General features: G+C 46.2%; 1 protein-coding gene across 2 annotated transcripts; it reads left to right on the top strand.

The window, feature by feature from the left end:
- Positions 1-17057: 17057 nt before the first annotated feature.
- On the top strand, positions 17058-60850 carry LOC121279100 (dermatan-sulfate epimerase-like protein). Of its 2 annotated transcripts, XR_005943326.1 has the most exons (3): positions 17058-18275; positions 52720-56170; positions 59639-60850. XR_005943326.1 is itself a non-coding variant. In XM_041190030.1 (2 exons), the coding sequence occupies exons 1-2, from the start codon at positions 17299-17301 to the stop codon at positions 55316-55318; spliced, it is 3576 nt and encodes a 1191-aa protein (XP_041045964.1). In that variant the 5' UTR covers positions 17058-17298; the 3' UTR covers positions 55319-58201. The 2 variants fall into 2 exon arrangements, 1 of the variants encoding a protein (XP_041045964.1); XM_041190030.1 differs by lacking the exon at positions 59639-60850 and having other exon boundaries at positions 52720-58201.
- The last annotated feature ends 11239 nt before the right edge of the window (positions 60851-72089 follow it).

Genomic DNA, 72089 nt, shown 5'->3' with positions numbered 1-72089 from the left:
ACCCAGTCTGCGTTTGGTCTCCCCAATGTAGGAGAGACTGCATTGGGAGCAACAAATGCAGTTAGACTAAGTTGAGGTAAGTGCAAGTGAAATGCTGCTTCACTGAAAAGAATGTTGCTCTTTGTGAGTGCTTGCTGTGTGGAAATTGGCTGCTGAATTTCTGATGTTACGCTTCAAAAATACTTGATTAGTGGTAAAAGGCTGTGTAACAGTAAATTCGTTCTCTCAAATGGGAACAAAAGACTTGAAAGGGGCATGGTGGCAGTAATAGATTCATTTAAACCAGGCAGCCATGGGGATTAGACAAGCTCATATGATTCTGATATTGGTAACGAAGTAAAAAAATACAGTCATTAGGATCTCCAAACTCATTGATCTTACTTCCATTTCACCAAAAAATAATGAAATTGACCATCCAAAGTAAACTAGAAAGCAAGGCTTGCATTTATATTGGCTTTTCATGATCACTTGGGCCAGAATGTTCCCGTTGGCATGGAGAGGGCGGGACCCGCACATGGACGCGTAAAATAGCGTGCGGTGACGTTGGGTGAGTGTCCCAATGTCACAGCGCGCCCTCGCAATATTTAGGTGGGCGAGCGCGCAATGTTCTCGAATGCACACACGCCATTAATCACCTGCCATTAATTAAGCAGCTACTTAAGGCCCTTGAAGCAGCAAATGTCGAAAATTTTTCAGGGGGCCCGTGTGATGTTCAGGATGTCACACGGGCGCAATGGGCAGGCGGGTGAGAGACATTCGTATAAACCTCATCCACAAGTGGGTTAAGAGGGGTGAGTGTGGTCGCGAATGTTATCTGTCAGGTATCTAAGTGTGAAAGTTACTGATACTTGCCTGTGCGAGCAGGAATACTTCAAAACTCATATCTGCTGCTTGGACAGGAGTAAAAGCCTTCATGTCAAGACTCGACAGTAATGATCATTTTTGGGGCCTGCAGGTTTCCAGAAGCCTTCCCTTAGAATGGGAGCTGAACTCTCCACTGGAGGCACCTCCCTCTGAGGAGGAAGGGAGGGCTGGAAGGGGCAGGAGGCCAGGAGTCCACATTCAGCCTCCAGGGGCGCCACCTTTGTGAGGAGAGGCGCAGGCACAAGGGGCGCAGGGCCAACAGGAAGTCCAAGGCAGAAGGGGCCACAGAAGACACAACTATCATGCTACCAGGGTATACAGGCTGCGAAGCAGCTACCTCAACATGTCTGAGGTGCAGTGCTAAAGGAGGCTCTGTCTCTCAAGGGAGACAGTGACCTCCATCTGTCAGATGATAGGCCCTGAGATCTCAAACTGAGTGGGTGGACACCCCAGGCCAGTGGCGCTAAAGGTCACAGCTGCCCTCAACTTCTATGCCTCTGGCTCTTTCCAGGGGTCGGTGGGTGAACTTTGCAGAGTCTCGCAATCAGCTGTCCACACTTGTGTCAAACAGGTTATAGATGCCTTGTTCAGGTGTGCATTGACCTTCATCCGCTACCAGCGAGACACAGTGAGCCAGAGGCTTCGCGGCCATTGCTGGCTTCCCCCGCATCTAGGGTACAATAGACTGTACACATGTGGCCATCAAGGCACCAGCAGGTGTGCCCGGTGCCTTCGTCAACAGGAAGGGCTTCCACTCCATGAACATGCAGATAGTGTGTGACCACACGATGCTGATTCTACAAGTCTGTGCAAGGTACCCAGGCAGCTCCCACGACACCTACATCCTCAGACACTCCCAGATGCCGGGGCTCTTCAGTGCTCCAGCCCAGCTTGATGGATGGCTGCTGGGTGACAAGGGCTGTCCCCTCAGAAGGTGGCTCATGACACCTCTCCACCATCCAAGAACAGAAGCTGAGCAGCGCTACAATAGGAGTCAGGGCACCACAAGGGCTGTGGTGGAGAGAGCCATCGGTCTTCTCAAGATGCGCTTCCAGTGTCTGGACCGTTCAGGGGGCGCACTCCAGTACCCCCCAGATCGTGTGTCACTGATAGTGGTTGCATGCTGCACTCTCCACAATCTGGCGCTGGAAAGGGGGAGGAAGACGATGTTGATGCAGTTGCTCCAGATGCACACAATGTGTCCAGCAGTGAGTCCGAGGATGAGCCCACTCAGGAGAATGCTGAGGGGATAGACGCTGACCTGGGCATAGTCCAAGGAGGCAGGGACACCTGGGAGGCTTTAATTCAAAGAGCCTTCAGCTAGCCCACCACAGATGGACCTTCAACACAAGCCATGGCTACAGGCTCCATACTCGATACCTGAGTGCTGAACCCGCCTGGATAGTAACATTAACTCAGGCCCTTGTCAAAAAGCACAATGTCAGACAACTCACTCATAACATCATGGCTTCCCACCCACTTGCAGATGTAAGGAATCACCCTGAGGCAGGGCAACATAGCAAAATTTATTTAGAGAACAAATGTAACTTCATAAACCAAAAAAAAAGGTGTTGGACATCACACCAAGTCTTCAATAAACCACTATGGGCCTACATAAAAGCACCACTGAGAGAGCCGTGGTGTGCCTAACGTGCCTTAAATTTACGCTTATGGGTGATTTGTCTAGGTGCTGTTCCCTTGCTGGCATTGGCATCTGAGACAGCCTGCTCACTGAGCTGTCCTGTTGGCCTCGATGACCTTGACGGACGTCCTCTGGCCTGTGGAGCCTGTGCTGGCCCCGCCTGGGAGGGAAGGTGTGACACTGGTGAGTGGATTTGCTCTGGGCCCTCAGGTGTGAGAGGTGGCCCCTCTGCCTCCCCCTCCCGGCTCTGCTCCGGTGATGCTGACAGGATGAACAAGGACATTTGATTAGTTATAGTGCAGACAATGTCAATTTGCATGCTGGTCCCCCGGATCATTATGTGCTCATCCTTCCATAATCAATAGTCAACCCATGTTGCAAACGTCAATCACTGAGCACTCAGCAGTGCCATAACATTTGGGACACACAAGGTGACCTGAGTGCTTGCCAAACATACTTCCCCATGGCACCCCAGCCTCTCTGCCACCAGTGGACCTGGAGGCATGGCGCCTCTCCAGATCCATGGCCTGCTGCTCGAAAGGTGTCAGGATCGCCAACTGGGCCTGGCCTCTGCCAGTCCATACCCGCTCTGTGGAATTGTGTGCAGTTTTCTCCTGAAAAGGAGAGAAGAGCATTGATTAGTCCACCCTGTACCTGGATTCCCATCTCATCCCTGCCACCCCAGCCAGAGTGGGACATTGCAGGACTCCAGTTCTTCATTGCCCCACAGCTGCTACACACTCATGCCAAGAAGCCAGAGCTGACCCCTCCACACCACCCCCCTCCCCATTGCCCAAATGCTGCCTCCTACACATGTAGCACCACAAGGCTTAATTTTGGTAAGCAAAGGGACACAAGCACGTGGAGCGCAAAGGCCAGCAGATGGATTGGTGCCCCCTCCCAGCATGTTAGCACCCTGACTTTGACATGCTTCCCAGTTCCAGCGCTCTGCTTAGGTGCAGATCCTTGAGTTTCGCCCACATTCTATACTCTGGGTGTCAGTGTCACATATGCTACAGGTGTAGAACCCGTCCTAGCTCAACCCTCTCAGGGTGAACAAAGCATGGGTAATATCTGCTGGCCCACCCAGCGAGGGATACATACTGTGAAGGATTCAATGCCGTTACTGTACTCAGAGTTGTGGGGAGCTAGGGGTAACGGCTGCATCAAGTTACCTCAGCCAACATGGTACTCACCCTTCCCGAGCGCAGGAGGTCACTGAATCCTTTGTGGCACTGGACCCATGTCCACCGCGCCACATCGTGGGAGCCCACACTCTCGGCCATCTCCTCCCACGCACGTTTGGTCAGGTGGGGAGGCCTCTTCCTCCCGTCCCTCCGAATCAGGACCTCCCACCTCCTCCAGGAGGGCAGCTAGGCACCCATCCGAGAAACGAGGGACACACTGCCTCGCTGGCCTACCCTCAGGCCTGGCCTGCTCCGCTGGCCTACCCTCCAGACATGCGCGATGCACAGTAGCCTCCCCCCTGCTGTGCTCTTCTCCTGGCCATTGTGAGCAGCCTTGCCAAGTCACCACTGGATGCCCGCTAACGCCCGCCCATTCCCGCCATCCTCTGGAGCCTTAATTGGCTCGCCCGTGTAAAATGGCGGCGCGGACCAGATCGCGGGTGGTGATCGGTCCCGTGCCCGCCCACGTCCATGCCCGCCCCTACTCCCGCTCGGCATGCCCAACATGGGGAAAATTCTCCCCTCTATGTCTCAAAGTGCTTCACAGGCAAGGATGTACCTTCAAAGTGTAATCACTATTGCACTGTCAGATGTGAGCAAGTGCGGTATTGGGGTTGATTTCTTGAACCATAGGGGAGAATTTTGCCCCCGTTTGGGGTGGGGAGGGGGGGGTTGGTTGTGTGGAAGCGGGAGGGGGCAGGCACAGACCCGATCGGCGCCCCCAGCGGGTCCACGTCGCCATTTTACGTGAGCGGGCCAATGAAGGCCCACCCAGCATGACACACATCCGGAAGCGCTGAGCATTCCCTGTGCGGGCGGGCGGGCGGGGGAGAGGGTTTAATTGAGCCGGGGGGCGAAAGAGCATAGAAATCTCCCTGAGGGCACAGAGCTGCCTCAGGGACATTAGTTTAAGTTCCCAAAATTTTAATAAAGCAAAGAAAAAAGTTTTAAGACATGTCCCCCCTCATGTGACAGTGTCGCATGAGCTGGGACATGTCAATGAATTTTTATTAAAATTTTTATTCAATTTATAAACCCTTTATGAAACCTCATCCCGCCCGTGGATGAGGTTCTATGATAAATGTGAAGGCCGCCTGGGTTCTTCGCCTGCTCCCCCCCTCCCCCGCCAACCCTTAAGGTTGGACGGGCAGCTCAGTTTATTGGTTTAATTGATATTTAAATGGCTTTAATAGGTTAAAAAAACACAGAAGTTATAAAAATTCAAAATCCTGCAGATGCTCGGAATCTGAAATAAAAACAGGAAATACTGGAAATAAAAACAAAAAACTGCCGATGCTGGAAATCCAAAACAAAAACAGAATTACCTGGAAAAATGACAGGCAAGCAGTCAGTCCGCAAGAATGACCCAAACCTCCCTGTCACTTGCCATTTTAACACTCCACCCTGCTCTCTTGCCCACGTCTGTCCTTGGCTTGCTGCATTGTTCCAGTGAAGCCCAATGCAAACTGGAGGAACAGCACCTCATCTTCCGACTGGGCACTTTACAGCCTTCCAGACTGAATATTGAATTCAACAACTTTAGGTCTTGAACTCCCTCCTCCATCCCCACCCCCTTTATGTTTCTTCCCTCTTCCTTTTGTTTTTTCCAATAATTTATATAGATTTTTCTTTTCCCACCTATTTCCATTATTTTTAAATCTTTTATGCCCCCCCACCCCAACTAGAGCTATACCTTGAGTGCCCTACCATCCATTCTTAATTAGCACATTCGTTTAGATAATATCACCAATTTCAACACCTTTGTGTTCTTTTGTCTGTGACATCTTTTGATTATCTGCTTCTATCACTGCTTGCTTGTCCCTACAACCATACCCCCCCTCCACTTCTCTCCCCCTACCCAACCGCCCCCCCTCACCTTAAACCAGCTTATATTTCACCCCTCTCCTTGGATTCACCTAGTTCTGTTGAAGGGTCATGAGAACTCGATACGTCAACTCTTTTCTTCTCCGCCAATACTGGAAATACTTAGCTTATGCGGAGAGGGAAAAAAAGAGTTAACATTTCCAGCCTATGGCCTTTCATCAGAACTAGCAGAGAAGTGACATTAAGCTTGTGTAGAATCTTGGTTAGACCACATTTGGAACACTGTGGACAGTTCGGGTCCCCAGCTTAGAAAGAGGATTTAGAGGCACTGGAGAAGGTGCAACAAATGAAACCAGAACTGAGAAATTACATTTATTAGAAAAGGCTAGAGCCCTTTTCTCTAGAAAAGAGAACTCTGAAGGGTGACCTGACAGAGGACATTAAGCATATGAAAGGATTGACAGAAGGTACGTAGAGGAGATGCTTCTACTTGTTTCAAACCAGGGGCCATAAACGTAAGACAGTCACTGATAAATCCAATGATGGATTCAGGAGAAACTTCTTTACCCAGAATGTGGAGCTCGCTACCACTTAGAGCAGTTGAGGCAAATAGAACAGATGATTTAGATAATTATATGAAGGACAAAGGAATAGGAGGGTATATTGATAAAGTGAGATGAAGGAGGGTGAAAGGAGGCTTGTGTAGAGTCTAATCAGATCAAGGGTCCAACTCAATGAAGACTGGAGTCAAACAAGTGTTAGATTCATAGATCTAAGACTTGTTTGTGACTGATTAAGGACCACACAGGTACAGACTTTGAGAATGAGTGATTTATTAAACAACACAGGTTGAAATGTGTGGTACTTAATGAAGGCAGGAGTATGCAGGTGTGCCTTTTGCAACTTAGGTCCTTTCCTCTTGGATAGCTATGAAATTGTCTCTTCATTCGTTCTGTTGACTGTTGGTCTTCGATTGCTGTTCTGTTGGTGTGCACCGATGTCTTGAAGCGCCCCAACTTTCATCCTCTTTCCTTGTGGTCTACCTTGTTAGGGCGTATCCCAATCTCTCTCACATGATTGGCTTAGTTTGATGCCATAACCTCTTTACAATTCTGTCCAACGACCTCACAAGTTTTCCCTGTTCTTCTTAGTCCCTGCAAAAGGTTCCAAAAGTCATAATTCTGCATCGCATTTCAGAGTATTTCCTATTGCAATAAATTCTAAACATTTTACAAGATATGTAATCACATTTGCTTTTCCAATGCATTGATACTTATAGTTAGACTATTAATTTGCTTCTCAACATAATGGCTTGTTCCTTAAACTTCAACACATGTTATAAACCGCAATACTATGTAATTACTATTTCACCATAAGGCAGACCATGTTTAAGTTTGTCACATGTTTAACTACTTTGGTCCTTATCACATCTTGCTTAGCCACATTATTTAACAATCACATCTTGACATTTTCCAGACAGGATTAGCCATCATACTTTGCATATGACATAAAAAGACAACTAACATGATTTTGAAAAATCATAAAAACATCCTAAAGATCCTAAAATTACTACTAAACCCGACACAAAGCTCACACACCAGCCCTCTTCTCCATCTTCCTCACTCAGCATCTCACCTCCAACAAGCCTACAGGGAATGGACTGAATTTACAGATCAGCTGGGAAACTGTTCAGCCAACGCTGCCTTCAATACAAAGCCAAAATCACTCCATTGGAGCTTCAGTATACAGGGGTGACACTCGTGTGTCACTCACTCAGAAGCTGTGCTCTAGGTCACTGTTGACTCCTTCTCTGAAGCATATGAGAAAATGGGCCCTTCACTAAACACCTGGAAAACTAAGGTCCTCTTTCGACCAGCTCCCACAGCACAACACCTCCCCTCACTGATTATAATCAACGGTGAGATCCTGGAAAATGTGGACCATTTTCCATAGCTTAGGAGTCTCCTCTCGACAAAGGCAGACATAGATGATGAAATTCAATATTGCCTCCAGTGCACCAGATCAGCCTTTGGCTGACTGGGGAAAAGAGTATTTGAGGACTAGGATCTCAAACCCTAGGTTAACGTCATGGTTTTCCAGGCAGCAGTGATTCCCACACTCTTATATGCTTCAGAGACTTGAATGGCCTACGACAGGCACCTCAAAGCACTGGAGAAGTACCACCAGTGGTACCTTAAGATCCTCCAAACCTGGTGACAGGAAAAGCAGTCCAACAGCACCGTACTCTCCCAAGCCAGCATGCCCAGCATCGAGATGCCAATCACTCCAAACCAGCTCTGTTTGGCAGGATATGTTGTTAATATGCCTGACACCAGAATCCCAAAGCAACTGCGCTATGCAGAACTCAGTCATGGCAGGAGGACAGTGGAAATGCTTTAGGGAAGCCCTCAAAGCGTCCTATGAAAGGGTTGATAGGGGGTACGAAGAGGAGATGTTTCCACTTGTTTCAAACCAGGGGCCATAAACATAAGACAGTCACTGATAAATCCAATGATGGATTCAGAAGAAACTTCTTTACCCAGAATGTGGAGCTCGCTACCACTTAGAGCAGTTGAGACAAATAGAACAGATGATTTAGATAATTATATGACGGACAAAGGAATAGGAGGGTATATTGATAAGGTGAAGCGGAGTAGGGTGAAGAGATCAAACATCCCCGCTGTGACTCATGGGTTCCCTGGCTTGCGATTGGTCAAAATGGAGAAGGTTCATTCACAAAGGCACATTGACAGACTTTGCCGGGAGCATGGAGAGGGGAAGAGCACACAAATGCCTCACCTGCCCGACTGTCCAAGCACAACCTGCCCTTCCTGTGGTAGAGCCTGCAGATCGCCTGTTGGGACTAATCAGCCACCTCAGAACCCATTGAACCAGAGTTGAAGCAAGCTATCCTCGATCCCGAGAGACTGATTATGAAGGAGGAGAAGGAACCCCATCATGAACATATTGGGGCCAAATAGCCTCTTCTTACCCTGAAAGTGCTTTGTAATATTTTGTAATTAGTTTACCAATAACCTAGTCAGGAACAGGTAGCATGTGTTTCACACCTTTTTTTGAGGAAGTGACAAGCCTATTGTGTTAGATGAAACCATACAACATGGTGCACCTTGACTGCAAAAAGGTTTTTGACCAACTTCAGTACCAAAAGCCTATGAGTTGAACTGAAAGCTGTGGGAATTCAGGGCAGAAGCCCTGGCAGTGGGGAAGAAACAGATTGAAAGGCAGGAAAACAACCGGAAAGGCTATGTCCGAGTAGCAGAGTGGGTGGTGGGGGGAAGGGAAACTGTGAACAGCAGGGGCTGTATCGTAGTGACAGACTCTCAACACTGAACTGCCACACAGGAAAAGGAACAGAATGAAAACTCTAACTGAAAGTAGTGATGCTTCATCCTGAATCATGTGCTAATGGGCATAATGAATGATCCAGCATATTCAGTGCTGGAGTGGAGCACCTGGAACTAATGCAAACAGTCATCTGAGTTCTCCCTTGTGGATTGTCTCCAGCAAAACTGCTAAATGATTCATTGCTGACTTATTAGCATTGCTCGCCTTCCCACCCAAAGAAAACATACTATTCACATCTACAGATGAAGGCGCTGGATGAATAATTAAATATGCTTCTGCACACACCCCACTGCCTGCCGCCCCTCCACACCCCCACCCTAACCCCTCCCCCCAAGAGGGTCACGTATACTCATGACAACAATGACTAATTTTCTCAGGGTAAAACTGCACAGCATGTGCATCTATGGGATGCAAAGCTGCAGGGCTCTTCTGAAGCAAACCCTACCTAACATTTTCTCCACGTTTAAGTCTATAGGCCCACTGCGGGTACAATCCCAAGGATCTCGTAAGTCCCCCTCATTTCTTATGAAGCTATTTTGCAGAGAAAAAAAGAGAATGCAAATTGTTTCCTGTGCTGGTGAGAGCAAACATGCCGTCCCATACGTTTTTGGTTCCATACATCTTACCGTTGCCTGACTTGACTTTAAAATTCTCACTCTTGCCTTCAAATCCCTCCGTGGCCTCACTTCCTCCTTATCTCTGGCACCTAGAGGTGCTAGGGGATCCTCTAGCACCACCACCGTCCCCCACCCCCCCAACTACAATCCTCACAGATTTTAGCACCAATTCTGATTCTCTTCCACATTGCCAATTTTTAGTGCTTCACCCTTGGCGGCCATGCCACCAGCTGCCTTTTTTTATTCACTCCCGGGACGTGGGTATCGCTGGCTAGGCTGGCATATATTGCCCATCCCAAAATGCCTTTGAGAAGATCATGGAGTCATAGAGCTATACAGCACAGAAACAGGCCCATCGTGTCTGTGCCAGCCATCAAGCACCTATCTATTCTAATCCCATTTTCCAGTACTTGGCCCGTAACCCTGTACGCTATGGCATTTCAAGTGCTCATCTAAGTACTTCTTAAATGTTATGAGGGTCACTGCCTCTACCACCCCCTCGGGCAGTGCGTTCCAGATTCCAACCACCCTCTGGGTGAAGAAAGATTTCCTCAGATCCCCTCTAAACCTCCTGCCCCTTACCTTAAATCTATGCCCCCTGGTTATTGACAACCCTGATAAGGGGAAAAGTTTATTTCTATCTATGCCCCTCATAATTTTGTATACCTCCATCAGGTCCACCCTCAGCCTTCTCTGCTCTAAGGAGAACAACCCTAGCCTATCCAGTCTCTCTTCACAGCTGAAACGCTCCAGCCCAGGCAACATCCTGATGAATCTCCTCTGCACCCTCTCCAGTGCAATCACATTCTTCCTATAATATGGCAACCAGAACTGCACACAGTACTCCAGCTGTAGCGTAACTATGTTTCATACAGCTCCAACATAACCTTCCTGCCCTTAATTTCTGTGCCTTGGCTAATAAAGGCAAGTATCCCATATGCCTTCTTAACTACCTTATTTACCTGTGCCGCTGCCTTCAGGGATCTATGGACATGTACACCAAGGTCCCTCTGATCCTCTGTATTTCCTAGGGTTCTACCATTCATTGTGTATTCCCTGGCTGTGTTAGTCCCCCCAAAGCACATCACCTCACACTGCTCAGGATTAAATCCCATTTGCCACTGCTCTGCTCATCTTAGCAGCCTATCTATATCGTCCTGTAATCTAAGTCTTTCCTACCCACTATTTACAGCACCACTAATTTTCGTGTCAACTGCAAACCTACTGCTCATACTTCCTATATTCACATCTAAATCATTAATGTACACTACAAACAGCAAGGGTCCCAGCACTGATCCCTGTGGTATAACACTCGTCACAGGCTTCCAATCTCAAAAACAACCTTCGACCATCACCATCTGCCTCCTGCCACTAAGCCAATTTTGGATCCAATTTGCCAAATTGCCCTGGATCCCATGGGCTCTTACCTACTTGACAAGTTTCCCATGTGGAACCTTGTCAAAAGCCTTACTGATGTCCATGTAGACTACATCAACTACACTACCCTCATCTACACAACTAGTCACCTCCTCAAAAAATTCAATCAAATTTGTTAGACACGATCTCCCCCTGACAAAGCCATGCTGACTATCCTTGATTAATCCCTGCCTCTCCAAGTGGAGATTGATCCTGTCCCCCAGAATTTTTTCCAATAGTTTCCCTACCTCTGATGTTAGATTCACCAGCCTATAATTACCCAATTTATCCCTAATACCCTTCTTGAATAATGGTACCACATTCACTGTCCTCCAGTCCTCTGGCACCTCTCCTGTGGCCAGAGAGGATTTGAAAGATAGTGTCAGAGCCCCTGTAATCTCCCCCCTTGCCTCACATAGTAGCCTGGAATACACCTCATCTGGACCTGGGGGTTTAACCACTTTTAAACCCGTTAAAACTGCTAATACCTCCTCCCTTGCAATGCTAATTTGTTCAAGTATATCACAGAACCCCTCCCTGATTTCTGCACCTACATTGTCCTTCTCCATAGTGAACACAGATGAAAAGTAATAATTTAAAACCTCACCTATGTCCTCCGGCTCCACACACAAATTGCCACTTTGGTCCCTAATGGGCCCTACCCTTTCCCTGGTTATCCTCTTACCCTTAATATATTTATAAAATGCCTTGGGATTTGCCTTTATCTTGCCCACCTGCATTTTTTCATGCCCCCTCTTCACTCCCCTAATTACATTTTTTTAAGTAACTCCCCTACACTTTCTATACTCCTCTAGGTCTTCCACTGTTTTCAGCCCTCTGTATCTGCCATAACCCTCCTTTTTTTACCTTATCCAATCCTCTATATGCTTTGACATCCAGGGTTCCCTGGACTTATTGGTCCTGCCCTTCACCTTTACAGGAACATGTTGGCCCTGAACTCTCACTGTTTCCTTTTTGAATGATTCCCACTGGTCTGATGTACACCATCCTACAAGTAGCTGCTCCCAGTCCACTTTGGCCAGATCCTCCTTATCATATTGAAATCAGCCTGCTCCCAATTCAGGGCCTTTATTTCCGGTCTATCTTTGTCCTTTTTCATAACTACCTTAAATCTTACAGAGTTATGGTCACTATTCCCGAAATGCTCCTCCACTGAAATTCTACCACTTGCCCAGCTTCATTCCCTAAGATCCGGTTCAGTACCACCCCTTCTCTTGTAGAACTTTCAGTGTGCTGGCTCAAAAAGCTCTCCTGGACGCACTTTAAGAATTCTGCCCCCTCCAAGCCTTTTACACTAATTCTATTCCAGTTAATAGTGGGGAAGTTGAAATCCCTTACTATTATTACCCTATTTTTTTACACTTCTCTGAGATTTGCCTATATATCTGGTCCTCTATCTCCCCCTGACTGCTTGGAGGCCTATAGTACACTCCCAGCAAAGTGATTGCCCCCTTTTGGTTTTTAAGTTCTACTCATGTAGCCTCATTTGAGGAACCTTCTAAGATACCATCCCTCCTTACTGCAGTAATTGACCCCTTGATCAATAGTGCAATGCCACCTCCTCTTTTGGCACTCACCACCCTCCCCCCACCCCCCACTCCATCGTGCTTGAAGATTCTATACCCAGAATATTGAGCTGCCAGTCCTGCCCTTCCCTCAACCATGTCTTTATGATAGCAACAATATCATTCCCATGTGTTAATGAACACCCTCAATTCATCTGTCTTACTTGTAAAATCGATGCAATCCAGCCTTGCATTATTCCCTTGTGCCTTAACAGGTTTATGTTTGCTCTGTCTTCCAGACTGACTTAGTTTCTCTTCTATATTTGGATGTGATTCACCCCCTACTGTACCTCCACTGTGTACCCCATCTCCCTGCCAAATTAGGTTAAACCAACCCCCCCCTTCCCCCCCCCTCCCCCCCCCCACTTCAGTAGCAATAGCAAACCTTCCCGCAAGGATGTTGATCCCGTTCCGGTTCAGGTGCAACCCGTCCAACTTGTATAGGCCCCACCTTCGCCAGAAACAGACCCAGTGATCCAGGAAACTAAAGACCTCCCACCTGCACCATCTCTTCAGCCACACATTCATTCTCTCTATCCTCCTATTCCTATGCTCATTAGTATGTGGCACAGGGAGTAATCCAGAGATTACAACCTGTTTTTTAATCAGCTACCTAGCTCCCTAAATTCTTGTTGCAGGGCCTCATCCCTCTTTCTACCTATGTCATTGGTACCAATCTGAACCCCAACCTGACTGTTCGTCCTCCCCCTTCAGAATGCCTTGCAGCCATTCTGTGACAGCCTTGACCCTGGCACCAGGGAGACAACACACCACCCTGGAGTCACGTCTACGGCTGCAGAAGCACCTGTCTGCACCCCTCACTATTGAGGCTCCTACCTCTATTGCTCTTGCACTCTTACTCCTCCCCCCTTGTGCAGCCACAGTACCATGAACTTGGCTCTGGCTGCAATCTCCCGAAGAACCTTCGCCCTCACCGTTTTCCAACACAAAAAAATGTTTCCTGAGTGAGATGCACACTGGGGCTTTCCTGACTACCTGCCTGCCTCCCTTCTTCTGCCTGGTGGTCACCCATTCCCTCTCTGACTGCACTTCCTTAAGCTGCGGAGTCACCACATCTGAAAAACGTGCTACCCACGTAACCCTCAGCCTCGCGGATGCTCCGCTGCGTCTCCAGCTGCCGCTCAAGCTCGGAAACCCGTTGCTCAAGCCGGTGGCACATGTGGTCATCCAGACTGCGAGGAGTGTCTAAAAATCCCCACATGCCTCAGGCCATACAACACACGGGACCGAGCTCCCTTGCCATACTTTTTGTTTGTTTTTAACTAAAAGACTATTTCCTTAAATTTAAGCCAAGCAGAAAACTATTTAGTTTTTCTCAAAAAAATGCTGTGATTCTTAACTTCTGTAATGTCACTATAAAGTGGAAAAAAAAGCAACTTAACCGCTACCTACCAATCAGCTCTCTCCCTTATCCTGACGTCACTCCTTTCGAATTCCAGCGCCACCCAGTGTCTTGGTGAGAACCAGTTACTTTCACGTGGAAACTCAGCTCCCCTCTTTAAACAGCCACTCCGCTGCCTCACACGTAAACTCCTGCTCTTTATACAGCCGCTCTGCTCCCGCACCTAAGGTGGTGAGCTGCCTCCTCGGATCACTGCAGTCCCTACAGTGTTGGAACACCTGGAGTGCCGTTGAGAAGGGAGTTCCAGGATCTTGACCTAAGCCTCGATTCTAAACTCCCTCAACCTCACCAACTCTCTGTCTCCCCTCCTCCGCTCCTTAAAAACTTACCTCTTTGACCAAGCTTTTTGTCACCCGCTCTGATATCTCCCTCTGTGGCTCAGTACCAGTCTTATCCTTTCATGGGATGTGGCCAGCGTTTGTTGCCCATTCTTAATTCCCCATGAGCTGAGTGGCTTGCTCGGCCATTTCAGAGGGCGGTTAAGAGTCAACCGGGTGACTGTAGATCCAGAGTCACAGGTAGGCCAGACAGGGATGGCCGATTTCCCTCCCTATAGGGGCATTAGTGAACAACAGTCAATGATAGCTTCCTGGTCATCATTCGTGAGACAATCCCAGCTTTTTAATTAACTGAATGCAATGCCGACCCGCTGCCATGGGTGGGATTAGCCTGGGTCTCTGAATTATTTATCCAATGACTACCACCACTATGCCACTGCCTCCCCCACATCACTCCTCCCCAGTGCCCACGGATGGTGTACCCTAACAGCGCTGTGGAAATGCAGAACAAAAACAAAACCACCTGGGGAAAATCTCAGCAGGTCTGACTCAGCATCTGCGGAGAGGGGAACACAGTTAACGTTTCAAGTCCGCATGACCCTTCATCAGAACTAAGGAAATAGAGAAATGGGGTGAAATATAAGCTGGTGAGAGGTTGGTGGGGGGTGGGGAGGGGGGTGTTGGTGGGACAGGTAGAGGCGGAGAGAGGGCCAGTGATAGGTGGAGGCAAAGAAGAGATTGCCAAAGATGGGTGTGGAAATGCAAGTTGCCATTTTTCAGAGGGCGGTGGGGAAGTTCCCACTGTCCGTAGGGAGGAAGCAGTAGCAGTGGGAATGATCAGCAAACATGGGACCGCACTGTTGTGATTGAAGCAGAACGGTTCCCTTCTCTGGGAGGACAACAGGAGTGAGGCAAACGCACTCGAGCAGGCGAGGCACACATGTTTGAGAGTTGGAATGTGATGGGGAACCTGGATTTAATCACGGCACTGAGACAAGGCGCCCTCTTCTGCCTTATCCCGGCTGCTCCTGGCTGGACAAGTTAAAAACTTCTTTGATAAGTTGGAATCATTCGCATTTTCTGAAAGTCACACGGTCGCAGATTCAAGAAGGACAGGATTCCAGGGCAAACAAATCGGGCACTCCAAAAACAAACCAAAAAAATGAACAAGCCCGGGCTGCAAGCAGTTTGTACAAAGCAGCTGAGCTCAGAGACTGTGTGTAACATACACGAGAGTGTGTGTGAGAGAGAGAGAGAGAGGGGACTGCGGTCCTGTCAGAGAGTTTAACAACCCGAGACAGCTCGGTCACAGGGGAGGGTGAATCAGTCAGTGGGTCTGAGGACACCCAAACTACTGGAAGAGGAGCTCAGACTGCTCAGGAATTCCTTCTGCTGATACAAAGGTAGTTTCAAAGTTTGGCAACCCTCACGGGCGTACATTGGAAAAGTTGTGTCTCTGAATCACAGCTTTCTATACCCCCCACCCCCACCCTACCCCACCCTACCCTGGGCTTTTCAGCGACCTGTGTGTTGGGGAAGCGATGGGAGGAGGTGGCTGTCAATTGGAAATAAGAATCCGGTCTCACTGAACCTACACATCAGGGAGAGAGAGAGGAGAGAGAGAGAGACTGATCCCGGCAGAGAGACAGAGAGAGAGAGACAGAGAGAGAGAGACACTAATGCCAACACAGATAGAGAGACACAGAGACTAATCCCAACACACACACACACTAATCTCAGCACAGAGACAGACTAATGCCAGCGCGCGCGCGCACACACACACACACAGAGACTAATGCCAGCACAGATAGAGAGACACAGAGACTAATCCCAACACACACACACACACACACACACACGCACAGAAACACACTAATCTCAGCACAGAGACAGACTAATGCCAACACACACATACACACACACACACACACACACACAGACTGATCCCGGCAGAGAGACAGAGAGAGAGAGAGACAGAGAGAGAGAGAGAGACAGAGAGAGAGACACTAATGCCAGCACAGATAGAGAGACACAGAGACTAATCCCAACACACATACACACACACAGAAACACACTAATCTCAGCACAGAGACAGACTAATGCCAACACACACACACAGATACTAATGCCAGCACAGATAGAGAGACACAGAAACTAATCCCAACACATACACACACACACACACACACAGAAACACACTAATCACAGCACAGACAGAGACAGACTAATGGCAACACACACAGACACACACATACACACAGAGAGAGACTAGTGCCAGCACAGATAGAGAGACACAGAAACTAATCCCAACACACACACACACACATAGAAACACACTAATCTCAGCACAGATAGAGACAGACTAATGCCAACACACACACACATACACATAGAGAGAGAGAGAGAGAGACTAATGCCAGCACACACACCCACATACACGCACAGACACTGATCTCAGCACAGAGAGTGGGGAGGGGGAGTAGGGGTGGTGTTTGAGACAGATAGGGGGAAATAACCAACCCGGTCGTTCTTTATGGGCACGAAACCGAGCTGATCACCCAGAGGGGGGAGGAGCGAGAGAGACAGGAGGGGAGGAGATAGGGAGGGAGGGAGGGAGATAGAAAGGGAGAGAGAGAGCAGAGAAAGACAGGAGGGGGGAGACGGATAAAGCGCGAGAGGAAGGAAGGGGGAGAGAAGGAGGTGGACAGGGAGAGAAGGGGAGACTGAGAAAGGAGAGAGAGGAGAAAAAGACGTGGGGGGTGGTGGGGGGTAGAGAAGAGACAGAGAGACAGAGGGAGGGGAGAGAGGTTGTGTGTGTATGTGTGTGTGTGAGAGAGAGAGAGAGGCAGACAGGGGCACCGGGTAGACCCTGGGCGATGGGAACAAGCTCTGAGGATTTGTCTAGAAAGTTTGTCTGGCGGCTGTGGGCAGATACAGTTTGGCAGCTTGAGCTGAATGTCGATGTTTGTTGCCGTAAGAGGCTGGGGCTGCGTTCTTTAAACTGGGAGCAGGCTCGGGAACTGAACTCAGTTTGAATGTGCCTCCCTCTGCCCATCAGAAAGGAGAGCCGGGCTGCTCCCATTTAAGATGTAACAATGGCGTTGGTGCTCACACGCTGGCTGCTCTTTGCTCTGTTCTGCCATGGGCCGGGAGACAGCAACCTTTACTGGGACCGCAGCGGCTACTCGGAGGAGCTGCACCAATTGCCTCACCCTCTGCTGTATTTCAGCTCCCGGGATGTGAGCACCCTGCGCCAGAAGTCCCACACCAGCCACTCATCCATCAGCCGGGCTATCCGGAACGCTGTGAGGATCATGCTGTCCAAATCCTCCCTCTACCTGCCCCCCAGCGACCACCTCAGCTTCTCCTCCAAGTGGAATGAAGTCTATGGCAACAACCTGGGGGTGCTGAGCCTCTACTGCCTGCTCTTCCCCGACGACCGGTCAGCCTTGGACTTCACCCTGGACTACCTGGACAGGATGGCCGGGTACCCTCGTTGGCAGGTCCGGGTGGCACCCAACGACGAAGTGCCCGTGGCTCACTCTTTGACCGGCTTCGTGACCGCCTTCGACTTCCTCTACCCGTTCCTGGACGCGCCCAGGCGACAGGGCTACCTGGAGAAGATCCACAGTGTCACCAAGGAGCTCTACGAGTTTTCCAAGTACAGGGCTTGGGGCAAACACTACCTGCACAATCACCAGGCCACCAACATCCTGGCTGTGCTGATGGGTGCCCTGGTGCTGACCCCTCACGAACCCCAGACCGCCCTGCTCTGTAAGCAAATCGCCATCGACATCATGGAGAAGACCATCTTCCTGCTCGACCACATTGTCGATGGCTCCTTGGATGAAGGGGTGGCTTATGGCAGCTACACTTCCAAATCCATCACCCAGTATATCTTCCTGGCACTGCGGCATTTCCATCTGAACCACACTGACAGCCCTTGGTTGAAGCAGCACTTCTGGTTTTACTACGCCACACTGTTGCCTGGGTTCCAGAGGAGCGTGGGCATCGCCGACTCCAACTACAACTGGTTCTATGGGCCAGAGAGCCAGCTAGTTTTCCTGGACAGGTTCGTGTTAACTCTTCCCCTTCCTCCCTAACTGTGTCAGTCCCTGTTGTAAAGTGATGCCAGTTCAAAGCATTGGGGCATAAAAAAGCTGGTGAGGCTGATGAGGGGGTGGGTGGGAAGGAGCAGGAAGCAGTGTGCGGGGAGGGGGAGGGGGTTCAACTGAAAATGTTAAAGCTGAGACTGATCGATTGCTTGTTAGGCAAGTGTGTTAAGGATTACAGAACCAAGGCAGGTAGGTGGAGTAAGATGCAGATCAGCCATGATCTAATTGAATGATGGAACAGGCTTGGGCTGAATGGCCTGCACTGTTCCTGTCTTTATTTTCGCCTTCACCCTCATTCAGTTCAGATCCATTTATTTGCACCACACTCACCATGTTTCCATCTGTTCTCAGAGAAGCAATGTTACCATCACCGAAACCCAAAATCAAAAGTGCTCCATACAAAAATTATATCAGTGTGCGAAGGAAGGTCTGAGACCTTGTGATTAATTGGTACCTTTTTAATAACGTTTGTTGGGTATACGTCATTGTGAAAATATAATGATTATTGGCTGGGTGATAGTGTGGAGATCATCCAACATGATTGGATTTAAAAGAAGGCTGAATGTGTTTGTAGCACATTAGGAGGATGCCTTGCAGTTGTAGGATGTGTTGAGGCAGTGGGATGTTATTTGGTGCTTGGTCGCAGGGCTGGAAAGAGGGAATATGCACCGAATTTCTAAGGTTCAATTCAGTGAGGATCACCAGGATTACTAGGGTTCAATATATCAGGAAATTCAAGAGAATTGTCTTAAGTACCTGAATAAAGCAGTGAAGGAGAGGTGTTGTGTGATGTGATTTGTGGGATGAACACAGGCTGGGAGTGTTACTGTGCTCTTTCCAAATTCTGTTTGATCTTGTATTTTTCCATTTCCACCTCCATCTCTCTCTCTCTCTCCATATCTCTCCATATAACTCCCACTTAAGCCCTAAATTTAACCAAATTTGTCCAGCAGGTATGACATGTGTTGGGGTCGGATGGCTGACTGCTGCCCCACTCAAGAGGATGTCAATCGAGTGGGGTTTAAAGGGGGAAATGAGTCCAATTGCCACCTTAGATTGAAAGCAGGGCTTCTCTGTCTTCCTCTAGTCCATCTCACTTCCTCTTACACACTGACCACAAGCACAAGGTACAAGTTTATATTGCAGTTTTAGCATTGTTATGAACAGGTTTTTGAAGTAAGATGCAAAATGGTTTGTGAAAGAGGAAATATCAGATGACACGATGTAGAAAGCAACTCTAGTGCAGTGTCAAAATAAATTTATAAAATGCTTCAGGGGCTTAATTGTACTTCTAGATAGTTTCCACATTTACCGAAATCTGAAGTTAAATCTGAGGTGTGATTGCTCTCTTTTCCAAAACCTTTAAAACTGCCTCAAGTTACGGCCTGATTTTGATTGTTTGCTCAGCACTCTCCTGGATCTGCTTAGCTACTGAATGAAAAGAAAGTTTTGCATTTATACAGCAGCTTTCATGACCTCAAGTGTTTTCCAGCTAACAAAATACTTTTGATGTGTTACTATTGTAATGCAGGGAAACACAATAAGTAATTTGCACGTAGCAAGTTCCCTCAAAACAGCAATGAGAGAGTGATTGGATAATCTGTTTTCAGCGATGTTGGCTAAAGGACCAGTATTGGCGAGGACCCCCTGGCTCTTTTTCTCAGTAGTGTGGTGGGATCTTTCGCTTCCACCTGAGGGAGGAGACTGAGCCTCAATCTTAAAGTCTCATTCAAAAGGCAGCTCCTCTGACTGTACAGCATTCCTTCAGCCTTGTCAATGGAGCCTGCGCCTGAAATTTGTTCTCAAAGTCATTGGAGTGGGATTTGAACCCATGCCCCTCTGGCCTCGGAGATGAAAGTGCCACAGTGAACCATACAGCAGCCTGCCAGTGGCCATTACAGCTACCAATCTGCGATTTGTATTACCTGCAACAGTGCATCTCCCAGAAATCAGTTATTGGGTTTAATAAGCCGTAGACTCTTTCTTTAAAGGGGGAAAAAGGTTGAAAGTGGGATACAAAGATTGTGTCTGTCCAGCAGCGGAAAATTATCGGAAAGTTTTTTTTACACAAAAAATAAGCTATTCCAAAATAGAAAGGAATGGAGTGGGTGGAAGAAATTGGCAGGAAAAGGGAAGATAGTTACTGCTCAAAGATGCCGACGTCAAAGTGAATACCAGGATGCCAGGGAGATGCCAGGACGATTCAGAACAGAGTATGAGGCTGGAGATAAAGGAGGGAGTCGGAGCTGGAGGGGAGGAGTTGTGGTGTTGAGGTCTATGGAAGCTGGGATCACATTTTCAGATGTTTGGAAGTTGCTGGTTGCTGGTTGTATGCAGCGTCCTGTCGGGCTAGAAACCCAAAACACTTCCCTTTAGGCCACTGGCATGAACCTGAGCTTGGGCCATCTGTCATTTTAATTCTCCACCTTGTTTTCATACTGATTTCCCTGTTCTCAGCCTCCTGCAGTGTTCCAGTGACTCGAGGAACAGCACCTCAGCTTTCGATTAGGTATTTTACAGCCTTCCGGACTTACCATTGAGTTCGACAATTTCAGATCACAATCTCTGCATCCATTTTGTTTCCTTTTCCTTTACAGGTTTTGGTATTATTCTTGTTTGTGACTTCTTTTTGCTTTCAGAGGGCAGCTGTTCTCCATTCTGGTATTCATACCTCTTTTGTTTCTTTACTTCCAATACCTCTCACTTTGGCTTTACACCACCAACTCCTTTGTCATCTCAGGTCTCCTGTTTTCCACCCTTTTCTTTTTGTTCTTTGTCCCACCCTCTCCTCTTTCACTTGATTAAAACACAACACTACAGAGGGGAGATGGTGGTGCAGTGACAATGTCACTGTGCAAGTGATCTTAGAAGCCCAGGCTAGTTATCTAGGGACCTGTGTTCACATCCCTCCATGGCAGCTGGTGGAATTTGAATTCAATTAATAAATTTGGTCTCATGAATCAATTGTTGTAAAAACCCATCTGGTTCACTAATGCCCTTTGGGGAAGGAAATCTGCCATCTTTACCCTGTCTGGCCTATATGTGACTTTAGACCCACAGTAATGTGGTTGATTTCTAACTGCCCTCTGAAGCCACTCAAGGGTAATTAGAAATGGGCAACAGCTGATGGCCTGGCTAAGTGATGCCTGCCTCCATTGAAAGAATAGGCTTGGCATAAATAGCCAAGTGGTTATGGTACTGGGCTTGTAACCCCAAGATCAAGAGTTCAAATCTCACAATGGCAAACTATGAAACAATGTAACTTCATCTGAAACAGATGGCAACATGTTGCTTGGCCTAAATAGCCAAGTGGTTATGGTACTGGGTTTGTAACCCCAAGATCAAGAGTCCCTTGAAAGAATAAATACATTTCCCCAGTTCTGATTAAAGACCACCAGCCTGAAACATTAACCCTTGTTTCTCTCTCTGCAGATGCTGAGTATTTCCAGAATTTTCTGTTTTAATTTGCCAGAATGATACCAGGGATAAGGGGAGAGACCAGAGAGGTTGGGTTCCTTTCCTTAGACCAGAGAAGTTAAGGGGAGATTGAGGTAACATGCAAAAGGAACTGAATACATCATTGAAAAAACAAAATTTGCAAGGCCCTAGGGAAAGAGCTGGGAAGTAGGGCTAACTGAATAGCCCTTTCAAAGAACTTTTATAGGCATGATGGGCTAAATTACCACCTTTTATGTTTTACGATTTTAATTTAAATTTTGTAGTTGTGGTAATTTTTACCGTTTGCCAATGATGACATTGTGACCATAATTTCAAACATGGTCTCCAGCAGTCTCGAACATTCATCGTCCCAAACATTTAACTTTATGGCCATCAATGCTTTCATTTTAAAGGATTGTGAACATTAATTGTTTTGGCAGATGCCAACCTCAGGAATTCCCTCCCTAAACCTCTCCACCTCTCTCTTCCCTTAAACGATGCTCCTTAAATCCTATCTCTGCGACAAAGCCTTGGTCACTGGTCCTAAGATCTCATTATGTGGCTTGGCGTCAAATTTTGTCTGATGACATTCCTGTGACCTGCCTTGAGATGTTTTACTACAATAATAGCACTACACAAATGCAGTTGGTGTTGTAAAATGTTGTATAATTGTGTCCTTGGGTTGCTTGAATATCATGAGCACCAAGCAGTACTGTCAAAGAAAAGCCACTATTAAAGATATAAATGGAAATTATGAAACATATGCTATAAAATATCATTGTTAATAAGAGTTTCAATGCCCAAACTATTTACATTTCAGGGGAAGCTATGTACATGATATGGATTTCCAGCTGATTCACAGTGGATGTAATTGAGACACCTTCTCTGGCTTTATTTCATAGTCCAAAAGCTCTGCTGCCCGGATATTATTCAGGTGCAAACCTATGTGATTGTGCTCAAACTGATATATGGAGCTGAATTCAAGTGATCTGTCGCTTTCCACTGCATAGAACATTCATTTGTTATGCTGGTAGTTGTTAAATTGGGGTAGAGGAGGATATGAATGCCAGGTGCAAGTCACATTCTGTTCAAAACATTCTGGCCTTGTTATGTCAGTAACGAGAGACTCTCTGGAGCCAGATTATTCAGAAAGGAATTCACAGGTGTAGCTGGTTTGATTTCACCTCACTGATTTAGATGAACGGTTTCCATCCGACAGTCCGAACACAATTTCTACCGAGTTGTACATATAAAGCTATCTACGATTCAGAAGCTAGTGGGTATATCCAAAATCAACTATTGTAGACGTATCCAAAGCTGAGGATATTTATAGAAATGAAAGAGAAGCTTGCATATATAGCGCCATTTGCTGCAGCGGTTCGAGAAGGCAGCTCACCACCACCTTCTCAAGGGCTCCTAGGGATGGGCAATAAATGCTGGCCCAGCCAGCAACACCCACATCCGCTGAATGAATTTAAAAAAAAATTACCTCAGGACATCCCAATTCCCTTTACAGCCGATGAAGTATGTTTTGACATGTAAGACATTTATGTAATGTGGGAAATAGGCAGTCAATTTGCACGCAGCATGCTCCTGCAAAGAGTAATGAGGTAATGAGGAGGTTGTCTGTTTTAGTGATATTGATTGCAGGATAAACTTTGGTCAGGACTGCCCTGGTCTTCTTTGAGTTGTGCCATGGAATCCTTTGCATCTGGCCTGAGAGGACAGACAGGAACCAAGCGTACCATCGTATCTGAACGATGAACCTCTGACAGTGCAACACTCCCTCAGTAATGCACTGGAGTGTCAGCCCAGATTTTTGCCTTTAACACCCACAGCCCTCTCGCTCAAGAGGTGACAGTTCTACCAACCGCACTGTGGATGACGCCAATGTTGCTCTACAAGAGTTTATTATTCTACCTCCTGGGATAAAACAACAATCAGTTAGGTCAAAAGGCATCGAAACTGCTGTTACGACACAGTTTGTGATAGTCAAAGCAGAGAGAAAGGTCTGAAGGCCATTTTCAATGATAAATTCAGCTGCCCAAGGTCTAAATCCCTTCTTAAACCTCTCTACCTCTCTACCACATTCTCCTCCTTTAAGACATCCCCTAAAACTGCTGATGAATAAGCTTTAGGTCATCATCTGTAATATCTCCTTATGTGGTTCAATGACATATTGTATTTGATAACATCCTGTGAAGAACGCGAGGATATTTTGCTCTTCCATATACAAGTTTTTTTTGCTGTAAGTTGTTCGCTCCAAATCTATGCTAGACTTGAAGGGGTTACATTGATGGCAAAGGCTGTGGCTTTTATGCTAACAATGAACAGGACCCAAATGCTCTGTGGCGCAAGTCGATATTATTTGTACAGCACAGGAACAGGCCATTCAGCCCATGCTGCTATTTGTGTTATGTGCTTCCTCCTCCCAGCCTTCTTCACGTAACCCCAGCAATAAATCCTTCTAATCCTTTCTCTCTTGTGGGTTTAGCTAACTTGCCGCTAAATGCATCTGTGCTATTTGTCTCAACTACTTCTTATTCCAAGTGTGTTCTACATTCCAACAATTCTCCGGCTTAAGAAGTCTCTCCTGAATTCCATATTGGACTTATTAGTCCCTTATCTTACATTGATGGTCCCTAGCTTTGGTGGAAACATCTGCTCTTTGCCCACACACAGGGGGGGCAGGATTTTACCGTCGGCGAGTGGGGGTGGGGCCTGCGTAAAATGATGCGGGATGATGGGCGGAACTCCCGACGTCACCCCGCCCCATTTAAATTTTCAGGAAGGAGGGGGTGCAGCAAAATCAGCCACGCACCCGCCGACCTGTCAGGAGCCTTGGGTGGGGGGGGGGGGGGGGGGGGGTGGGGGGGGGGGGGGGGGGCGGGGAGTGTAAAAAACGTGAAACCTCATCCACAGGCGGGATGAGGTTTCATGTAGGGTTCTAAAAATTTTAATAAAGTTTTGTTGCAAATTATGAACGTGTCCCAACTCATGTGACATTGTCAGATGAGGGGACATGTAAGGGAATTTTCTTTTTCTATTTTTAATATTTCTTCACATAGAGCCGATCTTCCTGAGGCTGCACTTAGCCTCAGGGAGATGTGCGCTCTTTTGTGTGCATGTGTGAAAGAGCACACTCTCGTGTTTAGGAATACCACCCCCCCCACCCGTCCGTCCGTCCGCACAGGGAGCGCATAGCGCTTCCCGCTGGACATCACACTGGACGGGCCTTAATTGGCCCGCCCACCTAAAATAGCACCGCGCCTCCGATCGGGGGTGCCAATTGGAAGCGCACCCGCATGCGCCCGCCCATCAACTTCCCCCTGAAATGAGGGGAAAAATCAGCCCAGGATGTTACAAAGCTCCATAAGTTCCCCATTACGATCCCCTGATTTCAGTGGATTGCAAGAAGGAGATGCTGAAAGAAGCAACGTTATTATCTGTTCTTGGGGAAGATAATGAGGATTCCTCTTGTGTACTTGTGAGAATTGTTCCAGGAATGAGGAATGTCAGTTACGTAAATAGATTGGAGAATGTCAAGACTGTTTTCATTGGAGAAGAGCAGGCCAAAAGGAGGTTTGATGGAAGTTCAAAACCACGAGGGGCCTGGACAGAGTAGATAGGGAGAAGCTGTTCTCACTCGTGAAAGGATTGAGAATGAGAGAGCACGGACTTAAAGTAATCAGCAGAAGAAGCAATGCCGACATGAGGAAATTTTTTTTTTCCTGCAGCAAGTGGTTAGGATCTGGAATGCACTGCCTGAGAGCGTGGTGGAAGCAGGTTCAAACAAGACATTCCCGAAGAAATTGGATCATTATCTGAAAAGGTAGAATGTGCAGGGCTACAGGGAGAAGGCGGGGGAAGTGGCACTAGGTGAATAGTTTATCCGGAGAGCCAGCACAGACACGACAGGCTGTACGGCTTCCTCCTGTGCTGTAACCAATCTGTGATCCTGTGCCCGCTTACAGATATAAGCATTGTCAGGAAATCTGGGCAATCCTTTATATGGTGAGACTGGGGAAGCTGGGGTTGTTCCCACAGAGCAGAGAAAATTAAGGGGAGATTTGACTGAGGCGTTCAAAATCATGAAGCCTTTTGATAGAATAAATAAGAAGAAACTGTTTCCACTGGCAGGAGGCTCAGTAACTAGGGGACACAGATATAAAGTAATTGGCAGAAAAGAACTGGAAACGAGTCGAGAATTCTTTTTCTTACGCAGCAAGTTGTTATGATCTGGAATGCAGTGCCTGGAAGGGTGGTGGAACATAAGAAACAGAGCTGTCGTAAGCCGTTTAAACCTACTTTGTCACTCAAAAAGATCCATCAAGAACAAGGGCTAGGGATAAAATGCACTAATATCACTTCTACTGCTTTACATTTGCTTATTTCACATTCTCCGCTTCAGGACATTACTGGTCATTCTAATTCTTTGACTTTGTTTATTTTAACCCTCCCCCTCTCACTGCCCCTACTTCTGCTGCCTGTGTGCTAGCTTGTGCCAAGTCTCGTTCATCCATCACCCTGTGCTCTCTGACCTATATTAGCTCTGGCTCCGGCAATTTTTAATTTTAAAATTTTCATCCCTGTCTTCAAATCTCTCTCCTGACCTCACCTCCTCCCTCTCTCTGTAACCTCCTCCCACCCTACAACCCTCTGTGATCTCTGCACTCCTCCAATTCTGGCCTCGTGTCCATCTCCTATTTTCATCGCTTCACCATTTGTGGCTGTGCCAACAATTGCTTTGGTCCTGAGCTCTGCAATTTCCTCCCTAAAACACTCTATCGCTCTCTTCTCTTTTAAGATGCTCTTTAAGAACTATCTCTTTGACCAAGTTTTTGATCACCTATCCTAACATTTCCTCATGTGACTCAAGCTCCCTCTTTCTTTAATAATGCTCCTGTGAAGTACGATGAGATCTTTTATTTGTTAAAGGCACTATATAAATGCAAGTTGTTGTTTTAAAAGCTGTTTGCCATTAATATCTTCCATTCTGATGAAAGGCTGTCACCTGACACACTCAAATTTTCCATTCCCTTATAAGAGTGCTGCCTGACTGGCTAAGTTCTTGAAAATTCTTTCATGGGATGTGGGTGTCACAGGAAAGGCCAACATTTGAAGCCCAACCCTATTTGCCCTTGAAACTGGGTGACTTGCTAGGTCATTTCAAAGGGCAGTTAAGAGTCAATCATGTTACCATGGACCTGGAGTCACATGTAGGCCAGATCAGGTAAGGATGGCAGATTTCCTTCCCTAAACGACATTAGTGACCCCACTAAGTCTTGCAACAATCCAATCACTTCATGGTCACTATTATTCAACCTGCTTTTTATCCCAGATTTATTTAACTAATTAAATTTCCCAGTTCCTGTGGTGGGATTTGAATTCATGTCACTGGATCTTTACTCCAGGCATCTGGATTGCTAGCCCAGTAGCATAACCCCTAGAATCAAAGTAGATTAAATTAAGTAAAATTATCAAGATGGTTGGTGAACTTTTACAGGAGCAGAATGGACAGCTGCCTATGACAACGAGAGAAGGAAAGATTTTTATTTGCCTTTTTTAACTAATTTATCAAAATGGCCAAGCGAATTGCTTTCAGTTCTGATAAGGGCTTAGTACATATCTTGAATGCAGTTGGTTAGAAACTGAAAAAAGATTTATTTCTGGAGCTTATAACTTAGTGGTAAAATTGTATTTGCTCGATGAGCTATGGTGCAGGCATTAGATTCTCGACAGTTTGAGAAGAGCTGCCCATTTGGATAGTTTTTCATAATATCCTATAGGTTGGCTATGAAACGGGTATGTATTGAGGATGACTTTCTCTTTTCTCACACTAACCTTTGTCAGAACCTATTAAACTCAATATTCTGTTGTGTTACGATGTCCTTCAACAATAACACATATTTATATAGCACCTTTAGGGATGCCGCAGGTGCTTCACAGGCACATCACACAGCAAATATTTGACACCAAGTCACACAAGGACCTATGAGGGCACATGACCAAAAGCTTGGCCAAAGAGGTAGATTTTAAGGAGTATCTTAAAGGGGGAAACAGACATGTAGAGGTTTGCGGAGGGAATTCCAAGTTTAGGGCCTAGGTAGCTGAAGGCACAGCCAGTGGTGATGGATGGATTAAAATCTGGGTACCCAAGAGGCCAGAGTTGGAGAAGTGAAGACATCTCGGAGGGTTGTGAAATTGGAGGAGATTACAGAGATAGGAAGGGGTGAGGCTACAGAAGAATTTGAAAACAATGGTGAGAGCTTTAAAATTTTAAAATTCTGTAACAAACCCTGTGTGATTTTTTTTGGGTGGCCAGTTGCCATTTCTCCCCCAGTATATAAGTATTTTTTAATTTAATTGAGCTTTTCTTGTAGATATGTCAAATAGTGCCATTTAGTTTAGAATTAACTAGCCTTATAAAACAATACTGGTTTGGAATTCCCAGTCTGTGCTGAGGTGCTGACCCCAGCCAGGAGAGTTGTGGAAGCACTACAAATTTTTTCTTTGAGTTCCTGGCCTTGTTAATGGTCAAAATCCTGGAACTCCCTTCCTAACAGCACTGTGGGTGTACCTGCAGCACATGGACTGCAGCAGTTCAAGAAGGCAGCTCACCACCACCTTCTCAAGGGCAATTAGGGATGGGCAATAAGTGCTGACCCAGCCAGCGAAGCCCACATCCCGTGAATGAATAAAAAATATAGACTATTGATTGTGCTCCCCAGGGTGTCCCCACTGGCACAGGACAGCCCTGCTGCACATATGACCAAGGGATTACTGATAATTCATATGTTTGTGAAATATGCTCCACCACTAGTGACATTCTAGCTTCTCTCTCTCTGTAGCAGGAGAGTGCAAAATTCCAACAACACACATGTAAGTCAGCCCACAGTACAAATCATTGTACACAACATGGGCTATGCAGCCTGTCTGGAATTCTCGGATTGTAAGTCTTAATCATTATTGCTCCGAGAGCCATCTCATTTTTATTTTGCTAACCTTCTTGCTGTCAAGGTCGCTCAGCACCATGTGTCGTGCAGAGGGCTCACATTTTGCCGGCTCCGACTTCATAAAACTGACAGGCAGGGAATGCTTGAACAAGGTAAACTGCGAATTCGCAAAACGTTCGTACGGCAGCAAGTTTGTCTCCTTGATCGATCAAGTTTGGACGAAGGAAACCTACGGTTTTAGAATCAAGCACTCTTTCACTTTAAGAACAATATTCCTACACCCTCACTGTAATGCTTCATTGCAATCCTCCTGATGACCACACTGATAATGTACGGACATCATGAAAGAAGGTTAATAAAAGAACACTAACCAGAAAAGTGAAAAAAAAAACTTTACACTTGCCCAAGATGATGCTACATTGAAAAAAAAAGCACCATTCACCACCTCAGAATGTCCCAAAACCCCTTATAGTCAACAAAGTATTTTTGAAGTGTTGCGAGATCAACAGGAAATGCAAAAGCCAATTTGCACACAGCAAGCTCCCACAAACAGCAATGACCAGATAATCTGTTTACAAAGGCCAATACTGACCAGGGCACAGGGGAGAACAGACGTGCTCTTTGAAATAATACCACAGGATCTTTCCAATATATCTGAGAGGGCAAAAGCAAAATACTGCGGATGCTGGATATCTGAAACAAGAACAGGAAGTGCTGGAAGAATTCAGCAGGCCTGACAGCATCTGTGAAGAGAGAAAAACAAAGTTAACGTTTCGAGTCTGTATGACTCTGAAGCGCTCTGAAGAAGGGTCACGCGGACTCGGAAGGTTAACTTTGTTTTTCTCTCTTCACAGATGCTGCCAGGCCTGCTGATTTTTTCCAGCACTTTCTGTTTTTGTACCTGAGATGGCAGATGGGCCCTTGACTTTATGTCTCACCTGAAAGACAGCAGCTCCGACAGGGCACCTCTCCTTCATGTCTGCGCTGGAGCATCAGCCTTGATTTAACCAAATTACAACCAGTGTAAGCAATTTCAGACACAACGAACTTTGACGGACCGAGTTTTTCCAGGTATTTTTGTTTTTGTTTCAGACAAAGTTCTTCTGGCTTCAGTTACCACATCACGTGCAACAGATGGTTTCGCTAATTTAATCCTTCCTTGTTATCACCAACATACAGCACAAATTTTGGCACGCACTGATTTCACCACAGAGGCTGTTGCAGAAGGCTTGATTAAGTAAACCTTCACTTCACAGTAACACTATAAACACAAGATAACATTAGCTAGCATTTAGAAATGCCCAGATCAAAGAGAGGTAACATAGGACCGTAACTTCTGAGGTCCAGAGTGCCGTGTCTAGCGGGTCCGTCAAAGATGCACTGGGGATTTAAAGACATTGAAGGCCAATTGAATTTTAGGTTTTGTAAATAGGGGCAAAATGTCGAAGAGCAAAGACACACTAGTAAAGCATTGATCTGACCGCGGTAAGAAATTCTCAAACAAAGCCCCTCCCCAAATGCAACTGCAATGGCTTCAGTTCCAACACCTGCACATTACACCCCCACCCCCATGCTCAGTCTCCCACTAAACCCCTAATCAAAGACATAGCAGAGACAGAGAACAGAAAGACCATCTAATCCTGGCCCTAACCTCTCCCCCTTTTTAACTTACTGCACCCCATTCCCTGAGGTCCAACACTAACACTGTTATCAAGCCTGCTGGCAGCCCAGTGAACTGAGCTCTGCTTTGCAGAGAATGCCACGTCTCTGACACTTCCTGTTAACCCCCCCCCAACCCTCCCACCCCTGTACCACAACCCCCACCGGCAAATATCAAGCCGTTGTTTCCGAAATTGTCATCTGTTGTGAATAACTGGTTCATTGTTCGGACATAACTTCTAGTTTTAGGAAATGAAAGTTTAACTATAGAAAACTGGAGTGGGTGGGGGTGGGGGGGTGGTGGGTGGTGGGGGGGTGGGGGGGGTGGGGGTGGGGGGTTGGTGGTGGAAACCTAATTTAGAACTGATAACCACCTGATGTGACTGTAGTGCAAACAAGCTGACAAAGTTATTCCACTGCAGAGGTCAGAGTGGGAGAGATAGAGCTTTAAACATTAGGTGGACAAACGCACGACCTAATTGGAAACAGAAACGCAAAAGGTGGCGGGGGGGGTGGTGGGGGTGGGGGTGGGGGTGGGGTACATAGGGCAGAATATTGCCGCCAGCCTGCGGGGGGGCAGGCCCGATGATGTCGGGCGTGCATCATTTCTACATGGTGCTCGGCGGGCGCGTGCCAGAAGCGGCTGTGCTCCCGCCAAGCTGTCAATGGCCTACTAAGGCCTGTTTAGAACGCTGCCCATCCAACCTTAAGGCTGGGGGGGGTTGGGGGGCTGAGGTGGGGTGGGGGGGGGGTGGGGGGGGTGGTGGTGGAGGGGGGGGGGGCAGGTAAGGGGCCCAAGCGGCCTTCCCGTTTTTCAGGAAACTTCATCCACGGGCAGGGTGAGGCCTACTCAAGGTTTTATAAAATAATCAAATAAACTTCCCAAACACATCCCAGCTCACGTGACACTGCCACATGAGGGGTGGTGGGGGGGGGGGCGGTGTGGGTGGGGGGCATGTTTAAATACATTTTTACTCTATTTATTGGAAACTTTTACAACCCGTTCAATCCCCCTGGGGCAGCTCCGTGCCTCAGGGAGGTCGCTGTGCTCTTCCGTGCCCCGGCGCCCGCCCAGATGGAGCTGAGCGCTACAGGCCGCGTGTTACGCCGGGCCGGCCTTAATGGGCCCGCCTACATAAAATGGCGGCGAGCAGCCGATCGGCTCCCCATCCACCCGCTCCGGCCTAGCCCGCCTGCTCCTCCATAGGAAAAATTCTCCCCGCTACCTGTGTGGGAGAGTCGGGGCCTGCACTCTTCCGCACGCACGCAGCTGCCTCAGGGAGATTAAATGTTTCCTTTTATGTTATTTGTGCATGGGATGTGTGTGTGTGTGTGTGTGTGTCGCCAGCTAGGCCAGCATTTATTGCCCATCCCTCATTGCTCTCAAGAACCGAGTGGCTTCATCGGGCATTTCAGAGTCAACGACATGGGTGAGGGGTCCGGAGTCACGTGTAGGCCAGACCGGGTAAGGACAGCAGATTTCCCTCCCTACAGCATATTAGTGAACCAGGTGAGTTTTTAACGACAATGGACAGTGGTTTCACGGTCACCATCAGACCTATAATTCCAGATTTTGTTTTTAATTGAATTCAAATTCCACCGTCTGCCAGAGTGGGATTTGAACCAGGTCCCCAGAGCATTACAAAAATGAAAACATACCTGGAAATACTCAGCAGGTCTGGCAGCTTCTGTGGAGAGGAGCACAGTTAGCGTTTCGAGTCTGTATGACTCTTCAACAGAACTAAGTAAAAATAGAAGACAGGGTAAATATAAGCTGGTTTAAGGGACACAAGAACAGCTGGATAGAGGGCCAGTGATAGGTGGAGATAACCAAAAGATGTCACAGACAAAAGGACAAAGAGGTGTTGAAGATGGTGATATTATCTAAAGAATGTGCTAAGGGTAGAAAGCAGGACAAGCAAGGTACAGATAGCCCTAGTGGGGGTGGGGTGGGGTGAAGGAATCGAAAAAGGCTAAAAGGTAGAGATAAAACAATGGATGGAAATACATTTAAAAATAATGGAAATAGGTGGGAAAAGAAAAATATATATAATTATTGGGAAAAAAGGGGGGGATCGGAAAGGGGGTGAGGGTGGAGGAAAGAGTTCATGATCTAAAATTGTTGAAGTCAATATTCAGCCCCAGAGCATTACCCTGGTTCTTTGGATTACTATGCTGGTGACATTACCACTACACCATCATCCAGGAAAGAAAAACCAAACCTGAGGTCTGGAAGGTCTGGGCAGACTGAAACTGGTTGTGGCGATATAAAGAGACGCAGAGCCAACCAAGGGGTAGTTGCGGCTTGGAACTGGCCTGTGCCGTTTGCAGCTCACTGAGAGAGAGAAAATAGCCAAAGGAAATGACGATTAGATGGGCCTGCACTGTAAGCAGAGCAAGAAACTAACTTCACCGTTCACCATGTGGAGGGTTAATCTCAGTTTGAATATTGTAAGGTAATAGAAGCTAGTGAAACTAGTGAAAGAATCGACCGTACTCTCGGCAAAGATATTTCCCAGTGAGGAAGAAGGATTCAAGGAAGGGAATAAACCAAGGAAGTTAAGGATAGTATCAAATCGAAAGAAAAAGCATACAATGTGGCAAAGATTAGTGGTAACCCAGAGGATTGGGAAAGTTTTAAAAACCAACACAAGATGACAAAAAAAAATAAAGAGGGAGAAAATAAACTTTGAGGGTAAACTAGCAAGTAATATAAAAACAGACAGTAAGAGCTTCTTTAAATATATAAAAAGGAGAGAGGCAAAAGTGAACATAGGCCCCTTAGAGAATGAGGCTGGGGAAATAATAATGGGGAACCAGGAAATGGCAGAGGAGTTGAATAAATACTATGCACCAGTCTTCTAGGTAGAAGACACTAATAGCATTCCAAAAATACTAAATAATCAAGGGGCAAAAATAGGGGAGTGAATAAATACAATAACTATCACAAGAGCAAAAGTACTAGGGAAATGAATGGGGCTAAAGGCCGAGAAGCCCCTGGGCCTGATGGGTTGCATCCTAGGATATAAAGGAAATAACTGCAGAGATAGTGGATGCACTGGTAGTAATCTGCCAAGAATCCTTAGGTTCTGGAAAAGTCCCAGAGGATTGGAGAACAGCCAATGTAACAGCCTCATTCAAAAAGGGAGGGAGACAAAAAAACAGGTCACTTTAGGCCAGTTAGCTCAACATCTGTCATTGGAAAAATGTCAGAATCTATAATAAAGGATGTAATAGCAGAGCGTTTAGAAATATATAATCTAATCAAACAGAGTCAGCATGGCTTCATGAGAGGGATATCACAGAATCACAGAGTGCAGAAGAGGCCCTTCGGCCCATCGAGTCTGCACCGACACGTGAGAAACACCTGACCTACCTACCTAATCCCATTTACCAGCACTTGGCCCATACCTTGAATGTTATGATGTGCCAAGTGCTCATCCAGGTACTTTTTAAAGGATGTGAGGCAGCCTGCCTCCACCACCCTCCCAGGCAGGGCATTCCAGACCGTCACCACCCTCTAGGTAAAAATATTTTTCCTCACATCCCCCCTAAACCTCCTGCCCCTCACCTTGAACTTGTGTCCCCTTGTGACTAACCCTTCAACTAAGGGGAACAGCTGCTCCCTATCCACCCTGTCCATGACCCTCATAATCTTGTACACCTCGATCAGGTTGCCCCTCAGTCTTCTCTGCTCCAACTAAAACAACCCAAGTCTATCCAACCTCTCTTCATAACTTAAATGTTTCAGCCCAGGCAACATCCTGGTGAATCTCCTCTGCACCCCCTCCAGTGCAATCCCATCCTTCCTATAATGTGGTGACCAGAACTGCACACAGTACTCCAGCTGTGGCCTCACCAAGGTTCTCTATAACTCCAACATGACCCCCCTACTTTTGTAATCTATGCCTCGATTGATAAAGGCAAGTGTCCCATATGCCTTTTTCACCACCCCACTAACATGCCCCTCCGCCTTCAGAGATCAATGGACACACATGCCAAGGAACCTTTGTTCCTCAGAACTCCCTAGTGTCATGCCGTTCATTGAATACTTCCTTGTCAAATGACTCCTTCCAAAGTGTATCACCTCACACTTTTCGGGGTTAAATTCCATCTGCCACTTATCTGCCCATTTGACCATCTCATCTGTATCTTCCTGTAGCCCAAGACAATCAACCTCACTGTTAACCACCCGGCCAATCTTTGTTTCATCTGTAAATTTACTAATCCTTCCCCCTACATCGTCATCTATGTCATTTATATAAATGACAAATAATGGGGGACCCAGCACAGATCCCTGTGGTATGCCACTGGACACTTGCTTCCAGTCCCTGAAGCATCCTTCTGTCATCACCCTCTGTCTCTTACAACTAAGTCCATTTTGAATCCACCTTATCAAATTACCCTGGATCCCATGTGCATTTGCCTTCTTTATAAAGGTTTTGCTGAAATCCATATAAACTACATCAACTGCACTACCCTCACCTACACACCTGGTCACCTCCTCAAAAAATTCAATCAAATTTGTTAGGCATGACCTCCCTCTGACAAAGCCATGCTGACTATCCCTGATCAAACCTTGCCTCTCCAAGTGGAGATAGATTCTCTCCTTCAGAACTTTCTCCAATACTTTCCCTACCACTGACGTGAGACACACTGGCCTGTAGTTCCCTGGCTTATCTCTACAACCCTTCTTAAATAGCGGTACCACATTAGCTGTTCTCCAGTCCTCTGGCACCTCCCCTGTGGCCAGAGAGGAATTAAAAATTTGGGTCAGAGCCCCTGCGATCTCCTCCCTTGCCTCCCTCAGCAGTCTGGGACACAAATCATTCGGACCTGGAGATTTGTCCACTTTTAAGCCTGCCAACACCTCCAATACCGTGTCACTCCATATATCAATTTGCTTAAGAACCTCACAGTCTCTCTCCCAGATTTCTATACCTTCATCCTCATTCTCTTGGGTGAAGACGGATGTGAAGTATTCATTCAACACACTACCGATGTCCTCTAGCTCCACCCACAGATTCCTCCCTTGGTCCCTAATGGGCCCTACTCTTTCCCAAGTTATCCTCTTCCCATTGACATATTTATCACGCCTAACAAATTTATTAGAATCCTTTGAGGAGGTAACAAGCAGGATGGATAAAGGGGAGCCATATATTTGGATTTCCAAAAGGCATTCAATAAGACACCACACATAAGACTAATTAAAAAGATAAGAGTAGTATATTAGCATGGATAGAGGCTTGGCTAACTAATAGAAGGCAGAGAGTTGGGATAAGGGGGGCATTTTCAGGATGGCAATCTGTAACTAGTGGAGTGCCACAGGGACCAGTGCTGGGGCCACAATAATTTACAATATTTATTAATGACTTGGATGAGGGAAGTGAATGTACTATCGCCAAGTTTGTGGATGACACAAAAATAGGTGGGAAGGCAAGTGGTGAGGATCTCACAAGGAGTCTTCAGAGGGATATAGACAATAGATATATTAACCAAGTGAGTGGGCAAAAACATGGCAGATGGAATATAATGTGGGAAAATGTGAGGTTATGCACTTTGGCAGGAAGAATAGAGGAGCTGAATATTTAAATGGAGAAAGACTGCAGAAAGCTGCAGCACAGAGGGATTTGGGGTCCTCAAGCATGAATCCCAAAAAGCTACCATACAGGTTCAGCAGGTAATAGGGAAGGCAATTGGAATGTTGGCCTTTATTTCAAAGGGAATGGAGTATAAAAACAGGGAAGTCTTGCTAAAAATATACAAGGCACTAGATAGACCACACCTAGAATACTGTGAACAATTTTGGTCCCCTTATTAAAGGAAAAATATACTGACATTGGAGGCAGTCCAGAGAAGGTTTCTTAAGTTGATCCTGGGTGTGGAGGGAATTTCTTATGAGGAGAGGTTGAGTAGGTTGGGCCTGTGCTCATTGGAGTTTAGAAGATTGAGGGTCAACCTTATTGAAACATATAAGATTCTTAGGGGGCTTGACAGGGTAGATGCTGCAAGGTTGTTCCCCATTGTGGGAGAGTCTAGGACCAGAGGGCATAATCTCAGAGTAAGGGGTCACCCATTTAAAACAGAGATGAGGAGTATTCTTTTTTCTCTCAGAGGATAGTGAATCTGTGGATTCTTTACCACAGAGGGCTGTAGGGGCTGGTTGGTTAGGTATATTCAAGGCTGAGATAGACAGACTTTTAATCAGTAAGGGAATCAAGGGTTATGGGGAAAAGGCAGGAAAGTGGAGTTGAGGATTACCAGATCAGCCATGATCTCATTGAATGTCAGAGCAGACTCAATGGTCCTACCTCTGCTCCTGCGTCTCATGGTTTTATGGTCCCCACAGAGTCTTGTGTCAAAAAAAGCAACCAGAAAATTAGCTTAGAACTGTTGGGAAGGGAACCAGAACAAGGGGCTGAGGCATCCACAGTCAAGAGGTAGTAAATGAATGTCTTACCTCTGAGAATAGCTGGAACTGAGGAGGATTAAAAATAGTTTCCAGAGGACTGTGGCATACTTATGGACAGTCCCTGTGGAAGTAAATAACTTTGTGATTGATGCCTCTTATAATAGAACTCTTGGGAGATGTAAGAAGTAAGCCTGAGTGCTTAACCTAAGTAGTTATAAACCGTATTGTTAAGTTAATAGCACTTGTTTTGCTTAAGTCTTTTATACACAATTAAGTTTGTGCTTTTGTTTAAAAATGTGAAACCTCGTAGCATAGTTCTGCTGGTTAAGATGAGGTGTTGGGATTTCTCTTTAAATATTAATGGTCTCTAAGCAGGTCGTAACACACGGACCTCCCAGTCTTCCCTCCTTGGCCTCCAGCCTCAAAATCCCCCAACCCTGAATAGCCCATTTCTACCTCCTTTCAGTATTTCCGGCATTTTCTGTTTTTTATAACAGGAGGACCACACCCACCAACTTCCCGTGTGCATGGCCTCATGAGGCTGATTAGTTAGATGAGTAATCCAATGGGCAGCTGCCATATAGATGAATTTAAGCCCACTTGCAACAAATTAATTCCATATCTTGGAATGGGGCTTCTGAATTTTATTTCACTAAACACTGCTTCAGACTCTGGCAGTTGTCAAACGTTAATTCCCAGCACGAATGCAGTATTAAGGTCAACTAGCGGAAAGGCTGGGAGGCGTTGTGGCGCAGTGGAAGTGTTCCATCCTCTGACGTCTGTCATTTCAAGACTTGGCGTTCATAATGTGGCTAAAGCAGGTTGATTATCCGCCTGTAAATCCTTCCATTCTGCTGGATGGCAGGTGGTAAAAGCAGAATTTCCTGGTCAGCCGTACTGCGGAAGGCAATGGCAAACCCCTGCATTACTTAGCCAAGCATCATCTTGGACCAATCCAAAGGAACCCATGGTCACCAACACCATCTTAGGCCATGGTATCTGGAGGAGGAGGAGGGAATTGAAAGGCTGCTGGATAAATTGCTCAAAAAAGAGACACATTCAGTTGAAATATCATAGCTGAATACCTAACATATGAAGAAATGATAAAGGAGGATGGTACATGAAATGTTCCCATTGCAGCAGTCACCATAGCTTCCTTCCAGGTAGGCGTTTCAATGGCTGGCTGTTCGTTACCAATAGGGTCAGGTCAAAGGGCATGACGCAGCTCTGATCATTGTAGATCGAACTCAAGAGGTTTCAGAATGCAACATGGATGCTCATTTGTTGAGTCCTGGGCTCAATACTAATTGTCCTGAACAAACAGGAATGTAGCTTGGCTAAATTAAACATTGGATCGATGATGAAGAAAAAGACAGGATTAAAGATTCATTTTATCAACCCTTTGATCTGAATTGATGTGAACATGATTGCATCACTACCATTCAGTTATACATACAAGTACCTTAATCCAGAAACTGGTGTCAGTATAGAGCCTCAAGGCAGCTGTAAATTCAGGTCAGTGGGGATGCTATATTAGGAAAGGTGTCTGGTCTATGTTTTCTGATCAGCCAATGCTGCACTCCAAGCAGTTGCCATGAAGGAAACTTCTGGGCATAAGAGCAACCCAAGCTATCGGTGTTGATGCAACTGAGGCTACACCTGGGCGGACGTCACATCTGATGTGTTCCTGCCACACAACGCCCGCAGGCAACCTGGCCTCTTGTGTTGGGGCTTGTGCAGTGAGCCTGTGGCCTTTTGGAGTTTCTAAACAACCTTGTTTTGTATCCCTTGTCAGAACAAGCATTGCAATAATTGATTCTTTGAGCATTTGTGTTGGCTGGGAGGAGGAAAGGGCTGACGCAGGCACGCAGTGACACTGGACTCATTGCTGCACTATCCTTCACCTGTACCATTCAGGCACCTGGGATTGACTGAGGGCCAAGCGGTGCATAAGAACATAAGAAACAGGCGCAGGAGTAGGCCATACAGCCCCTCAAGCCTGCTCCACCATTTGGTAATGATAGAAGCATAGAAAATTTACTGCACAGAAAGAGACCATTCAACCCATCATGACTGTGACGGCCATATAAGAGCTGTACAGCCTAATCCCACTTTCCATTTCTTGGTCCATAACCTTGGTCCGTAGCACCTCAAGTGCATATCCAAGCATTTTTTAAAATGTGATGAGGGTTTCTGCCTCTACCATTCTTTTAGTCAGTGAATTCCAGACCCCCACCACTCTCTGAGGGAAAAGATTAATAATAGTCGCTTGGTAGTACAGAACTTGAGTATTGCTGAAAAAAGAGACGTGCTGTCAAAGCTTGACAGAATCGCAAGAGTACCAAATCACAAAGGGAACAACGATTTATACTGCATGTGAAGAGTGTGCTGGTTGGTTCAAGTATATATATATTCCTGTTCCCTTTAGTTTTGGCATTCTTGCAACTCTGTCCTGATGAGTGGAGAACAAAAAACTTCGACAGCATGTCTCTTTTTTTCAGAAAAGAGTACTCCTCAATTTCGCTCCAGTCCTTCTACCAATTATTTTAAATCTAGACCCCCCCTGGTTATTGACCTCTCTGCTAACAGAACCAGGTGTTCATGAAAACCTTAGCAGGCCTGGCAGTACCTGTAGGGAGAGAAACAGAGTTAATGTTTCAAATCCATATGACTCTTTTTCAGAGTTCTGAAGAAGAGTCATACAGATGCGAAACATTCTGTCTCCACAGACACTGCCAGACCTGCTGAGTTTTTCCAGCATTTTCTGTTTTTATTTCAGATTTCCAGCTCTGCAATATTTTGCTTCGACCAGGTGTTCATGGCTGATCTTTTACTTCATCCCCCACTCTCCTACCCTAGCACCATGATTCCGTTAGTGCCCGAAGGTCTACCAATCTCAGTCCTAAACATACTCAATGACTGAACACCAGTCAGGGGGAAATAGCCTCTCAGCACCTACCTCACCAAGCATTAGGAGTCAATGAGAATCAGGGAGTCATCCCTAGCTCCAAGGAAGTTGTTGGGGTTGTTGGATATCAATCATCTCAGTTTTGCTAGGGCTCCTTGATGCCACACTCGGTCAAATGCTGCCTTGTTGTCAAGGGCAGTCACTCTCACCTCACCTCTGGTGTTCAGCTCTTTTGTCCATGTTTGAACCAAGGCTGTAATGAGGTCAGGAGTTAATTGACCCTGGCAGACTCCAAACTGAGCGTCATTAGGCAGGTTATTGCTAATCAAGTGCTGCTTGATAGCACTGTTGGTGACTCCTTCCATCACTTTACTGATGATCGAGAATAGACTGATGGGGTAGTAATTGGCTGGGTTGGATTTGTCCTGCTTTTTGTGTACAGGACTATCTGGGCTATTTTCCACATTGTCAGGTAGATGCCAGTGTTGTAGCTGTAATGGAGCAGCTTGGCTTGGGGCATAGCAAGTTCTGGAGCACAAGTCTTCAGTACTATTGCTGGAATATTGTTAGTGCTCATAACCTTTGCAGTGTCCAGTGCCTTCAGCCATTTCTTGATATCACATAGAGTGAATCGAATTGGCTGAAGACTGGCATCTGTGATGTTGTGGGCCTCTGGAGGAGGCTGAGATGGATCATCCACTCAGTACTTCTGGCTGAAGATTGTAGGAAATGCTTCGACCTTATATTTGCACTGCTATGCTGGGCTGCTCCATCATTGAGGATGGGGATATTTGTGGCACCTCCTTCTCCAATGACTTGTTTAATCGTCCATCACCATTCACGGCTGGATGTGGCAGGACTGCAGAGCTTAGTTGTAGAATCGCAGGCCTCTGCTTATCACTCACTGCTTATGCTGTTTGGCACACAAGTAGTCCTGTGTTGTAGCTTCCCCAGATTGACACTTCATTTTTAGGTGTGCCTGGTGCTGACCTTGCCATTCCCTCCTGCACTCTTCATTGAACCAGGGTTGACCCCCTGGCTTGGTGGTACTGGTAGAGTGGGGGATATGCTGAGCCATGAGGTTACAGATTGTGATTGAGTACAATTCTGCTGATGGCCCACAGTGTCTCATGGTTGACCAAATTTGAGTTGCTAGATCTGTTCAAAATCGACCCCACTCAGCATGCTGGTTGTGCCACACAGATGATGGAGGGTCTCATCAATGTGAAAACGAGACTTTGTCTTCACTAGGACTGTGCAGTGGTCACTCCTACCAATACTGTTATGGACAGATGCATCTGCGGCAGGCGGGTTGGTGAGAATGGAATCAAGCATGTTCTTCCCTCTTGCTGGTTCCCTCACCACCTGCCGCAGACCCAGTCTAGCATCTATGTCCTTTTGGACTCGGCCAACTTGGTCAGCAGTGGTGCTACCAAACCGCTCTTGGTGATGGACATTTTTCTTCTCCACCTACAATACATTCTGCGCCCTTGCCATCCTCAGTGCTTCCTCCAAGTGGCGTTCAACATGGAGGAGCACCGATTCATCAGCTGGGTTAGGGCGGTACGTGGTAATCAGCAGGAGGTTTCCTTGCCCATGTTTGACCTGATGCCATGAGACTTCATGGGGTCCAGAGTCTATGTTGAGGACTCACAGGGCAGCTCCCTCCCAACTATGTACCATTGTGCTACCACCTCTGCTGGGCCTGTCCTGCCAGTGGGACAGGACATACCCAGGGATGGTGATGGTGGAGTCTGGGACATTATCGGTAAGGTATGATTCTGTGAGGATGACTATGTCAGGCTGTTGCTTAATTAGTCTGTGAGATAGCTCTCCCAGATGTTAGTAAGGAGGACTTTGCAGGGTCGACAGGGCTGGGCATTATCATTGCTGATGCTTGGATTGATGCCAGGTGGGCTGTCTGCTTTCATTCTGTATTAACTTGTTTTTAGCGGTTTGATATAACTGAGTGGCTGGTCACACAATTTCAGAGAGCAGTTGTAGGGGTTCCCCTTCCCCCTCAGAGACCCTCCTCACACACAAGTTCGTGACACCAGATTCACAAGTGTATGGCTTGAACAGAGTGACCAGCGAGACAAGTTTCTTCTGATAATTCACAATTGCTTTATTGAATCACCCACAACCCCACAGTATAAAACCCCAAAATATAAAACAACCTGTTCCCAGTACCCAACACAAAGTCACCACGACTCAGGCTTAAACTTATAAAAATGCTAACTCCACACAAAGTCTCCACGACTCGGTTTAAACTTACTAAAACACAAGCAGACCACCACGTCCTGTCCTGAAACCCTAAGATAAAACCCTCAGACCAATATCACCAACATAATGCTGAAACAAATTACATAGGACCAGCAAAAAACACCAGGTTTTCACCCCAAACCTTCACAAACCCTCAGGCCAATATCATTACGATTTGTCTGAAAACAACAACCCCCAACACAGGTGGTCTGCCCACTGTTGACTGTAGGCCTGAGTCAAGGTGACCAAACTCGACCCTTCTTTCAACTGCAGCCCAAAACCTTTAGGCCAGTATCACCATGATATGGCTGAAAACACTTACAATCCCCAACACAGCTGGCCTGTCCGGTGTAGAATGTAGGCCTGAGTTAAGGTGACCAGACCTGACCCTCCTCCCGACTGTAGCTCAGATACTCGGTTCTGGACTTCTTTTATAATAATTTAACTCAGACATGTCAAAATATATTTCCTGTTGTTTCAATGTCCATTTAGTTGATTCCACGCAAAGTCCAGACAAATGTCATCAGCTCCTGCTGGTTGAAACAATACAGGGGCTTTCCATGGAAGATGTATCCAGACAAACATTATCACTTCCCATTGTATGAGCAGTTCTCCTGCTGTTTGCGGTGGTACCGTAACAGCACAATAGTGGTACCTGGCTCCAAAGTTAATGAGGGTTTGAATGACCCTATCCAGTACTATTGTCTGTGATGCAGACCTTACTTGCATAATTCCTTGAGTGTATTGTATTGATGATATGTCCATTGTGCCATTGTATTGGGTAATCAGACTTCTTGATTGCATTAGTTGATGGCAGGTAATGGCATTTCCCTGGTACCATTGTTCCCTGTTAGCAGTCAGTCAATGCCCAAACCCTTTCGATGACTCTGTTTTTTCACTAAATGTCCGAATTAACCCCTTGCTGCCCAGCTCTGTACTGCTGACTGCCGCTTATCTTTTCTGTAATTTATAGTTCCAATCGTAAGGTCAAAACATGTCTGTGGATTTGAAATTATGCACTATAAATTTCCTAGTCAGGGGTGATTCCAATCCTACACAGTTAAGAGTCAGCCACATTTACTATGGGTCTGGAATCACATGTAGGCCAGACTGGGTAAGGATGGTAGATTGAAAATTCAGAGCTCTGAAGAAGAATCATATAGACTCAGCATTAACTCTGTTTCTCTCTTCACAGATGCTGCCAGACCACTGGGTTTTTCCCATCTTATTTGTTTTTATTTCAGATTTCCAGCATCCACAGTATTTTGCTTTCAAGGGTGATAGATTCCCTTCCCTAAAGGGCATGATGGGTTTTTAAACAATGGTCTCCAAACTTTTATTGAATGAAGTTCAGGATTTGAACCCAGGTCCCCAGAGCATTACCTGGGTATCTGGATTACTAGCCCAGTGACAATACTACTATGCTGCCTCCTCCCCCTATTCACATGAGACAGTGTTGCTCTCATTGGGAGCAGGAAATAGTTAGAATTCTACCATGTGACTCCAGCCAGTGGAGACTTTCCCCCTATTCCCATTGACTTCAAAGGCTGAATTTTCGCTTCTGAGTTGGGAGTGCAGAGTCCAGAAAATTCCAGCCTCTGCAAAACTGATTCAGAGAGAAAGTGCCCCGCAACTTCAAACTGTTGGTCCTTGGTGGCATGGGGATGCAGGTTGGTGGTGGTGGGGGCAGGGGGGGCGGGGTGGGGTGGTGAGGGGTAGGGAGGCACATGGGTGTGAACAGGAGTCAGGCCCACTGACTCTCTGGAAATAGTTCAGAGGTGCCGCAAGGACTATTGGGTACTGAGGCTTACTGGTTAAAAGGCGCCCCTTGGTGCTCTGGGAGTTTGACCGAGTTATAATGAAAACAATAAAACAAAAAACAGCCCACTAGCCCTCACCCCCCACCCCCCCCACAATGATCCCTGTGCCCTATCCATGCCAACTCATGCCAGCTCATGTTCCTTACCACCCTCTGTGGCCTCTCATATCCTCCATGCCAGCCTATGCAAACCACCCATCCATATGGCTCTATCCTTATTTTGTAGCCTCGATGAAAACTTAGTGCCAAGTCATGCCAACCCACACCCACCCCACACCCTCGCCCACCACCCTTTGCCCTTACACACTCCATGTCAACCTACCCAGTATCCACCATGGGCAGACCTCAGGAGCTATGGTGAGATGAGATAAAATAAAATTCTAAGGGCAGAACCTTCTGCCTGTCGGGCGGGCCGGCTAGGAGCGGGTGTGGGTGGCCGCGGAGCCGATCGCCTGCGCGCCGCCATTTTACTTGGGCAGGCCAATTGAGGCCCGCCCATTGTGATGTGCGCCAAGGAGCGCTCAGCGCTACCTGTGCGGGCAGGGTGAGGAGGGTAAGTCGGGGCCTGTGCCCTTTTGCGCATGCACGTGAAAGAGTGCAGAAATCTCCCTGAGGCATGGAGCTGCCTCAGGGAGACTAAGTACAAATTGAAAGTTCAAAATAATGAAATATTTAAATTATTTAGACATGTCTCCTCATGTGACAGTGTCACATAAGCTGGGACATGTTTATGAAATGTGTAAAAAAATATTTATTAATTTAATAAAACCTTCATGAAACTTCATCCCGCTTGTGGATGAGGTTTCATGAAAAGTGCTAAGGCCCCTTGGGCTCTTCGCCTGCCCCCCTGCCAACCTTAAGATTGGATGGGCAGTGTTGAGAATTAGTTAAATTGGTTTATTAGTTGCCTTAACAGGCCTTTGATAGTTCGACGGGCATGCAGCCGTCTCCAGCGTGCGCCCGCCGAACGGAAGGTCTGAATGACACGCGGTGATGTTGAGACATACGCCCGACATCACTGCACGTCATTTTATGCGTCAGTGTGTGGGACCCACCCCCGCACACTGAAGGGAAAGTTCTGCCCAAGTGTCTATTGCAAACTTCACTATGCTAAAAAATATTCTCTTTGATAACGTTTAAATCCCTTTACGTTCTTAACCCCTACTAAAAACAAACATTTCCTGCAAGCACTTAATCCCTAGTGAACACAAACATTTGTATTCATAGCCGCATATCAAAGATAGCTAATCGCTTTATAACCACTTGGAGCTGTCAGTCAAGTACTGAATTTACAGAGCCCCAGCTGTGATAATGAGAGGTTGTGGAAGCAGTCGAACAGCCCTATTTCCATCAGGATGACCCTCAGGCTTATGTCAACATGCAGGGAAATTTTATTTTCAACTGCAGCATGGATTTTTTTTTCAAAAATTTAAAGGGCCTGGGGATTAAATTACAGCTTGACAGTTCCACTAAGTTTATCCATTTTTTACAGACAGCCACATCTACTCTTAACAATCCTAAAGGTCACCTGTCCTCTCCAAAAGTTCACCTGACTTCTCCCAAAGGGGTATCTTACCCCCGCAAAATGGCACCTTAACTCTCCACATATCTCTCGCAGCTGTTGACCTTTTCCACAAATGTCTCAAGCCTACAGTTTGAGTTTTGGAAGTCCTGGGACTGAAAATTGGATACTCTTGAAGGCAGCTGAAGTTTTCAATGCACAGTTGCCTCTATGAACCATAGATGTGCAAACTACAACCCGCACCTATTCCACCCTGCCCCCACCACCAGTGAAAATGGTGGGTCTTAGGTTTGGGGCAGGACTAATGGAATTGGGGCACAGAGGCTGTATTGGTTAAGGTGCAGAGCCCTTCCGTCTTTACAAGAATCCATGCCCTAGTTGCTTGGGCTCCTTGATGTCACATTCGGTCAAGGGCAGTCACTCTCACTTTGCTCTCCAGTTCAGCACTTTTGTCCATGTTTGAACCAATGCTGTAATGTGGTCGGGAGCTGAGTGGCCCCGGCAGAACCCAAACTGAGTGTCAGTGAGCTGATTATTGCTGAGTAAGTGCCGCTTCATAGCACCATTGCCCCCACCTTCCATTACTTTACTGATGACCCAGAGTAGACTGATAGGGCGGTATTTCACTACATTTTGTGCATAGGACATACCTGAGCAATTTTCCACTTTGTCAGGTAGGTACCAGTGTTGTAGCTGTAGTGGAACAGCTTGGCTCAGGGCACGGTTACTTCTGGGACACAAGTCTGCAGTGTCACTGTTGTTCTCCAATACCTTTGCAATAAAGGCCAACACACCATTTGCCTTCCTAAATGCTTGCTGTGCCTGCATGTTAATTTTCTACATTCCTTATACACACACATCCACGTCTCTTTGAATATCAACATTTACACGTTTCACTCCTTTTAAAAAATAATCTGCTTTTTCATTCTAACAACCAAAGTGAATAACTTCACACTTCCCCACATTATACTCAATCTGCCATCTTGTTGCTCACTCACCTTAACCTGTCTATATCGCTTTGCAATCTCTCCAGAGCTCCCTGGATGACAAAGGAGACAGAAATTAAGTTAAAGAAGAAAAAAGTGTGCTTACGACAGGTGTCAGGTGGCAAATACAATTGAGAACCAAGCTGAACACAAGGTTCAGAAGGGATGTGAGAAAGGAAATACGAGAAGCAAAGAGGGATTATGAATAAAGACTGGCAGCTAACATAAAAGGAAATCCCAAAGAATTCTAAAAGTGCATCAACAGTATAAGTGTGGTAAAAGGAGGAGTAGGGCTGATTAGCTGCCAAAATGGGGATTTACACATAGAGATAAGAGGCATGGCTGAGGTGTTAAATGAATACTTTGCACCTGTCTTTACCTATGAGGTAGATGCTGCCCAGGCCATGGTGACAGGGGAGGAAACTCAGTCACTAGAATGGTTTAAAATTGATAAGGAGGTGGTATTGGATAAGCTGTCGGTACTTAAAATTGATAAGGCACTGGGACCGAATGAGATGCATTCAAGAATATTGAAGTGAGAGTGGAAATTGCAAATATACTGGCAATAATCTTTCAATGATCCCTGGATTTGGGAGAGGTGCTGGAGGACTGGAGAATTGCAAACATTAGGCCCTTGTTCAAAAAAGGTTATGAAGATCTGTCCTGCAATTACAGGCCAGTCAGTTTAACTTCGGCGGTGGGGAAATTTCTAGAAATAATTATTCAGGATAGAATTAATAGTCAAATGGAAAAACATGGATTGAATCGGAAGAGTCAGCATGGATTTGTTAAAGGAAAATTGTGTCTAACTAACTTGCTGGAGCTTTTTGAAGAGGTAACAGAGATGATTGATCAGGGCAAGGCTGTTGATGTGTATATGGACTTCCAAAAGGCGTTCAATACAGTGCCACACAACAGACTTGTGACGAAAGTTATAGGTTACGGAATAAAAGGAACAGTAGCAAAGTGGATACAAAATTGGCTGAGGGATAGGAAACAGAGAGTAATGGTTAGTCGGTATTTATCGGGCTGGAAGAAGGTTTGTAGTTTCATGGCTTTTGGAAGGGAATTGGATAAGCACCTCACGAGAAAAGGTTTGCTGGGCTACAGTGAGTGGGAGTAGCTGAGTTGAGATCACAGAGAACTGGCACAAATGGCCTCTTTCTGTACCATTTTATGATTCAATGACTCAGAGAGTCCATTCCAGAGCACAATAACTCACTAAGTAAAAAAGAAAAAAGTCTCCTCACATTCCCTTTGGCTTCTTTGGCCAATTATTGTAAATCTGGCAGTAGAAATGGTCCCCCCTCCGCCCCCCATCTACTCAATAACAATCTCTCATTATTTGCAACATCTCCATAAAACTGCTACTTTATAACTGGGGAAAGGATGTGTGTATTGAAGTGTCAGTAACATGCTCTGGCCTTCAGTACAGCCTGAGGAAAGCTATAGCTGATGAGCTTACAATCGCCTGAAATGATGAGCACCTTCCATAACCAGAAAGGCTTCACACAGTTTGGAAAAGTCTTGAAGTGATTTTTAGTTCACCGGGCAGCCTCCACCGAGCGTAAAATGACCCCCCGATGACATCAGGCGACAGTCCCGGCACTCGCGCAATGTTTCGATTGGCAGGCAACCCGCCAGAGTCGGTAGTGCGCCCACCAACAATTAAAAGGCCTGTTAAGGCCATTAAAGTTATAATCGAAAGAAATTTTTCGCTGCCCGTCCAACCTTATGGCTGGCGGGCAGGCAGAAAGGCCGAGCGGCCTTTGCATTTTTCAGGAAACCTCATCCACGGGCGGGATGAGGTCTCCGACAGTCAATAAAAATAAAATAAAAATGTTAGCGTTTCATTTGTAACAGGTCCCTGCACATGTGACAGAGTCACGCGAAGGGACATGTTTTGTAGCGTTTTTAAGATCTTTATTTTTAATGTTTTAAACCGTCCATCTCCCTGAGGCAGCTCTGCACCTCAGGGAGCTTTTTAAACACTCATCTGCGCGCATGCCTGAAGTTTGCGTTCCCCCTCCCCCCCAATCCCCCCAACACATGGGTAGCACTGAGCGCTGCCACTCGTGTTTCACGCTGGGCAGGCCTTGATTGACCCATCAGCGTGTAATTGCAGTCCGGCCCCGATATGGACTTCCAAAAGGCACTCGATACGGTGCCACACAACGCGCTCCCGCTCTCTCCCGCTGAGCCAGCCCGATGAGGGAAAAACCCTCCCCAATAAGGTGATCCTTCAGTTTGGGTGCCAGCTGCGGTATTGTGGAAAATTCTGGGCACTGGGCGTCAAGGCCTTGGGAGAGGGTGTAGAGGAGATTTACCAGATTGATACCAGTGGGAGAAGAAATTCCAGTTATGTGGGAAAGTCCAAACTGGGGTTTTTCTGCTTAGAGCAGAGAAGGATAAAGAAAGACCTAAACAGGGACATTGAAAATTAATTAATTTAATTAAGTAAATGGGGAGGAACTGGTTCCCCTGACAAGTAGGTCGGTAACCAAAGACCATAGATTTAAAAGAGTTAAGGGGAGACAGTGGAATAATGGTAAAATCACTGGGCTAGTAATCTGGAGGCTCAGGTTAACGGTCTGGGGACACAAGCTCAAATCCTGTCACAGCAGCTGGTGGAATTTTAATTCAATTAATTAAAAAAATTTGTAATTGAAAGCTAGTCTCAGCACAGGTGGCTATCAGGCGACCATCAATTGTCATAAAAGCCCAGCTGGTTCACTGCCCCCCGCCCCCGCTTTGGGGAAGGAAATGTACCTCGCTTACTCGGTCTGGCCAGCGTGTGGTTCTAGACCCACAGCAACGTGGTTGATTCTGAAATAGCCTAGCAAGCCACTCAGTTTGAGGGCAATTAGGGATGGGCAACAAATGCTAGCCTTGCCACAGGCGCTCATATACTATGAAATAAAGAAGTTGAGGGAAATTGAGGAGACGTTTCTTCAGAGGGGATTGCTAGGTTCTCCCTGGAAGGGTGGAGCAATCAAATCCCATAGAATCTCTTGAAAGGCGATTAGGCGTGCACATGAAGAGGACCAATTTACAGGGCATTGGGGGCAAAGTGGGGTTGGTTAGCTCAGTTGGCGGTTTAAAATGACACAAACGTCATGGCCAGGATTTTCCCCTCAGAAATTTGGGGGCGGGGCCCGCTCGCCGATGGGAAAATGACGCAGGACAATGTTGGGAGGAACCCCCAACGTCATCCCGGTCCCTTTAAATCTTTAGGAAGGTGGGTGGACAGTGAAATCAGCTGTCTGCCCGCTGACCTGTCAATGGCCAACTGAGGTCACTGACAGGCTAGTTAAAGTAATTAAAGACCCTGCCCGTCCAACCTTAAGGCTGGCGGGCAGGCCAGGAGCCCCAGCGGGTTCCAGGTTATTCATGAAACTTCATCCACTGGCGGGATGAAGTTTCATGTCCGTATTGTAAAAAAGTTATAAAGTTTATGTGTTTTTTATTAACATGTCCCATCTCGTGTGACATTGTCATGTGAGGGGGACATGTTAATTTTTAATTTTTGCATTTTTAAAGTTCTTTGGACTGTCACTGGTCTCCCTGAGACAGCACTTAGTCTCAGGGAGAACGCGCAAAAGAACGCTCTTTGACCTCCCCTGCTTCTGAGAGTGGAAGACAATGACACTGACCAAAGCTGCCAAGGGAAATGGTTCAGGCTGAAGCATCAACAGATGTTGAGCTAAGGACCTGCCTTTGGGTGGAGCACACATGAATGAATGGAGGAATGCTGGGGGTGTGGGCTTACACTGGGCAGTCCTTTCAAAGAGCCAGCAGATGTGTGACAGATTGAATGGCCTTCCCCTGTGATGTGAAATCCTATGATTGTTCTATTTATTTCTTGTTTGTATAAAGTGTAGCAAGGGGGATGGAGTATAAACATAGGGAAGTCTTGCTACAGCTGTACAGGGCACTGATGAGACCATACCTGGAGTACTGTGTACAGTTTTTGTCTCCGACCTTAAGAAAGGATATACTTCCCATTGGAAGCAGTTCAGAGAAGATCCACTCGCCTGATTCCTGGGATGACAAGTTGTCTTATGAAGAAAGGTTGAGCAGGTTGGGCCAATACTCACTGGAGTTCTGAAGAATGAGATGTTTCCTCTTTAATGGGGGCATCTAAAACTAGAGGACACAGTTTCAAAATAAGGGGCTGGATTTTCACCCTCGAGGTGAGTAGCCGGAGTCAGGAAAATTCCAGTCCATCCATGTCGGGAGAAAGTGCTTGCAAGGAAGGGAGTGGGGGTGTGGGGGCTGGGTGGGGGGGGTGGTCGGGCACGCTGTAGTTGGGCCAGCCAACCTGGGAAAAAGTGCGGGGCAGCTCATACATAATAAGGCTTTGTTGGGAGCCCAGAAATCCATTAGACTGTTGAAACAGCTAAGCAAGCCCCAGGAAAAATATTACTTGATTGGCAGCTATGACCCTCTGATTGATACTATCAATTTCACAATATTTACTTACACAAGATAAATAGATTTCAGATGCTTACAGTTTCAGCTATTGACACTTTAAAGGATCTGGATGATTGACACTTTTATTGGTCTGTAGCAAAAGAGTTTTTATTTAGGGAAGTGGAAAATTATCGATGAATACTGTTTTTAACGGTTTTTTTTTACACATCCTACTGTCACCATAGGCTTGATTGGACCTACTCAGTGTATAGTGGGTGAATGGGCATGCAAGTACCATAGCTTGGCATTGAGGGTGTGAGGGGCCTTAGGGGTTGTTCGGAGGCCATAACTTGGCATGGGGGAATGAGGGCCAAAGGGTTGTTTGGGGTCATACCTTGGCCTGGGTGGGCACAAGGAGAAACTTTTGAACTTACCTTTCAAAAGGTCCCCTCATGCAGACTATGGCTCACAATACCTCAAAGGTGTTGTGGACCATGATTCTTTGAAAAGCTGGCCCAACTCCATAAAATTTGCGGAGAACTAGGACATGCCTATTCCACAATGAAGCTGGCCAGGTTGGGAGTGCAAGGTGTGGGCTCGAGACCCAAACCAGCCCACCCCTTAAAAGGTACTGCCAAAAATTGGAAACCCTGGGAATGGGGTCAGGAATCCCAGAATCAGGAAAAGGGCCTTAATCACCTGGAAAATGTGAAATTGTCCATTTTGGCAGGAAAAATAAAGGAGAGACATATTATCTAATTGGTGAGTGATTGCAGAGCTCTGGGATGCAGAGGGATCTGGGTGTCTTAGTGCATGAATTGCAAAAGGCTAGTTTCCAGGTACAGCAAGTTATTAGGAAAGCTAATGGAAAGTAATAATTTATTGCGAGGGTAACTGAATACAAAAGTAGAGAGGTTATGCTCCAGTTATACAGGGCATTGGTGAGACTGCATTTGGAGTACAGTGTACAGTATCAGTCACCTTATTTAAGGAAGGATGTAAATGCATTGGAAGCAGTTCAGAGAAGGTTTACCAGACTAATGCCTGGAATGGGCGGGTTGTCTTATGAGGAAAGGCTGGACAGGTTAGGCTTGTATCCACTGGAGTTTAGAAGAGTAAGAGGCGACTTGATTGAAACATATAAGGTCCTGAGGGGACTTGACAGGGCAGATGTGAAGAGGATGTCTCCTCTTGTGGGAGAATTTAGAACTAAGGGTCACTGTTTAAAAGTAAGGGGTAGCTCATTTAAAATGGAGATGAGGCAAAATTTTTCTCTCAGAGGGTCCTGAGATTTTGGAACTCTCTTCCTGAAAAAGCAGTGGAAGCAGAGTCCTTGAATATTTTTAAGGCAGAAGTGATTATGGGTAAGCAAGGGGGTGATAGGTTATTGGGGCTAGGCATGATGCAGGTTTGAGGTGACTATCAGGTCAGTCATGATCTTATTAAATGCCAGAGCAGGCTCGAGGGGCTGAATGGCCTACTCCTGGTCCTTGTTAAATGTTCATGTGACTTGACAAAAATCCAGCCCAAGGGGTCTCCCATATAAGATGGAGATAAGGAGGGATTTCTTCTCTCAGAGGGTTCTCTTTCACAGAGGAGGCTGGGTCACTGAATAGAATCGAAGCTGAGCCAGGGTCTTTGATCGACAAGGGAGTCAAGGGTTATGGGGAGCAGGGGAGAAAGTGGTGCATAGGCCACAATCAGATCAGCCATGATCTTATTGAATAGGGGAGCAGGCTTGACAGGGAACTATTCTGGGTCCCATTCACATCCTGACTCCTACTGGATCGCACACTGCCTGATGCAGAGAGTTGGCAATGATGTGCCATGGTGCTACCATGGTTCCCAGTGACTATTTTCCCATGTTTATCTTCCTGGCTGAGGTTATACATGTGATATGTTGCAAGCTTGCTGACGCCACGAGGGTAAGCATAACAAGGTTAGGCGTCACCGAGTCTATCCGTCTGAACCCTTTCTCCAAGCGAGGCCTGTCTAAAGTCCATGTTTGTTTCCCCCTGTGTTCCAGGTTTGTGCTGAGGAACGGCAGCGGCAACTGGCTGGCCAAGCAGATTCGGAAGCACCGGCCCAAAGATGGCCCGATGGAGCCCTCCAGCGCCCACAGGTGGTGTACCCTCCACACGGAATACATCTGGTACGACCCCGAGCTAACCCCACAGCCCCCGGCTGACTACGGCATCCCCAAGCTGCACATCTTCTCCAACTGGGGGGTCATCACCTATGGAGGGGGCTTACCCAACAACTTGGGGAACACCTTCTTGTCTTTCAAATCGGGGAAGCTAGGCGGGCGTGCGGTGTACGAGATCGTCCACGAGAATTCTTACTCCTGGATTGATGGCTGGAAGAACTTTAACCCAGGACACGAACATCCAGATCAAAACTCCTTTACCTTTGCCCCCAACGGGCAGGTTTTTGTGTCCGAGGCTCTCTACGGTCCGAAATACAGCTACTTGAACAATGTGCTGGTTTTCGCCCCATCGCCGAGCAGTCAATGCAACCAACCCTGGGAGGGTCAGCTGGGTGAGTGCGGCCAGTGGCTCAACTGGATGGCGGACGAGGCTGGGAGGTCAGCAGGGGAGCTGGTAACTGCGACGCAGCATGGCGAGATGTTGTTCGTCAGCGGCGAGGCCGTGGCTGCCTACTCGTCGGCCATGCGGCTCGGCAGTGTGTACCGAGCCCTGCTGCTCCTCAACCCGCAGGTCCTGCTGGTGGTCGACCACATCGAGAGGCGCGAGGACTCCCCCGTCAACCTGGTCAGCGCCTTCTTCCACAACCTGGACATCGACTTCAAGTACGTCCCTTACCAAACCGCTGGCCAGCTGAACGGAGCCATGATGGACGTCTGGGACGCTCAGTACAAGATGTTTTGGTTCGATCACCGCGGCAACAGCCCGGACCCCCGGATACAGGAGGCAGAACAGGCTGCCGAGTTCAAGAAGAGATGGACCCAATTTGTCAACGTGACCTTTGCCCTTGGAGAGCACGTCACCAGAATCGCCTACGTGTTCCACGGTCCGTATGTCAGAATATCCAACTGCCGGTTCGTTGATGACAGCAGACGTGGGCTGAAGGTCACACTGAATGTTAACGATACAGAGACAGTCGTGTCTGTGGTGACTCAGTATACTGACCCCACCGCCCGGTTCACTTATTTAGGGTTTGGGGGCTATGCGAAGGTGGAGGATGCTAATCAGGTCACAAGGTTTGGTTTTGGGACCACCGCTTTGCAGAGTCCAAGGAGAATCACCACCAGCTTCTTTCACTTTGGGCTGACGGTGAAAGTACTCATGGCCATCGCCTTATGCCTCGGCCTGGTCCTGCTGGCTGCCCACTGGAAGCTCTACATCTCTTTCAGCAAGCTGCTACGCTTCACCTTGCTGATGATCATCACGCTGTGGTTCATGGAGCTGGTGGCCCTGTGGAGCACATGCACGCAGCCCATGTGCGGCATGAACTGGAACAGGAACGAAGCCAACGGGGACGCAGACGACCACTCAAAGCAGTGGGACGAGAGCCTCAGCAAAATGTCGCCCGTCGTCATCACATCGCTCCCAGGCTCCGGCGCAGAAATCCTCAAGCACCTCTTTGTCAACAGCACGGACTTCATCTACATCAGGGTGCCCACCGAGCACCTCGACATCCCCGAGATGGAGTTTGAGTTTGACTCCTTCGTCGACGCTTGTGAGTGGAAGGTCTCGGACGTCAGGGCTGGCCGCTACCGCCTGGTCCAGGGCTGGCTCCAGTCCCTGGTGCACAATGCAAAGCTCCACCTGCAGAATATTCAGCTGCACACTGGCAGCAGGGTCCCGGCTCCCATGGAAAAACCCAGCGGGGTCAAGAAGAGGAAGTCCAGGAGAAAAGCCTCCTCGATGGATCAGAACATAAAGTACAAGGAAAACGTGGAGAAGGACACGGAATATATCAAAGGGCTGAGGAGGCACCTTGCTTCCTACCCCAACGCACGCGTGGTCCTCAGCTTAAGCAGCGGGAGTTGGACACTGAAGCTTCCATTTGTACAGGGAGTTATAGGGCCTTCAATGAGGGCTTTGTACATGGTGAGGGACCCACGGGCATGGATCTATTCATTGCTCTATAACAGCAAACCCAGTGTTTATTCCCTAAGAAATGTGCCCCAGCATTTAGCCATGCTATTTACAGAAGACAACAATAAGGGAAAGTGCAATTTGGACTCTGGGTATGCTTATGAGTACGAGCTGCTTCGGAGGCAGTTTTCAGCACCAGCCAAAGACACGGTGTCCCTCTTGGCTCACCTGTGGCTGGCCAACACCAGGGCAACATTGAGGGTAAACAAGAAACTGCCGCCTGCCAACTACCAACTGCTGAAGTTTGAAGACATTGTCAACTTCCCTCAGGAAACGGCCGAGAAGATCTATCTCTTTCTGGGCTTTACCCTCCCCCCTGCTGTGTTAAACAGGGTACTTTTTGCCACCTCAACCAACTTGTTCCACCTTCCGTTCGAGGGTGAGGTGTCACCCGGGAACCTTCACCTCTGGAGGGACAAAATGCCTCAGAAGGACATCAGGGTAATTGAGGACATCTGCTGGTCAGTGATGACTCAGTTAGGGTACTCCAGGTTTACCAGCTGAGAGCCATTCGCATCAGGAGTTGCGAGAGCGCTGATAACATTTCGCCATAAAAGTTGAACGAGCCTGGGAGCTTTGGGCGCGGATGTATCATTTGAAAAAATTTTAGGTCCATCGAAGCAGAACGTATTCCTGCTCTGCTCAGCTCTGCTCCAGAAATAATTGTTACCAGGGGTTCCCGCACGGTCCAGCAAAGAGACATATTGGGAATGTGGGACAGCGTGGGGGATTTTTCAGTGAACGGGGAAAGACAGGGAACGAGGAATACTTTGGGAGGAGGGATAGAGAAGTAACTTGAGGCATTCACTGATGCTGCAATAAGAGTTAATCACACAAGCCAGCATTCAGGAATGTGTTCTTTAACTGAGCTCATTAAGTGATAATGAGCTGCAGATGCTGTTTCTTCTCTCCATGGTTGATTCCCATGCTCCTGGGCTGCACACCGATTACCAAATAGTCTCGGAGAGAGGCCTGCCTCAGTCAGTCCTGAAGAGAGAGAGACAGAGAGAAATATACAACCAGAAAAAACAATATCTAGCTCATGTGGGACTTTTACTGTCTTCCACAGTGCTTAAAATTTATAACTTATAAGAACAGCACATCAAGATGTACCATGGGAATGCTTTGCAAAATTTATGGAACCTATAAATTGTGGTTTCCAAACCGAATCAAAACATCTGCCAATTTTATGAGTCTTCTCCTGAACTATAATGGATGGAGAGACACCATTGGGCAAGTACTTTGTCAGGCAGAGGTCACTCTTTTCAGGTGCACTTGACAGCATAAATATGATTAATCGATGGGGCAGGCACCGCTTTCTGGAATTTGGAAGCTGTTGGGCTGTTGTGCATTCCTGTAAGCAGTAAATTGCAAAGTCATTTGTCTCTCAACAGTAATGCTATGTTAGCCCCAGTGTGATAGTGAATAGACAAGTGACTGCAATGGGAAGAAGGGGCTAGGCTATTTAACTTCTTTCCTTCAGTTTCCCTGCCCCTCATAGTGGCATTAAGGAAGGGGAAGGGGAGTGGAGCATTGAGGTAAAGGCCTTGACAGGTCATTGGAAAACACTAGGAAAATGCTTGGAAAATACGAGCACAGGCATGATGGGCTGAATAGCCCCTTTCCGCACTGTAAGATTCTGCGACTCTACCCAACTTCAATGTGGTCAAACTGATAAAAAGAAATGCAGATAAAATCTATTCAGGGAGCGTCAAGGGATGGGTTATTCAGGTGCACTATGCAATGCTCTAGTTTGAAACTAAAATGTGTTTACAGAGATTGATCTTTTATTGGGCTGGAAGACTTGAGCCCATGGAAACAGTTCGTCACATTTTAACAAAGGATCAAAGGGAAAAGAGAGTGTATAACTGAACTGACCTACATTGGTTGCTGACCTGGTAACTCTTTGATTTTAAAGTTTCATCGTTGTTTTCAAGTCCCTTCATGGCTTAGGCCCTTCTAGCTTCCTGCAGCTCTCGTGAGATCATTGTGGTCCTCTAATTCTGGCCCCTTTACTCATCCCCAATTTTAATTGTTCCACTATTGGTGGCAGTGCCTTCAGCTGCCAAAACCTTAAACTCCAGAATTCCCTCCCTAAGCCTCTCTGGATCTTTACCCCTCCTCCTTTAAGACGTCCCTTAAAACCTATTTCTTTAACCAAGCTGCTGGCCACCCATCCTAATACCCCCTTATGTGGCTCGGTGTCCGACTGTGTTAGTAATGCTCCCGCCGTGTGCCCTGGGACATTTTAGTACAATTAGAAGAGATATATAAATGCCAGTTGTTGTACTGAAAGCTGAAATTAATCCAAGTTCCCAGGAGATAAAAGCCAAGAGTTGTCTCACTAATCCTAAAGGAAAACCCCGCAATGCTGGAAATGCAAAATAATGACTGCATTTGCTGCAAATACTCAGCAGATCTGGCAGCATCTGGACAGAGAAACAAAAACAACATCCCAGGAAAGCATACAGAGTTGTAATGTAAAGTCTATTTCTCTCCCCAGATACTGCCTGAGCTGCTGAATGCTTCTTCCAGCATTTTCTGTAATTATTTACGTTTGTAGTGCCAGTTCAGTCACACTGGGATACACTTATGAGGTTCCATTCCCGGCCTTTTGAGCGAAGACAACACTCGTTTAAGTTAAGAACAGAAAATGCCGGATACGCTCAGCAGGTCTGGCCGTGTCTGTGGGGAGGGAAACAGAGTTAATGGTTCAAGTCTGCAGTCAGACCTGGAAAAAGTTAGAAATGTAATACGTTTTAAGCAAATGAAAGCAGGGAGGGTGGGAAGAAGAACACAAGGGAAGGCCAGTGATAGGTTGGAAGACAGGAGAGATTAAATGATGAGTTCATGGAGAAAGGCCAAAGGGAGTGTTAATAGGACAGGCAAAGAAAACAAAAGAAGTGTCTAGAAGAGGTGCGAATGACAGGGTCCTTGTTTAAAAAAAAATGATTTAATGCATTCACTAAGGCATCAGAGAGAGGAATTTCAGGCAAACAAGTTGAACATCTGTATGCTGATGTTCTCCAGCATAATGTCAACGTTCAAGTAACTGTCACTCAATCCGGACTGGACAACAAAAGCATCTACCTGACTTTAAAAAAAAATTCCCCTTGACCAGAGGTGACCTGCTCGGTATGAATTTGAACAAAGCTGGGCAGTCAACTGCTCCATGCTGCATGCTCCACGGCAACACCTCCACCAACCAGAGTCCACTTGCCAACCAATCAGCACTCTGTTCTCGTGCATCATAAATTGTGGTTCCCCCGTTGCAGTTTGGTAAACTCTTGTGCGCTATCCTGATGAGTGCAAGCCAAAAAGCTTAGACAGCATGTCTTTTTTTTCAAGACCTGTACTACCAAACGACTATAAAAAAAATATTATTGTCCATTGGTTGATTATCTTTGAGCAGCTCTTATTAGCAAATAGCAGTGAACATTTGGTGTTACCAGTCTTAACTAGCGTAATTCTGCAAGCTTAGGGTGTGGAGGAGATTGGCAAAAAAATGATGCAGGGGCAAAGGGTTTGAGTTCTGTTGAGCAATGGGAGAAGCTGGGATTGTTCCCTGTAGAGCAGAGAAGGTCTGGGGACATATTTAAGAGTTGTTAAATTTATGAGAAGCTTTGACAAAGCAAATGAAGAGAAACTGTCCCCACTGGCAGAAAGGTCGATAAGCAGAGGCCACAGGATAGAAGGTATTTCACAAAAGAACCAGGGGAAATAAAAGCAAAACACTGTAGATGCTGGAAATCTGACATAAAACAGATCGATGCTGATAAAACTCAGCAGGCCTGGCGGCATCTGTGGAGAGAGAAACCGAGTTAAGGTTTTGAGTCCGTGTGACTCTTCTTCAGAGCTGAAGGAAGTACTTTCCTACACAGTGAATCGTTATGCCCCAGGGCGCCTTTCCTGAAAGGTTGGCAGAAGCAGATTCGAAAGGAACTTTCAAAAGGGAATTAAAGGCCAAGACGTCTGCCAGATGATGGGGAAAGGAATGATATGGTTGGCTCTCCAAGAGCCGGCACAGGCTGAATTAGTTTTTTTATTCATTCATGGGTTGTGGGCATCGCTGGCTGGGCCAGCCTTTATTAGCCATCCCCCTTATTGCCCTTGAGAAGGTGGTGGTGACAACTGAGTGAGTTGCTAGGCTGCATGCGCCACGGCAACACCTCCACCAACCAGAGTCCAGAGTCAACCACATTGCTGGGGGTCTGGAGTCACACGTAGGCCAGACCAGGCAAGGATGGCAGATTTCCTTTCCTAGTTAGATGAGCTTTTTAACAACAGTGCTCATCATTAGACTTTTAATTCCAGATTTTTAAAAAAATTCAAATGTCACCATCTGCTGTGGTGGGATTCGAACCTAATACCACTATTGCCACCTCCTCCTTTGGAGCTGGAACATTGTACGATACTGAGAAATATACATATATGGGGCAGAATTTCTCTTGTCAGAGAAAGAACTTTGATTATTTTTTTGGAAATATGTGAGATATCTTAAATAATTTAAAAAATAAATAATAGAATTATTGAAGCCTTCACAGTGGCACAAGTATCTCCTCAGCTGGGTGAGGTGAGTTAAAAGGCAGTAACAACTATGTTGGGTAGATGAGAGTGAATACTGGGCACTTTGGTGATTGTTAACGGTCGTGTCAAAACCACCACTGCAATTTAACATTATATTTATTTGGTTGGTGGCTAACTCACTCAGAGACGGCTTTTTCCTTTGATGCCTTGACAGACTGAACCCACCTTGTTTCTGCAGTTAGCAATGTGAATTCATGTTCAGAATGAGTCATTGTTCTAACTTGTCGACTTCTGCAGAACCTGTTTCATTGGTTCCAGCTGGGATAATGGGCAATGAAGTAAGGGAGGGTTGGAAGTCTGATCTCCTCTGAAGCACACTTTCGATCAGCTGATTAACGAATTGGGATTGACTTGTGGCTAATGAACAGTCTGTGCTTGGATGTATCCCTGGAGGTGACCTCCTACTCCTAACTATCTCACCACCTTCCCCCTTAATGGCTGACATGCTCCTCCTTCCCAAGGATAATTGGAAGGTAACTAGAACCTTCATTACCTGATTGTTAATCAAACAGCCTTTCCTTCCCTGTATTTTTTCATGTATATATTTCCAATATTCCTAGAATTAATAGGCAAAATGTTCAAAGATTTTTTTTAACTGCAATTCTTTTTGATATCCCGATGATTTTTCTTCCTGATTGCTCACAGCAGTGTCTTGGAGATTAATGTTCAAAATCTGACGATTAATCAGGGTTATCCCTGAAGGTTGGCAACCCAAGTCTACAGTCCACTGTCTCATTTCTCTGACCTCTGACCTTTGTGGAAGCACCCAGAAGGCAATAAGTCAGAGTTCAAATCCAGGCCTTACTGTTCATTGTCTTATTCATTATAAGACATCAGAAAGTTGTGCTTGGTTGAAGATCAAAGATGAAAAGGTGTTTTATATGCAATGAATATAGAGCCACTCTGGGTTCCCAGCTCCCAGCATAGCTACTGCTCCCAGAGGCAAGCTGCGGATAGGAATTCCCATATATTTTTATTGGATCAGGAATTTCTGCCCACAGCAGTCGATCCTTAGAGCAACAGCAAGATTTAGTAGCTGGGAGCTGTGTTGAGGATGGGAGCAAAGTGGCAGCATGAACTGGAAATGGAGGGTGGGGGAAGAGTTAAGAGTTAATCACCTTGAGCTGCTTCATCAATAATTGTCCGTCCATCATAAGGTCAGAAGTGGGGAAGCCGTAAGATATGGGCAGTTGGAGATTGGGAGATGGTGGTGTGGTGATAACACCACTGGGCTAGCAATCCAGATGCCAGGTAAGTACCCTGGGGAGACCTGGGTTCAAATCCCACCACAGCAGCTTGTGGAATTGAAATTCAATTAATTAAAAAAAAGTAGAATATAAAGCTGGTCTCAATAGTGAAAACATTATCAATTGTCATTAAGACCCAGCTGGTTCACAAATGCCCGTTAGGGAAGGAAATCTACTCTCCTTACCTAGTCTGGCCTAGGTATGACTCCAGACCCAGAGCAATGGGTCAGACTTTTAACTGCCCTCTGAAAAGGAAACATAAAAACATAGAAAATAGAAGGGGGTAGGCTATTCGGCCCTTTGAGCCTACTCCGTCTTTGAATATGATCATGGCTGATCCTCTATCTCAATGCCATACCCTCACTCTCTCCCCATACTCCTTGATGCCTTTAGAGTCTAGAAATCTATCTATTTCCTTCTTAAGTAAATTCAGTGACTTGGCCTCCACACCCTTCTGTGGTAGAGAATTCCACAGGTTCACCACCCCAGTGAGTGAAGAAGTTTCTCCTCATCTCAATCCTAAAAGGCCTGCCCCTTATCCTGGGACTGTGACCCCTTGTTCTAGACCCCCACCCCCCCCACCCCCGCCCAGCCAGAGGAAATATCATCCCTGTACCCAGTCTGTCCAGCCTTGTCAGAATTTAATACGCTTCAATGAGACCCCCTCTCATTCTTCTTAATTCCTGTGAATACAGGCCTAGTCAGCCCACTCTCTCTCCATACAACAATCCTGCCCTCCCAGGAATCCTAGCAAGTCACCCAGTTCAAAGGCGATTAGGGATGGGCAACAAATGCTGGCCTTGCCTGCACCACCCACACCCCATGAAAGATTAAAAAAAACATTCAGGCCAGGGCTGAGAAGTGGCAAGTTGCATTCATGCCACACAAGTGCCAGGCATTGACCATCTCCAACGGGAGAAAATGTAGCTAACTCTGCTTGAAATTTAGTGGCATTACCATTGTTTGATTCCCCACTTTTATCATCCTGGGGGTAATCATTAAACAGAAACTTAACTGTCGTATAAATTCTGTGACTAAAACAGCAGGTCAGAGGTTAGAAATTCTGCAGCGTGTAACTCACTTCCTGATTCCCTAAAGTCTGTCTATAATCTACAAGGCACAAGTCAGGAGTGTGATGGAATACTCCCCACTTGCCTGGATGAGTGCTGCTCCCACAACACTCATGAAGCTTGACATCATCCAGGACAAAGCAGCCCGCTTGATTCGCACCCCATCCACAAACATTCACTCCCTCCACCACCGATGCACAATGGCAGCAGTGTGTACCATCTACAAGACACACTGCAGGGACTCATCAAGCCTCCTCAGACAATACCTTCCAAACCCTTGACCATTACCACCAAGAAGGACAAGGGCAGCAGATAGATGGGAACACCACCACCTGGAAGTTCCCCTCCAAGTCACTCACCATCCTGATTTTGACATTCACTGTTCCTTCACTGTGGCTGGGTCAAAATCCTGGAATTACCCCCCCGCCCGCTAACAGCACTGTGGGTGTACCTACACCACATGGACTCCAATGGTTCAAGATGGCAGCTCCCCATCACTTTCTCAAGGGCAACTAGGGATGGGCAATAAATGTTGGCCTAGCCAGCAATGTCTACATTCCATAAATTAATTTAAAAAACCTATCCAAAACAAAGCAGCCCGCTTGATTAGCACCCCATCCAGCACCTTCAACATTCACTCCCTCCACCACCGACGCATAGTGGCAGCAGTGTGTACCATCTACAAGATGCACTGCAGCAACTCACCAAGGCTCCTCCAACAGCACCTTCCATACCTGCGATCTCTACTACCTGGAAGAACATGGTCGGCAGATCCATGGGAACACCACCACCTTCCCACAGGCAATTAGGGCTAGGCATTAAGATTCTGGAAGGTCTTGTGATGTAATGGGTAGTGTCGCTGCCTCTCGGTCAGAGGCTCTGGGTTCACATTCCACCTTGGGGCTTGATGGGCCAGAATGGTGTGATCATAATTTGGCCCAACAGTTTGACTATTAACCTGCAAACACATTCCAACGGCAGATGGTAGGAGCAGGAGAGATTCCTCGTCAGCCAGGTGACAGGAAGAACGTTGGAGCCTCAACCATGGCTCCAGACTGCAACATGCATGTAAAAGTGCATGTTGCCCCAGCAACACAGACACCTGCGTGAACTGTAATGCAAGATGCTAGCCTTGCCAGCGATGGCCACATCTCATGAACAAATGGAAAGAAAACATAAAAATTGCCAGTCTCTGAATTCAGGTTCGGATGGGTTGGGGGTGAGAGTACCTTTGTGAACTGCACGAGAAGAGAGCATTCCTCAGTGTCACCATGACAACTGTGCACGTTGTTTAAAAAGCAGTGGGGGCAAGATGGGGTGGGGTAAAGATTCATGTTCACAATAACCTGCACCTACTTTACAAAAGACAAAAGCAACTGTTGACACAAGAATCTGTTGTATTCGGTCTTTCACTGTCGCTGGGTTAAAATCCTGGCGCTCCCTTCCTAACAGCACAGTGGGTGTACCTACACCACAGGGACTGCAGCGGTTCAAGAAGGCGGCTCACCACCACCTTCTCAAGGGTAATTAGGGATGGGCAATAAATGCTGGCCCAGTCAGCAATGTCCACATCCCATGAATGAATTTAAAAATGATGAAACGTTTCATGTATCTGTAAGTTGAGTTCCAATTCAAACCTCTTGCACTTTTGGCATAGCTACCTGCTATAGTTGTTCACCTTGTGTTTGTTTGTCAGGTAGGCATCCATGAATTGTCTACACTGACATGATGGGCTGAATGGCCTCTGCTGTATCACTTCATGTAAGGGTATTTGTCTCAAGCTGTAAGTGGGTACTTTTAAATGATTAATTTTTTTTTACTTTTTTTGGTTCTCATCTCACAAACCAGCAGATAACTAAAGATATTGAGATTAAGATAAAACAGATAAAGGATTTGCTGATGATAAAATGACAGGTGGGTGAGCCTTGAAATAGAATCAGAGCTGAAGTTGTGGGGGAGGAGTGGGAGGGAGAGCAATAAACCTTGCTGAAGGATCATCGATACCAGTCCTGCCTTCATCAGTTGAAAACCTCATAGAATCAGGCCATTCAACCCAACAGGTTATTGCACTGAATGAGCCTCCGCTCACTGACTTCATCTAACCCCATCAGCATATCCTTCTATTCCTTTCTTCCTCATGTTATTCCAGCTCCTCCTTAAATGCATCTATGCTATTCACCTCAACCACCCTGCGTGGTAGCGAGTTCCACATTGTCACCACTCTCTGGGTAAGAAAGTTTCTCCTGAATTCACAATGGGGTTTATTCGTGATTATCTCCTATAGAATCTCCAGCTTTGAATCCCGCACAAGTGGAAAGATTTCTCTGTACATCTATCCTAGCAAATCCCTTCAGCATCTTAAAGACCTCCATCAGGTCTCCCATTGGCTCCTGTCTACATGAGAAAATAGCACCAGCCTGTTCAGTTTTTCCTGAAACATGTAACCTCATCAGTCCTGGTGTCACCTTTGAAAACCTATTTCTACCTTGCCAAGTGCTTCACTATCCTTTCCAAAATATGGGGACCAGGCTGAATTGGAGTCTGAACACTGGCATGGACTGGTTGGGCCAAATGGTCTGTTTCTGTGTCATATATTCTGTGTAATCCTCTGTAAAGTCCACAACCTCACTCTTTGTATTGAAATTCGTTTATCATTTACATACCTCTTCTGCAAATTCACTGATGGCTTTTTGTATTTTGCCGCAATCTTCCTCGGTATTAAATATACCTCCCCAGTTTGGTGCCATTTGAAAATTTTAAAGATGTGATTTAGGCTCACTTTGCCCACACCTACCTCTCCCCACCCCTCTCCTGCCCCATCAGCTGGGGCATAAACATCAGAATTGACCTGTCTTTGTGTCATAATCTCTATGTAATATGGCAATATCGGTGTGTGTGTGTGTGTGTGTGTGTATGGTGAGTGAAAGGGAGTGTTTGTGAAAGGGATTGTCTATAAAAGAGATTGCGCATGTGTTTGAGTATTTATGTGTGTTGAGGGAGTGTGTGTTTGTGTGTGTGGGGGTGGGTGTGTGTATTTGCGTGTGTGTGTGCATTTGTGCGTGTGCGAATGTGTGTGTGAGTATGTATGTGTGTGTGTATTGTATGTGAGGGAATGTGTGTGCGTGTGAGGGAGGGAGGGAGCGTGTGTGAGAGGGAGTGTGTGTGGCTGTCTTTTTGGAACAATATTGAGATGGAATCAGTGTCTCCTTCAAGATGACACCAGTCCCTGAGAGGAAATGAGAACTCGTTCACACTTGTCTGTTCAGCTTCCTGACAGAGATTCACTGGCGGTGTGAAATGTGGATGTAAATCTCTGATGAAATATGTCAAAAGCTTATTGATTCTCAATCCCAAGGAAAGATGTTTTAACAAATCTTCTGGCATGCAGCAGGGCTGAGCAATTGGGTTTGAAATGCAAAGATGTAAAATGGGTGTGACTATGAGCTGGCCTGTCATTGTTTCCCTCAGTTCCAAAAGCGGATTGATAGCAGGATAAGGGAGTGATTGGCAGTGACATCCTGTCTTGAATTCGGTTGTTAGCTTTGACATGGCCAAATCTCACTGAAACCTTTAATAATCTGGATCACTGAACCCTCCCCAACATAAGGCTTTGGTTTAAAGTTGAGAAATTATTGCAAAGCCCTCTCCACAAACAAAGGTGGACCTATTTAAAACTAGAATGTCAGCTCCAAGGTAAGAGGCAGGGCCATAGTGCAGTGTGATGCTATTGTCTATTTTCCTCAGTATTACAAGAATGACTTTGTATGTCCTGAGGTGTTTTCAAATGCAAACCTTGCCTTGCGTTGATAGTGAGATTTCTGTGCCCTGAAGAAGACAGACAGAAATGGTCTATTGTGATCAACGAACAAACTGCTCAAATTAAATGGCATCATAAAGGGTGCCAGTGGGATCAAGAAGCCTGTATCTAATTCTTATCCCTTTTTTTATTCTTCCATAGGATGTGGCGCCACTGGCTAGGCCAGCATTTTTATTGTCCATCCTTAATTATCTTTGGGAAGTTGCTGGTGAGCCACCTTCTTGAATCGCTGCGGACCATGTGCTGTTAGGGAGGGAGTTCCAGGATTTTGATCCAGCGACAGTGAAGGAACGGCGATATATTCCCAAGTCAGGATAGTGAGTGGTTTGGAGAGGAACTTGCAGGCGGTGGTGTTCCCATGGCCTCAATGATGTCCTGTAAAGCTGTAGCAAGACTTCCCTACTTTTATTGCCATCCCCTTTGATATCAAGGCCAACATTCCATTTGCCTTCCTGGTTACTTGTTTAAAGGGTATGCTGACCTTTTGTAATTCATGTATTGGGACACCCAGGCTCCACTGTACTGCAGCATTCTGCTGTCTCTCTCCATTTGAATAATCTGCTTTTCTATTCTTCCTGCCTTGGGCCAAGAGCATGGATCAGTTGGGCTGAATGGCCCCTTTCCCAGGTGCATACTCCCACTCGATAAGGAGTGGTGATCAGCAGCCAAGAGGCGAGCACTATTTCCGGGAGAGGGGCAGAGGGAAGTTGTAAAAGCTGAGATTGCCTGTGACTGGATTTGTCTTGCTGTGCCATTACTGACTTTTACATTCTTGTTAATGTTGTGCACAGATAGCCCGGCGCTTGATTAATAACCCAGTGCCAAACAAGCCAAAATGCATGCTAACAAGTAGCAGAGCAATCAATAGACTACAAGCAACCTTTCATGCTTAGAATGGAGATTGACTAGAATTAATGGCATGCAGAGAGAGAGAGAGAGAGACAAGAAATGCAGCCAGCTGGGTGAGTAACGCTCCGCTAATTTTCAAAGTCATTCACACAAGGTGCAGACTAATGAAATCCACTACATAAAGGAAACCAGTAGCAAACTGACCTGATTAACAAGCAGCAGTAAGCTAGCAAAAAGCTGCACTGTACTGAACAGTAACTACAGTCAGTTGTAATAAGCAAATGGGAATGATGGGGGGAGGGGTGGATAATGTAACAGTTTAGCCATAATTTTATTGAATGGGTTGGAGGAAGCAGGCCCGAGGGGCTGCTTGGCCTATTCCTGCTCCTACCTCTTATGCACTAGCATCAGCAAATGGGCAGGTCAGATCTAATACTGGAAACCTAAGTGCTTAGGATTTACACAAATTTAACTAAGTGGTACAATTTTTAAGTGGTTGCAGAAGGGCAGAGAGATCTTGAGGTGTAGGTACACAGGTCTTTCTAGGCAGTTTAACAAGCTGTTAAAAAGCATATGTAATTGTCGGCTATATGAATAGAGAAACAGAGTACAAAAGCAAGAGTGATATGTTAATTCTTTATGCGCTGGTTAGATCCAGTGGAGCAGTCTGTTCATTTCTGGGCAGTACACTTTAGAAAAGATGTCAAGGCCTTGGAGAGGGTGCAGAGGAGATTTACCTTGAAGAAGTACTGCTCTTCTCTCCGACAGGATCTTCATTTGTCTCTTTCACCCTTTTCACCTTCATTGCTTTCCATTTCCCTCCTGGTGTTTGAAACAGTATAAAATCCAACACAATTCTACTTCTCCTCAGCTCTGAAGAAGTCATACGGACTCTAAACGTTAACCCTGTTTCTCTCTCCACGGAGAGACCTGCTGAGTTTGTCCAGCATTTTCTGTTTTTACTTATTGTTATGAGACAGCCTTTCGGTAAAGCTGAGTTACTTAAAAGTCCCAGAGGGAAACTTTAAACAACTGTCATAACCTATATTTTTTAAGTAGTTTGTTTGAGTTGCAACTCTAAATTCAGGAATCAGACCACCAGTTCTCGAGCAGTTTTACATTAAACTAAATGAAACATTTTATTAATTTGTGCAGCTTAAAATATATATACACATGGCTACAAATTACTAATATCATAACTTTTTAACAAATACCCAAACTAATCTCCATTAAGGCAACAGTAACCCATAGACTTAACCAGACACCAGGCAAAGCATTTTCACCTTACAAATTCAAAATGAGGTTCCTTTCACTTTGGTCCCTGTGGAGACAGTTGTAGGTTTCAGATACTTTGATCTTACATTGCCTCTGCTCTGCACACATGAAAACTGCTGAAATTATACCTAGCACAGCTCGCTGAATGTAAATTCTCATTGTATCACCGGCCTCTTTGAACCCACCTTTTCTAACAAAACCCCTTTCATAGTACCAATTTTATTAGTAATATAAATATATTGCTTGGTCTCTACCAGCTAGATGCCAGATTTCACCCCACTTCTTGAATGCTTTATTCAAAAATTGCAAATGCACTCTACCTCTCTTACATCTCAAAACAAGTGCACATCAAAGCACCTGGACGAGCTGGTTTTAATCCAATTAAGACACACCCACAAACCGAACCTTTATTTTAAAAGAAAAATATTTTCCAATAATCTGATATACATTGATAGCTTCATGACAGTCATGCATTTCTAGATTTGCTTGCAGAGTTAGACATTACAAGCATATGCCTCCTAAACCCAACCTCCAGTCTGTGTTTATTTAAAGAAACTCAAGTGAATCCCCAGTTATTGCCTGCAATTAAACACACTTAAAAGACCATTGAAACTAATCCCCTCCTCAGACTTCAGATTAAGGTGGCAGATCAGGCCCTGACAAGGCAATTGGAGCCTGCACTGCATTGTTAAAGAGGGGCCTGCTTGCCTGGGGCATCGTCATTCGGCACCAGCGATTAAACAATGCAGTTGGGCAGATTGGGTAAGAAAGGGGTGGGCAACTCTCCCCTACTCCATTTTAACTATCTTTCCCCTGCTGCACCCAACCTAACCCCAACCCCACTCCCCACAACCAGGGCCTGTTTTCCACCAGACAATGGAAGTTAAAATCCACCCCTGAGGTAACCTTGACATTTTGGAGGAATGCTAGACAAACATGTGAAGGAAAATAATGAAGGGTACAAGGAAAGAGCAAGGAGATAAGATTAGTATGGATATTTGTAGCGCTGCAGCCAAATGGCCTTAATTCTGTGCCAAAAATGTTATGATTTGATAAGTAAGAAAATGGCCAGGCCCGTATTAAGACATCACTGGCAGTGATCTGCATTCTTAGACATTCTGGTTACGTCAGTGCAAAGCAAGAACAAATCCATTTCCAGAAAAATAGGCATTGATTTATTAATTTATGTTAGTAATGGATAGTGTGCTCAAGTTTTCTCAAAATGTGCAGACAGCGAGAGTGGGTCTGTAGCATGAACACAGAAAACGGCCCCAAATTATTTAAACTCTCGGCCCAGCTTTTGCTGTGTGCAAGTTTGGTATTTGGTTGCCAGTCGAGGTAATATGTTTGGAAATAAGAGTTTATTTGCAAATGGAGAGAGACGCCAGCTCTCAACCTTTCAGTCCCTGCTAGGTACTTAAAAATATTTAAATTGCCGCTTCAGGTTTATGTCGCTCATAAGGGGTTTGACTCTCAGAGCCTCTTGATAAACATTTACTAATTGATGGACCTTCCTATCTGTGGGCTTCTCATTTCTCTTAGGTGTTTCTGTTTCCTGGTTCGGTGGCCAGGAAGGAAGAGTGTGGGTTTATCATTACCCTGATCTTCAAGCTGTTGCCCCAGGCTTCTCAAAACATTGCAGACTTGGTCCTTGGTCCTTGGTCCTTGGTCCTTGGTCCATTTTCCTTGGTCCTTGGTCCTTTGTCCATGGTCCTTGGTCCTTGGTCCTTGGTCCTTGGTCCAGGCTTGCATCTCTGATGAAACCAACAAATGACACAAATTGTGATTCAAAAAAAAAATGTCAGAGTTCGGTTTCACCTACTGAAGGAAGTTATTGCAATGAAAATTGTACACAAATCTTTATAAATCACTGGTTAGGGCTCATTCCTGGGGAGTGTAGTTTAGGAAGGATGTCAAGACCCTGGAGTGGGTGCGGAGATTTATTAGAGTGAGGCCAGGGATGTGGAGAGACAAGAGGAGGTGCGATTGCTCTCTTCAGAGCAAAGATGGTGAAGGGATAATTTAATTGAGGTGTTCAAAACTATGAAGGGCTTTAATGAAGTGAATGAAGAGAAACTGTTTCCATTTGCAGAAAGTTCAGTAAGCAGGGGACACCGATTTAAAGTAATTGGCGAACAAACCGGACGGGAACAGGGGAGAGATTTTCTTAGACAGAGAGTTGTTGTGACCTTTAATGAATTATTGAAAACCAACTTCCAAAAGGGAATTGGATATATTCTTGAAAAGGAAAAAAAATTGCAGAGCTATGGGGATAGAGCAAGGAAATGGGACAAATTGTCATGCGCTTTCAAAGAGCTAGCACAGGAGCGATGGGCGGAATGGCCTCCTTCTGTGTGTATGACTCTATAATCCTGTTTGCTACTGGCACTCAGTTTGAATCATAACCAGCATTGTAAATCCAAGAAACAATGTATATATTTCCAAGAGATGATGAGAAGGAGATGTGTAGAAGCTTTGACAGCAAAGCATCATTTGACAGGAAGTTATAACACTCAGGAATAAAATCCCCTTGGAGTTCACTGCTGAGACTATGATAGCGGTGACCCAGCTCAGTTCGAGGGTGAATTATTCACAGGAGATGTTTATTAATCTTGATGTTGTTTTGCTTTTTCTGATGAGCCCAGACTCTGTGGCACTTTCAGATAGCACCATGCTGAATTAAACTTGAATGAGCACGTTTAAGTAAAGCATCCTGGGGCACGGACTTCCATCATTTCAGTCACTGTCACTTTCAAACTCCTCTTGGAGGCCAAACAGCTTGAATTCAGAACCAGCCCTGGATGCAGTGGTAGCTCTAATAAAGAATTGTACATTTCCAAATGGTCGTGGATTGATAAACCATCACATTTTAATATTCTGTTTTCAAATTCAGAGATTTAAATTCGCTTCATTGCGCCAGCAAAGTTCCTACATTGTTGGTCGGGGGAGGGGAGGGGGGGGGGTTGATGTGCTTAATGTGGTATTCTGCATGAATGCCACTCACTTAACAAGCCAGCACAAAATCGGGCAATGCTTGTAACTGTGTGCGATTGATCCCATGATAATGTAAATTTAATAATGATGGATTTCGCTCATGGATGCAGGAGGTGTGGACTGTAGCCAGGCTGTACTTGTTTTCATTATTGATTTGCTTCTGTGTGAGGAAGTCTTGTTTTTTTTTTTCATTCCTAAATAGCTCTTGTGGAGCTGGGACAAAGGCGGTGCATATTGCATAAGAACTGTTTATACAATGGAAATGCTTTTAAATAACGTAGTGCTGCGCCTTTTAAACAACACCACAGAATCCATGTAACCTTGCACTAATGTGTCGGACACTGTGGTCTGGTTTGTCTTGTGTCAGGAGCTGTTCTTCAATCATGTTGTGGTTTTCATTGTGACGGGTCGGCCCTTGTTTCTCTCCTTGTTTCTTGAGAACTTTATTAATGCCTATCAATAAAAAGAACTAATTGCTTGAACCGTTTCGGCGTTCCTTATTCAATGAGGACGTTATCCTTTTGGTTGCGTCTGCAGATGTGGAAGGCGACAGCACGTTGTTAAAATCGAAAACACAGAACTTCGGGTGCCGGGAACCTGAAACAAAATAAGAAAGAATTAGCCACAGAACTACTCACTGCACCTGCTGGTTGAGAAAATGGGATTAGCCCACAGCATATCTTGTAAAACATCTAGCTGTTACTGGGCAAGGTAGCTAAAACACTGTCCCTGTAGCAAAGCCTTGACACATTAAAGCCTTTCTTGGCCATTTTAAAAATTCTTTCACAGGATGTGGGCTTCGCTGGCTGGGCCAGCATTTATTGCCAATCCCTGGTTGCCCCTTGAGAAGGCAGTGGTGAGAGCTGCCTTCTTGAACCGCTGCAGTCCATGTGGTGTAGGTACACCCGCAGTGCTGTTAGGGAGAGAATTCCAGGATTTTGACCCAGCCACAGTGAAGGAATGGTGATATATTTTCAAGTCAGGATGGTAAGTGGCTTGGAGGGAACTTCCAGGTGGTGGTGTTCCCATGCATCTGCTGCCCTTAACTGTCTAGGTGGTAGAGGTTGTGGGTTTGAAAGGTGCATTCGAAGGAGCCTTGCTGAATTATTGTAGTACATCTTGACATTCAATGGCATTACATCACTGAATTCCTTACTATCAACATACTGGAGTTACCATTGACCAGAAACTGAACTAGGCTAGCCATACAAATACTGTGGCTACAAGAGCAGGACAGAGGCTGGGAATTCTGCAGAGAGTAACTCATCTCTTGACTCCCCAAAACCTGTCCACCATCTACAAGGCACAAGCCAGAGGTGTGATGGAATACTCTCCACTTCCCTCATTGAGTGCAGCTCCAACAGCACTCAACATCATCCAGGACAAAGCAGCCCACTTGATTGGCAGCCCATCCACCATCTTCACTCCCTCCACCA

Source organism: Carcharodon carcharias, chromosome 6 (genome assembly GCF_017639515.1).
Source record: "Carcharodon carcharias isolate sCarCar2 chromosome 6, sCarCar2.pri, whole genome shotgun sequence".
Classification (NCBI taxonomy): Eukaryota; Metazoa; Chordata; class Chondrichthyes; order Lamniformes; family Lamnidae; genus Carcharodon; species Carcharodon carcharias.
The sequence above is the reverse complement of the archived record's forward strand: the minus strand, read 5'-3'. Positions and strand labels throughout refer to the sequence as shown.

Excerpts from the sequence above, each read along its gene's own strand:
- LOC121279100 (XM_041190030.1), top strand. The coding sequence starts at position 17,299 with ATGGCGTTGGTGCTCACACGCTGGCTGCTCTTTGCTCTGTTCTGCCAT. Across the intron at positions 18,276-52,719 it reads CAGCTAGTTTTCCTGGACAG|GTTTGTGCTGAGGAACGGCA; the intron begins GTTCGTGTTAAC and ends CCTGTGTTCCAG.